We start from the raw sequence: 72,089 nt of genomic DNA, 5'->3' as shown, positions 1-72,089 counted from the left end.
GGTTCCACAGCATCGTACGGTAAAGTGCAGTAAGTCGTTCATTGTCACTGCCTCTCAATTATACAACGATCTTAAACTATATGAAATTCAGCAAAGTAGTGTTGGAACTCAGAAAAAATATCTTAAATACCGCTACCTTTCCACTTATTAAGCCATGTAAATGAATTTTCACCAAATTAATTAAATAGTACGAAATATCATAATGCCCTAGATACATTTTAGATGCTCAGTCTTATTCTTAATTCATCCTCGGCTTTAAAAATCTTAGGTTTCTGTTTCGTCTTCTGTTCCTTGTTAGTATAGTGTATGTTTATGAAATGTTAAAGTATTATTGTAACCTCCTAGATGTTTAGTTTTTAATCTTATTCTTATATCCTCAGTAGGAAAATGTATCTTACGCTTTTTATGTATTCTTTCATTAGATTTTGTATGTTAGGTGATACATTTAAGTTAAAGTGGCAGTTAGTTACAGCCAAAGGGACCTCTGGTCCTACTTGTAATTAACTTTAAATAAATATATTTCTATTTCTATTTCTATTTCTATTTCTAAAACAGGAGCATTCATAGCATCTGGCTTGTAGAAAAAATCAAATTATTTCAATCATCCACGATCTGCATTTAGGGCTGTCGCCCAGGTGGCAGATTCCCTGTCAGTTATTTACGTAGCCTTTTCTTAAATGTTTTCAAAGAACGTGAAGATTTATTGAACATTTCCCATAATAAATTATTCCATTCCCTTACTCCACATCCTATAAGTGAATATTTGCCCCAATTTGTCCTCTTTAATTCCAACTTCATCTTCCTATTATGATTTTTTGCTACATTTATAAGCTCCACTCAAGCTTATTCATCTACTACAGGTTACAGATCTCTTCACATGGTCGTGATGGTATTAAGGGTTGTAGTAAGGATGTAAAGGAGAGGGTGTATAAGTCTGTAGTAAGACCCTAATTGCCGGGCTGAGTGGCTCAGACGGTTAAGGCGCTGGCCTTCTAACCCCAACTTGGCAGGTTCGATCCTGGCTCAGTCCGGTGGTATTTGAAGGTGCTCAAATACGACAGCCCCGTGTCGGTAGATTTACTGGCACGTTAAAGAACTCCTGCGGGACTAAATTCCGGCACCTCGGCGTCTCCGAAGACCTTAAAAAGTAGTTAGTGGGACGTAAAGCAAATAACATTATTATTATTAAGACCCTAATTAGAGTATGGTTCCAGTGTATGGCACCCACACCAGGACTACTGGTGATCGAGAACTAGAAAAGCACAAAACACATTAGTTCATTGCTGCATTGAGCATTACGTACATGTATCCTGTCTTTCATTCCTTTGATTAAAGTCAACAAACAGATAATGAGTATTGCTGTATCTCAATAGAACTCTCTCACTTTATCGGTGGGATGGCCAGTGAATTTATAACGCAACCTATAAAATGGCTGGATAGTGTCACATACTGTAGTTGGCAGTTGAGTTTCGAATCCAAGTCACTACCTTTTCTGTGATGTCAATATTATTATACTATTTTGAAGCCAGGTAAGGATCCATTGCTACAGGCAAATATCATTACTTTGTCACCTATATAAGATATTTGAGAGGATCCTACTTGAGCGCCTCACATATAAAGTAGATCACCTTCTTATTCCAGAACAGGCGGGCTTTAGATCTGGAAGGAATTGTACTTCACAGGTGCTCAATTTAACTCAGCACATAGAGGATGGGTTTGAAAGACGTAAAATCACAGGTGTGGTATTTGTGGACCTTACAGCAGCATACGACACAGTGCACCATAGAACTTTGATCACCAAGCTCTATAACTTCACCAGAGACTATGGTTTCACGAAGATTGTTGAAACCCTCCTGCAGAATCGCCGGTTCTTTGTTGAGTTTCAAGGAAAGTGCAGTAGGTGGAGGGACCAATGGAACGGACTTCCTCAGGGCAGTGTCCTCTCGCCAATCCTCTTTAACATCTACACAAATGACCAGCCAAGGCCTTCCTATACAAGAAGCTTCATTTATGCCAATGACCTGGCTTTAGCTGTCCAGTGCGACGACTTTCAAACCACTGAAATGCAGCTCTCAAATGCACTTAAGGAACTTTCAGTGTACTATTAGAAGAACCGGCTACTGCAAAACCCGACTAAGACCCAGGTGTGTGCATTTCATCTTCGAAATCGAGAAGCTACTAGACAGCTGTGCGTGACGTGGGAGGGTAAGCAACTGGAGCATTGTTTTACACCTAGGTACCTGGGTGTCACTTTAGACCGGACCATAACATACAAGAAACACTGTGTTAATTCTGGACAGAAAGTCTCAGCCCAAAATAACATCCTCCGTAAACTTGGCTCAAGCAAATGGGGAGCCCATCCAACTTTGTTAAGAACCTCAGCTCTTGCTCTGAGTTTTTCTGCAGCTGAGTATGCGTGTCCTGTATGGTTTAGGTCAGCCCATACGAAGCGGGTGGATGCAGCCCTTAATGAAACATGTAGAATAGTAACTGGGTGTCTGAAACTTACTCCCACCGACAAACTCTACTGCTTGGCTGGTATCTCTCCTGCAGACATTCGGCGAGAAGTGTTTGCAAGGCAAGAGAGGATGCAGAAATTTTCTCATGGCACTGGAGTGTGTATCGTAGAGATAGGATAGGAAAGGTGGGAGGGGGAGTTTTCATTCTGGTGAAAGAAGAATTTGTAAGCTACGAAAAAGTTAAAGATGAGACACATGAAATTCTAGGTGTAAGGCTGATTTCTAAAGATAATAAGCAACTTGATATATTTGGAGTGTACAGATCGGGAAAGGGTAGCACTGATGCGGATTCGGAATTATTTGATAGGATAGTCAGCTATGTGGGAAACGACATGGAAAGAAATGTGATTGTAGCGGGAGATCTGAATTTGCCAGATGTAAATTGGGAAGGAAATGCGAACGACAGGAAGCATGACCAACAAATGGCAAATAAGTTAATATGGGAAGAACAGCTGATTCAGAAAGTGATGGAACCAACCAGAGGGAAAAATATCCTGGATGTGGTGCTGATAAAACCAGATGAGCTCTATAGGGAAACTGAAGTAATAGATGGTATTAGTGATCATGAAGCTGTTTTTGTGGTAGTTAAAAATAAATGCGATAGAAAGGAAGGTCTTAAAAGTAGGACTGTTAGGCAGTACCATATGGCTGATAAAGCAGGTATGAGGCAGTTTCTAAAAAGTAACTATGATCGGTGGAAAACGGTAAATAAAAATGTAAACAGACTCTGGGATGGGTTTAAAGAAATTGTTGAGGAATGCGAAAACAGGTTTGTACCTTTAAGGGTGGTAAGGAATGGTAAAGACCCACCTTATTATAATAGAGAAATAAAGAGACTAAGAAGGAGGTGCAGACTGGAAAGAAATAGAGTTAGAAAAGGCTGTGGAAGTAAGGAGAAATTGAAGGAACTTACTAGAAAATTGAATCTAGCAAAGAAGGCAGCTAAGGATAACATGATGGCAACCATAATTGACAGTCATACAAATTTTAGTGAAAAATGGAAGGGTATGTATAGGTATTTTAAGGCAGAAACAGGTTCCAAGAAGGACATTCCAGGAATAATTAATGAACAAGGGGAGTGTGTATGTGAGGATCTTCAAAAGGCGGAAGTATTCAGTCAGCAGTATCTAAAGATTGTTGGTTACAAGGATAATGTCGAGATAGAGGAAGAGACTAAGGCCAAAGAAGTAATAAAATTTACATATGATAACAATGACATTTACAATAAGATACAAAAGTTGAAAACTAGAAAAGCGGCTGGAATTGATCAGATTTCTGGGGATATACTAAAGACAATGGGTTGGAATATAGTACCATATCTGAAGTACTTATTTGATTATTGTTTGGTCGAAGGAGCTATACCAGATGAATGGAGAGTTGCTATAGTAGCCCCTGTGTATAAAGGAAAGGGTGATAGACATAAAGCTGAAAATTACAGGCCAGTAAGTTTGACATGCATTGTATGTAAGCTTTGGGAAGGCATTCTTTCTGATTATATTAGACATGTTTGTGAAATTAATAACTGGTTCGATAGAAGGCAATTCGGTTTTAGGAAAGGTTATTCCACTGAAGCTCAACTTGTAGGATTCCAGCAAGATATAGCAGATATCTTGGATTCTGGAGGTCAAATGGACTGTATCGCGATTGACATGTCTAAAGCATTTGATAGGGTGGATCATGGGAGACTACTGGCAAAAATGAGTGCAATTGGACTAGACAAAAGAGTGACTGAATGGGTTGCTATATTTCTAGAAAATACATCTCAGAGAGTTAGAGTAGGTGAAGCTTTGTCTGACCCTGTAATAGTTGAGAGGGGAGTTCCTCAGGGCAGTGTTATCGGACCTTTATGTTTTCTTATATATATAAATGATATGAGTAAAGGAGTGGAATCAGAGGTAAGGCTTTTTGCGGATGATGTTATTCTCTATAGAGTGATAAATAAGTTACAAGATTGTGAGCAACTGCAACGTGACCTCGAAAATGTTGTGAGATGGACAGCAGACAATGGTATGTTGATAAACGGGGCTAAAAGTCAGGTTGTGAGTTTCACAAATAGGAAAAGTCCTCTCAGTTTTAATTACTGCATTGATGGGGTGAAAGTTCCTTTTGGGGATCATTGTAAGTATCTAGGTGTTAATATAAGGAAAGATCTTCACTGGGGTAATCACATAAATGGGATTGTAAATAAAGGGTACCGATCTCTGCACATGGTTATGAGGGTGTTCAGGGGTTGTAGTAAGGATGTAAAGGAGAGTGCATATAAGTCTCTGGTAAGACCCCAACTAGAGTATGGTTCCAGTGTATGGGACCCTCACCAGGATTACCTGATTCAAGAACTGGAAAAAATCCAAAGAAAAGCAGCTCGATTTGTTCTGGGTGATTTCCGACAAAAGACTAGCGTTACAAAAATGTTGCAATGTTTGGGTTGGGAAGAATTGAGAGAAAGAAGAAGAGCTGCTCGACTAAGTGGTATGTTCCGAGCTGTCAGCGGAGAGATGGCGTGGAATGACATTAGTAGACGAATAAGTTTGAATGGCGTTTATAAAAGTAGGAAAGATCACAATATGAAGATAAAGTTAGAATTCAAGAGGACAAACTGGGGCAAATATTCATTTATAGGAAGGGGAGTTAGGGATTGGAATAACTTACCAAGGGAGATGTTCAATAAATTTCCAATTTCTTTGAAATCATTTCGGAAAGGGCTAGGAAAGCAACAGATAGGGAATCTGCCACCTGGGCGACTGCCCTAAATGCAGATCAGTATTGATTGATAGTCGAAGGTGGATCTCGCAAGCAACCACCCGTTATTTGGACATCGACCTCCACCCAGAAGACTGAAGTCCAGGAAAAGTTTCCTCAATGTCTCCAAGGCTCTGGATAAACCAGCAAGAACAGCACGTTGTGATATGTGGCGAGCAAAAATGGAGCATCTTTCTGATTGGATGGTGCCTTCTGAATCTCCACCCCCTGGTCATCATTTGGAATGGACAACCTGGAAGGCACTTAATCGTTTGAGGAGTGGAGTAGGTAAATCCAAGGATAACCTTAAAAAATGGGGTTATCTGAAAGATCAGTCAGACTTCTGCGATTGTGGGGAGCAACAAACTACCCAACACCTGTATGACTGTCAGTCCTGCCCTGTTCGTTGTACACTTCAAGACTTGATTCAAGCCACTGAAGAGGGAATTTCTGTTGCCCATTTCTGGGCAGACATTGTGTGAAACATGTTTTGTGACATAAAATGTATTGTGTTTTATTTGTATATAATACCTTATTTGTATTTTTAAGTTTCTCAACACTCTGACACGAAATAAATAAAATAAATAAGTGGAATAAGAATATCTCACTGTAGTGAATCTGCTGACAATATTTCTACTGCAGCCAGAACATATACACTACCAGAAATAAAACATGTAGTGTCCACAAGGATATGGTCATTTTATTCATAAGTGATGTGACCGGTATTTCATCTTTACAGGATTATATGATTACAATTTCAGACCAAATGAAACACACATGTCACAGTAAAGGTTGCCCAAACAGTTGCATCAATATGCAGTGTACACCACCACCTTGCAACAATGCACGTGTGTATCCGCACATGCAAACGATCATAAAAGTTCCGAATGATATCCTGCGATAGACTGTCACAAGCATCTTGCACCTTTTGATGCAATTCTGCAATGGTTTTTGCAGGGTCTGGAGAACGTGTTAGTTCCCACTTCATCATGTCCCATATATGTTTAGTTGGTGAGAGATCCTATCGTCTAGCTGGCCAGGGCAGTTGTTATACACTAGTGGTGTGACTAGCAGTGATTTTACACTCACAGGTCAAACTGTGATTGCTATTTTGAAGTAGCAGTGATTTTTAACTGTGATTCAACCAGCACCACCCAGGATACAATGCCACTCGAAATATGACCATTGTCACTCTGCGGCCTACAGGAGTACCGAGGAATACGATGTCGTGCAGCATTCAGTACACGGGCGAACTCGCGCTAATGCTGAAAACAAATACTCATTTTCAGAATCAAATTTTTAAAAATTATATACATTACCTTTTTTCAAAAAGTACGCCAGCGTACGATTCAACAAGGACTATTTCTTTTAATAATTGCTAGTTCATGTCCCCGTGCTTCCCTATGGGATTTTCAGAAAGACTGAATTTGTGGTTTTCCTAACAGAAGTCAACATAGGTCATTACAAAAAAAAAGTCAGTAGGAATGTAGCGATTAAAAGCAACATTATCATATAAAATACTCGATCAAATTAAAAACTGCAGATTTTCTCACTTTTAACGAACAGTACTACGGTGCCGATCTAACAGTCCAAAGTTCCAGAGCTGGAATGACCAGGCCGTAGACATCCGTGAAGACTCCTCTGCCATTATTCCGTTAAATATGCACACTGCTCATTCAAGTCAGTGCCTCAGAGTAGGGATTGAACAGCTCGAATGCTATGATGAACCAGTGTGTTATGTAACAGTAGCATCAGAAAATTTATGAACCAGAGGAATAGCATGCTAAAGAAGAAAGTTATATAACTCCCCAGCTACTTCCCGCCAATATTCAGGTAGGCTGTTACACTCGGTACGACCGGGCGAGTTGGCCGTGTGGTTAGGGGTGCGCAGCTGTGAGTTTGCATCCGGGAGATAGTGGATTCGAACCCTACTATCGACAGCCCTGAAGATGGTATTCCATGGTTTCCCATTTTCACACCAGACAATTGCTGGGGCTGTACCTTAATTAAGGCCAAGAACGCTTCCTTCAAACTCCTAACTCTTTCATACCCCATCGTCGCCATGAGACCTATCTGTTTCGTTGCGACGTAAAACAAATTTTAAAAAATACTGGGAACGCAGCAGCAATCTTATCTATCGGAGATGGGTGGCGACAGAAGACACAAAGCACGTCACAACAAACAATGGTCAATGTAAGGTTATTGTTGATCAATTTTATGAGCTTTCTATATTGTAGTCCTTCACATTTAGCTGGATTTTTTTTTCGACTCTGCTATATTAGTGCGTCTTATAAAATTATTTATAACGTAGACTGTAGTTCCTTATTCTCCGACTTCACATACCGATTTTCATTAAATTCTGTTTACCTATTTTTCTCGTGACTCGGCGCTGATATGGACTTAGTAACAAAAATCCAAATTCATGAATGTATCTGTGATCGTAGCCGGTACGGTAACAATATATAAGACATAAATGATCGGAAATTTAACACTATATACCGGTAACTTTAGTTACGGTATGCAGTATTTATCGATACGACCACTATTAACATACATATTTGAGAATTGAATTTTAGGCCTTCCCCTAAACGACCATTATTCTCAGCATGAATTCAATTATTTATAGCCTGGATTGTAGTGACTTATTCCCCGACTTTTCTTACCGATTTCCATTAAGATACGACCACTAATAACATAAATATATGAGAATTAAATGTTAGGCCTTTCCTCGAACTACCATTTCACTCAGCGTGAATAAAATTATTTATGGCCTAGATTGTAGCTACTTATTCCCCGACTTTGTATACCGATTTTCATTAAATTCTCTTCAGCGGTTTTCTCGTTATACGTGTATATACATGCAACTGCGACTTTGGTGTGGGTCACAGTTAGACCTTAGAGCGTGATGCTGTAATCAATCAATCAATCAATACTGATCTGCATTTAGGGCAGTCGCCCAGGTGGCAGATTCCCTGTCTGTTGCTTTCCTAGCCTTTTCCGAAATGATTTCAAAGAAATTGGAAATTTATTGAACATCTCCCTTGGTAAGTTATTCCAATCCCTAACTCCCCTTCCTATAAATGAATATTTGCCCCAGTTTGTCCTCTTGAATTCCAACTTTATCTTCATATTGTGATCTTTCCTACTTTTATAGACGCCATTCAAACTTATTCGTCTACTAATGTCATTCCACGCCATCTCTCCGCTGACAGCTCGGAACATACCACTTAGTCGAGCAGCTCTTCTTCTTTCTCTCAATTCTTCCCAACCCAAACATTGCAACATTTTTGTAACGCTAGTCTTTTGTCGGAAATCACCCAGAACAAATCGAGCTGCTTTTCTTTGGATTTTTTCCAGTTCTTGAATCAGGTAATCCTGGTGAGGGTCCCATACACTGGAACCATACTCTAGTTGGAGTCTTACCAGAGATATGCACTCTCCTTTACATCCTTACTACAACCCCTAAACACCCTCATAACCATGTGCAGAGATCGGTACCCTTTATTTACAATCCCATTTATGTGATTACCCCAGTGAAGATCTTTCCTTATATTAACACCTAGATACTTACAATGATCCCCAAAAGGAACTTTCACCCCATCAACGCAGTAATTAAAACTGAGAGGACTTTTCCTATTTGTGAAACTCACAACCTGACTTTTAGCCCCGTTTATCAACATACCATTGCCTGCTGTCCATCTCACAATATTTTCGAGGTCACGTTGCAGTTGCTCACAATCTTGTAACTTATTTATCACTCTATAGAGAATAACATCATCCGCAAAAAGCCTTACATCCGATTCCACTCCTTTACTCATATCATTTATATATATAAGAAAACATAAAGGTCCGATAACACTGCCCTGAGGAACTCCCCTCTCAACTATTACAGGGTCAGACAAAGCTTCACCTACTCTAACTCTCTGAGATGTATTTTCTAGAAATATAGCAACCCATTCAGTCACTCTTTTGTCTAGTCCAATTGCACTCATTTTTGCCAGTAGTCTCCCATGATCCACCCTATCAAATGCTTTAGACATGTCAATCGCGATACAGTCCATTTGACCTACAGAATCCATGATATCTGCTATATCTTGCTGGAATCCTACAAGTTGAGCTTCAGTGGAATAACCTTTCCTAAAACCGAATTGCCTTCTATCGAACCAGTTATTAATTTCACAAACATGTCTAATATAATCAGAAAGAATGTCTTCCCAAAGCTTACATACAATGCATGTCAAACTTACTGGCCTGTAATTTTCAGCTTTATGTCTATCACCCTTTCCTTTATACACAGGGGCTACTATAGCAACTCTCCATTCATCTGGTATAGCTCCTTCGGCCAAACAATAATCAAATAAGTACTTCAGATATGGTACTATATCCCAACCCATTGTCTTTAGTATATCCCCAGAAATCTGATCAATTCCAGCCGCTTTTCTAGTTTTCAACTTTTGTAACTTATTGTAAATGTCATTGTTATCATATGTAAATTTTATTACTTCTTTGGCCTTAGTCTCTTCCTCTATCTCGACATTATCCTTGTAACCAACAATCTTTACATACTGCTGACTGAATACTTCTGCCTTTTGAAGATACTCACATACACACTCCCCTTGTTCATTAATTATTCCTGGAATGTCCTTCTTGGAACCTGTTTCTGCCTTAAAATACCTATACATACCCTTCCATTTTTCACTAAAATTTGTATGACTGCCAATTATGCTTGCCATCATGTTATCCTTAGCTGCCTTCTTTGCTAGATTCAATTTTCTAGTAAGTTCCTTCAATTTCTCCTTACTTCCACAGCCATTTCTAACTCTATTTCTTTCCAGTCTGCACCTCCTTCTTAGTCTCTTTATTTCTCTATTATAATAAGGTGGGTCTTTACCATTCCTTACCACCCTTAAAGGTACAAACCTGTTTTCGCATTCCTCAACAATTTCTTTAAACCCATCCCAGAGTCTGTTTACAGACAGACATTACGGAAAATCAAAAAGTGCATTTCCTTGTTACTGTGGACATGACTGATACAGAAATACCATCCTTTTTAAATTTTGAGCAATGTACAGAAAAAACTCTTATAGATTTGAGGGTTAACCCGTTGTCTTTTATCAAAATCATTGTTATAATTACATTTTAATTATTTTTTTGCTAGGAGCTTTATGTCGCACCGACACAGATAGGTCTTATGGCGACGATGGGATAGGAAAGGCCTAGGAGTTGGAAGGAAGTGGCCGTGGCCTTAATTAAGGTACAGCCCCAGCATTTGCCTGGTGTGAAAATGGGAAACCACGGAAAACCATTTTCAGGGCTGCCGATAGTGGGATTCGAACCTACTATCTCCCGGATGCAAGCTCACAGCCGCGCGCCTCTACACGCACGGCCAACTCGCCCGGTTTTTAATTATTTAAAAAAGTAAACTTGTGTCCTCATTTATCTCTTTTCAGGCACACCCCCGATGGAGGTGAGCTGCATGTACCATTTCAACGACATACCAGCCCTCCTGCCAGTCTTAAATTTCTGGCAGTACCGGGAATCAAACCCGGGCCCCCGAGGATGGCAGCCAATAACACTAACCGTTATGCTATGGAGGCGTACATCTGAATTTTAGAGCTGCTCATTAAGGAAGAAAATCAGGGAGTGAGGAGGAGAAAATGACTTATTCTTCTTCTTCTGACACTTTTCCCACACCTGTGGGATTGTGGGTGCAAACTGCGGCGCACATTTGGATTTGGCCCTGTTTCACGGCCGGATGCCCTTCCTGACGTAACTCTATATGGAGGGATGTGATTTGCGTGTTTCTGTGGTGGTTGGTAGTGTAGCGTGTTGTGTGAATATGAAGAGGAAAGTGTTGGGACAAACACAAACACCCAGTCCCCGAGCCAGAAGAATGTTTTTTGCTATTTGCTTTATGTCGCACCGACACAGATAGGTCTTATGGCAACAATAGGACAGGAACGGCCTAGGAGTGGGAAGGAAGCGGCCGTGGCCTTAATTGAGGTACAGCCCCAGCATTTGCCTGGTGTGAAAATGGGAAACCACGGAAAACCATCTTCAGGGCTGCCGACAGTGGGGTTCGAACCCACTATCTCCCGGATACAAGAAGAATTAATATGACGGGATTAAAATCCTCGACCGGCCAGGAATCGAAACCGGGACCCCTCTGAACCGAAGGCCTCAACGCTGACCACTCAGCCAAGGAGTCGGACAGGAAGACGAAAAGACTATTCTGATAAAATGCCCAAAACTCACTCAGAGTTCGCCTCCTGCCACTTCTCTTGTTAGCAATACCACTTATTTTAGTACCGAATACTTATACTACTGTACAATAGTGTAAAAACAAAAATAGTAGGCAAAATATTATGCCTACAACGTCACAAATCACTGATTAAAATACTTGGTCAACTCAACTACTACCATCACAATTTTTCACTTTTAGACCTACAACCAAAAGCACAGCCCAATAAACAGAATAAGATAATGAGAAGACTAAAATAAATTGGGAGGTTATAAATCCCACAACACGACAATAGCTCCTTCCAAAAATGGGCAAGATGGCTTTCACGGCCGCAGATTCTATTCACTTTCCCTTCCTGTGATCGTATGACAATGTCGCCAATAGGTTTTTACAATCACAGCGCAGCCGCAACTGCGGCTGTGGTGTGGGTCACAGTTAGACTTGGACTTGTGAGTGTGATGCTGTAATTAGTACTGATTAGATTAGTCGCTACTGCTTTCTTAACTGCTAGTCTGCTAAATGCTACTGGCTGCTACTATTGGCCTTGCTGCGCGTTTCACGCTGGTTTATCAGGTGTGGGTCACAGTTAGACTTGGACTTGTGAGTGTGATGCTGTGATTACTGATTTAGATTAGTTGCTACTGCTTTCTTAACTGCTAGTCTGCTAAATGCTGCTGGCTGCTACTATTGGCCTTGCTGCGCGTTTCACGCTGGTTGATCACGTTAGTTTATCGATTTCTCGCAGCGCAGCGCTGCCGGTACTTGATTAGGTTATCTGCTACTGCTTTTTTAATTGCTAATTGCTACTGGCTGCTGCTATTGGCCTTGCTGTGCGTTTCACACTGGTTGATCACGTTAGTTTAAGGATTCCTCGCAGTGCAGCGCTGCCGCCTACGAAACATCACAATCGCAGTTAAGACCTGCTAGTCTGGCCAACCCGCTAGCAGGTTGAACTGTGATTTCACACTAGCAGTGATTTAGTAGCAGGTTTGCAAATCACTTCCCATCACTATTATACACCACGTAGAGCACAATGTGTTGCAGCAGCTGTATGGGGGTGTGCATTGTCCTACTGAAAAAACATATCACCTTCCTGTCGAAGAAATGGCAGTAGCACGGGGATGACAACCTGTGCAATGTAGTGGGCAGTGGTTATGTTTCCCTGCAGAAATACCAACTGTGACTGTGAGTTGTAAGTGATGGCCCCTACACCATGAAACCTGGGGTGGGACCTGGGTGTCGTGGATAAGTGCACTCTGGAATAGCCTGCTCACCAGGTCTATGCCGCACACGTGTACGTCTATGACTTGCATACAGACATAACCTACTCTCATCACTGAAGACAACAGAGCACCATTCCCCTCTCCAGTTTACTCTTTTACGACACCATAGTAGCCATGCCTGGCGGTGTCGTGGTGTCAGCGGTAGAATGGTCAGAGGCACACATGATTGTAATCATGCTGCAAGCAGATGGTTCCCAATGGTCCTTGGTGACACAGCAGGTGCAAAATGTGACTGGATTTTGTTCCTGGGTGATGTTCAGTTAGCCATCGCTGCTTGCACAATGCGTCAATCTTGATGTGCATCTGTACTACGCGGATATCCGGAACCTGGTCTATGGGTGCGGGAATGTTCCACAGAGACCACTGATGAAAGCAGCGACATAACACCAGTACAATGTGCCCAATATGTGCAGCAACCTGTCGATACGTCCATCCAGCTTCCCTCAGGCCCACAATGTGTCCCGTTCAAATGGCTGCAGTTGTTCAACAGGAGCATGTACTTATTGGCAGGGCATGGTTGTATCCTAGAATGAATGTTGCAAAACACTGTTTACCTCTAACCTCAGCACTGTTACTGCTTGCAGAGTCAAAACAGAGTGCACATGGACAGGCCTCCTGAGCGCCATCTGGTCACCGATGTCCGTGACAAATGAATCACTAACACAGCAACTCCTCAGTGTCACTGAATACAGTCCTTGAGGATGTTGCATGTTTTATTTCTGGCAGTGTATATTTGCGTGGTATCCAAACCACCACACAATGTCATCTAGTAACTCATTTAAAGGCCTTTGGCTTTGATTACCATTTGAAGGCTATGAGGAGCAGAAAAAATCTAGTAACTCATTTAAAGGCCTTTGGCTTTGATTACCGTTTGAAGGCTATGAGGAGCAGAAAAAATGAGATGAACAATATACTGCCTGCTTGCATTAATTTCCTCCCAAGCATCCAGGGTTAGATCATGAAGGTCATCTTGGGGTCTTGGGGCAGGGTCAGGCCAGTTCTCCATTATGCTGTTCTTTGTTTCAGCCCACACGTATTCAGTTTGGCTTAGATCCAGGAGTAAGGTCAGTCTATAAGATCAATTTTGTCCAGTTCAGCAAACCATTCCTGGACAATTGCTGATGTGTGCATGGGGATTAGTCCTGTTGAAAGTGATTTACTCATTCAGGAAAAAGTTGCTGCACTGATGGACCATAGGTAAGGTAAGGGTTATTCTGCCCGAAGGCAGGTCCGAACCTCCGCAGAGGTGTTCCTGAGCCGGAGTTTCCGTGCGGAAGGGTGGCCAGTTCCTTTCCGCTCCTCCATTCCCTTACCCCCCCAATAACAGCGTGTGGCAACCCATCCAACTTCTGACCACGTCCAATGTTGCTTAACTTCGGAGATCTCACGGGATCCGGTGTGTCAACACGGCTATGGCCGTTGGCGATGGACCATAAAATCACATTAAAAATGTAAATGTATTGGGCTCTACATATAGCTGACCATGCATGCTGTGAAAAATTCCAAGTCATCAGGAGGATATCCACCCCCATGCTGGTGAAAACATGTGACCACTATGGGAAGACTCCTTGAAGTACTGGGGCTCGTATTGAGCACCCATTGTTCAATACACTTGTAGTAAACCATTGTTAATAGCGGAAAATGAAGATTCTACTTAGAAAATAGCATTTTTCCAATCACAATGGATATTTTCCTCAGCAAATGCAAATCAGCTGAGCTGATGGTCCTCAGAGAGTTTCATCTTAATGGATGCACTTCTCCTCTGCAAGTTAGCAGTGGAGCGGAGTCGTTGCTGAACAATATCCATAGACACATGAAATCCATTAACGTGATTTAAGTGCACTGCATTCAGAAACAGATTCTGATGTGATGAGTTCACCAGCTCATTATCCTGGGCTGGTGTTGAAACACACCACAAACCACTTCCAGTACATCTACTGGAATATTTTGTTTTGTGATACTGCTGAATCCATTTTCAAGCTGTCCTACAGGAATCCCATAGTGCTCACTTGCCCTGGACGTCATCATTTGACCCTCTTCTAAAGTGACTATAACTCACCCTTTCACAGACAGATTACACCGTCCTGTGAAAAAAAAAAAAAAAAAAAAAATCTCCGATGAAAGGTTAAAGAGATGATTGAACCTAATTTAAGTGTGCTGATTTCAAATATGTAAGCCGTTTTTTCCTATCACATACAGTTTTTTTTGCTATGTGAATTCCAAATTTGACATATTGTTGTAATCTCGATAGAGAACATCATAATAGAGAATATATGTAATTTTAATGGGACGTGATCAAATTGCAACGAATATACAAAAAAATAACAAGTTCATAGCTAAAATGTATGAATCTCACTGCCAGAACACTATTGTTTGCTGCACTTTGATGTGAGTGAACGCTGTGTTGATTTGTGTTTGTGTTCCTCAGTAATGTTATCTCGCACTAGACACCAACAGTAATCTGACATCATGGAGACGTCCTATTGCCCGTGATACCTTCGTTCCATTTCTTTTAGATCCTGATCGAACCGCTCGCCATGTTCCTCGCTGAATGCTCCTAAATTTGCAGGAATATAATCCAGATGAATGTGCAGGAAATGTAATTTTAATCTCATGTGGCAAGCCAATTTCTGGAAGTTGTACAGCATGGTTTCCACAATCTGTTGGTAGTTGACATTTTTAACATTACTCAGGAATTCGTCACAAAATCCTTGAATGATCCCCATTCCTGAAGCTGTGTTTTGTTCGTCGTCGTACTGAATGTCAGATCCTTTATGAGCTTCCAAATTTGGGAGACATGAAAAATACCTTCCTTAATTTTGGCATCCGACAGTCCTGGAAATTTCTGACAGAGGTACCGAAAGCAGGGACTGCCTTTATCCAAACTCTCACGTACTGCTTCATAATTCCCAATTTAATATGTAAAAGGGGCAATAACAGACTTTGAGGATTAATTAATGGACAATTTATAATGTTTTTTCTCCAGATGAGAACTGTTTCCTCTTGGGCCATTCAGACACTAACGAGTGATGATCCCTGTCCTGAGAGTCCCACTCACACAGAAAACATGGCAACTTTGTATATCCTCCTTGCTGCCCTAATATGATACCGCACACTTTTAAATCACAGCACAGTAACCAACTGTGTTCATTGTAGTTCAGTTTCTGCAGCACCATAGATAAATTGTGATAGTTTCCATGAAGAGAGGTTGAATGGGCGACTGGCACTGAAGCAAGTTTATTTCCATTGTGCAGAAGAACACCTTTGAGACTTCTTTTACTGGTATCAATAAATAGAAGCCAGTCCTTTGCTTGGTAAATAGGCTAGTTCCTTTTTTTTTTTTTGCTAGTTGCTTTACGTCGCGCCGACACAGATAGGTCTTATGGCGATGATGGGACAGGGAAGGGCTGGGAGTGGGAAGGAAGCGGCCGTGGTCTTAATTAAGGTACAGCCCCAGCATTTGCCTGGTGTGAAAATGGGAAACCACGGAAAACCATTTTCTGGGCTGCTGACAGTGGGGTTCGAACCTACTATCTCCCGAATACTGGATACTGGCCGCACTTAAGCGACTGCAGCTATCGAGCTCGGTAGAAAATAGTTCCAAGATGATGAATCAAGCCAGGGATATCACAGCAAAACACAAGTTCATCTTCGTGAACAAAAACTGCCAGAATTCTCCCTCCCAATTTCTGTAACAATATGAATTTCTCCCAGGAAGTAAAAATTTCTCTCTTTTAATCTTGATCCCAAAAGTTCACTCTTTTCTTTAGTGAGGCCTAGGTCACGCACCCAATCGTTTAAAAAAACAAAAAAACAAAAAAAATTGTTTGTGGCGTCTTTTGCCACTACTTGCACCATAGGCCTATGATATGAACCTGCGTGTAATTGGAATTGCGGAAGTGTTGTATGTGAGGAAAGGAACATTAAGGACGACACAAACACCCAGTCCCCAGGCCAGGGATATTAATCATTTACAATTAAAAACCCCTGATCCTGCCGGGAATCGAACCCGGGGCTGCCGGGTGACAGGTGGACACGTTGCCCCCTACACCACGTGGCCAGACCACCAAATCATTTAAGTCACACTGATTATAAAGACGTGGAGTTTTATCCTCAACATCCTCCACACTTGAAGATGACGAAGACACACTCTTTGGTAACTGTATTGGTGGTTTTGGGATAGGAATATCGGTCCATGTGGTACGGGTGTTATGGCAGATGGAAGGCAGGGATGCACGATATGCCTTTTGTTTTTCGTATTCAACACGGACACTTAACATACACAAAAATAACATTCGTCAAAATTATTTCTTTGTTCCCGCCAAGGCAGTGGGATTCCGAATGGCATTGACGGCAACAACCCATTGTATCATTGCCGCAGATTTTCTACACATGTTTTACACACAATATGGGGTGTGAAATTCTTGTCCTGATCACCTAACTTCATGTTAAAATATTCAAAGTGCAGGCTTTTTATAAATGGCATAATATTTTTCTGTTGGCCTTTAATTGTGTACTGGCCACATATATAACAGAAAGAGTTGGGATTGTTCACACATTTTCGTCTCCGAACATCACTGCCACTTTAACACAAACTAACTCACTTATTCACTCAATCAACTTCAAGTGCACGTTGTAACTTGTAGACAAATGCGTGACACACTCTCTTTGATTCTCCTCTCAGACTATGGAGAAACGTGATCTTGGCATTTTGACCTTGACTGGCACTGTACATGATATAGATGTTGATTCCCATAGGGAACCTAAGATATTTGTCGTGAATGAGTAAATTTATAATACCAATATAATGGTCCGTTATTGGACATTATAAATTTTCCAGCTAACTCATTCTTGGTTGCCTGCGTTTCACCCTCGTGTGCCAAGTTAGGCTCGTCAGTTGGGACTTAGCACACCACCCAAGACGCAAGGCTAGTGCATACCGTGGAGGCCACTGCATAGGCTATTTGAAGCCACCAGCAGTGCCAATGCACTATGAGAGCTATGTCTCATTTCCAAAAATAGATGCCTGCCTGGCCATCAAATGATATAGATGTTGATTCCCACAGGGAACCTAAAATATTTGTCCTGAATGAGTAAATTTATAATACCAATATAATGGTCCGTTATTGGACATAATAAATTTTCCAGCTAACTCATTCTTGGTTGCCTGCGTTTCGCCCTCGTGTGCCAAGTTAGGCTCGTCAGTTGGGACTTAGCACACCACCCAAGACGCAAGGCTAGTGCATACCGTGGAGGCCACTGCATAGGCTATTTGAAGCCACCAGCAGTGCCAATGCACTATGAAAGCTAAGTCTCATTTCCAAAAATAGATGCCTGCCTGGCCATCAAATGATATAGATGTTGATTCCCATAGGGAACCTAAAATATTTGTCCTGAATGAGTAAATTTATAATACCAATATAATGGTCCATTATTGGACATTATAAATTTTCCAGCTAACTCATTCTTGGTTGCCAGCGTTTCGCCCTCGTGTGCTAAGTTAGGCTCGTCAGTTGAGACTTAGCACACCACCCAAGACGCAAGGCTAGTGCATACCGTGGAGGCTGCTGCTTAAATGCTTTCATTCCCCGCCCGAAGGACGGGGCGGGCCCCCTAGATCGTGTCGCGATCTCTCGGGCCGGGAGAAGGGAAAAGAAGTAGAAGGTGTGATAGAAGAGGAAGATGGGGATAGCGATGTAAATATTCATGAGGAAGTAACGGTGGGTCTTCTTAGCTGGGGAGATGGGAACGATAGGAATTGTGCTCGAGGAGTGAAGTTTAAATGAATGTAGCAGGGTGGAAATGGAATGTGAGGAGTTGCAGAATTGTTGTGATATTGTTAAGGGAAGTGATGAGGAGTCGGATGATATCTAGCGTTGGAGGTGGTGGAGGGAAGAAATTAGGTGGGGAAAGGCGTGGGCAAACGGGTGTACTAGGTTGGAAAGGAGGAATTGGCCGGGGGCGGCAATATGGTGGGTTGAAACGTTGGCGAATAGGTTGAGGTGGGGAGAGAGAGGGCTCAACTTTATGACGATGGCGATAGATGTAAGCTCCATTGGCAATAAGTCGTTGGACATCTTCGGCAGTTGGAAGGTGTATGCGGACCATATACGTCGGGCCGGAGGAGTTCTTGATCCGAAAGACGCGACGAACTGGGACGCCTTCGGCTTGAAGTTCCTGGAGAATCGTTCGAGCTGAGAGAGCAGGATCCACTCCGCGTATCACACAGCTGTACATGGTGTGACAGGTCGATGAGGACTGCGTGGATGGTGGTGCGGCGGAGGCTGCTGCGTCGGCGGCGTGCGTAGATGGTGGTGACGAAGGCAGTGCTGCAGCTGTAGACGGAGATGTCTCAGTGGGTTGGTTCAGGTGTTGAGGTCCTTCAGGGCTAGGGCAGACAGGGAGGAAAGAAGTCATGAGAGGAGAAGGATGGCATGTTATAACAGTTGTGACCGGGACAGAAGGATAGAGAGGGATGGAGGGCGTGCTGGTCGTTGCGATGGTAGTGGTGATGGTGGTGCTGGTGGTGGTGGCGATGGGAGTTGTGTAGAAATGAGAGGAAGATGGTTGGGACGGAGTCCACTGTGGTGGTGTTTCGTTGGCAAAGTACGAAGGACAAGATGTCACTCGGTGGATCTGGCTGTCCAAGTAGATTCCGCTGGCGAGAAAATGTGAAACGGCGTCAGCTGAGTGGAGATGTAGCAGGACCCGACGTGTAGGGACGAAGTCTTGCAGTATCCTTGAGACGCTTCGGGCTGGGACGTGTGCCATTTGGAGTTTGGCAAGTAAGTCCTGGTCAGAGAGAGCGGGATCGATGTCATGGAGCACGCAGCTGGACATGGTGCTGGGGAGGCTGACTACCAACTAGGTGTCGGCCTAATATGCTGATTGAATCGGCGGGAAGCTAAGTTATAGATGGTGAGCCACCCGGCCGAGCAAAAATGATTTGAAGGTGCGACGGAGTTCGGTGCAATCCAAATCAGAGGAGAGAGTGCCGTGGAGGCTGCTGCTGCTGGAAAGTTTTCATTCCCCGCCCGAAGGCGGGGCGGGCCCCCTAGATCGTGTCGCGATCTCTCGGGCCGGGAGAAGGGAAAAGAAGTAGAAGGTGTGATAGAAGAGGAAGATGGGGATAGCGATGTAAATATTCATGAGGAAGTAACGGTGGGTCTTCTTAGCTGGGGAGATGGGAACGATAGGAATTGTGCTCGAGGAGTGAAGTTTAAATGAATGTAGCAGGGTGGAAATGGAATGTGAGGAGTTGCAGAATTGTTGTGATATTGTTAAGGGAAGTGATGAGGAGTCGGATGATATCTAGCGTTGGAGGTGGTGGAGGGAAGAAACTAGGTGGGGAAAGGCGTGGGCAAACGGGTGTACTAGGTTGGAAAGGAGGAATTGGCCGGGGGCGGCAATATGGTGGGTTGAAACGTTGGCGAATAGGTTGAGGTGGGGAGAGAGAGGGCTCAACTTTATGACGATGGCGATAGATGTAAGCTCCATTGGCAATAAGTCGTTGGACATCTTCGGCAGTTGGAAGGTGTATGCGGACCATATACGTCGGGCCGGAGGAGTTCTTGATCCGAAAGACGCGACGAACTGGGACGCCTTCGGCTTGAAGTTCCTGGAGAATCGTTCGAGCTGAGAGAGCAGGATCCACTCCGCGTATCACACAGCTGTACATGGTGTGACAGGTCGATGAGGACTGCGTGGATGGTGGTGCGGCGGAGGCTGCTGCGTCGGCGGCGTGCGTAGATGGTGGTGACGAAGGCAGTGCTGCAGCTGTAGACGGAGATGTCTCAGTGGGTTGGTTCAGGTGTTGAGGTCCTTCAGGGCTAGGGCAGACAGGGAGGAAAGAAGTCATGAGAGGAGAAGGATGGCATGTTATAACAGTTGTGACCGGGACAGAAGGATAGAGAGGGATGGAGGGCGTGCTGGTCGTTGCGATGGTAGTGGTGATGGTGGTGCTGGTGGTGGTGGCGATGGGAGTTGTGTAGAAATGAGAGGAAGATGGTTGGGACGGAGTCCACTGTGGTGGTGTTTCGTTGGCAAAGTACGAAGGACAAGATGTCACTCGGTGGATCTGGCTGTCCAAGTAGATTCCGCTGGCGAGAAAATGTGAAACGGCGTCAGCTGAGTGGAGATGTAGCAGGACCCGACGTGTAGGGACGAAGTCTTGCAGTATCCTTGAGACGCTTCGGGCTGGGACGTGTGCCATTTGGAGTTTGGCAAGTAAGTCCTGGTCAGAGAGAGCGGGATCGATGTCATGGAGCACGCAGCTGGACATGGTGCTGGGGAGGCTGACTACCAACTAGGTGTCGGCCCAATATGCTGATTGAATCGGCGGGAAGCTAAGTTATAGATGGTGAGCCACCCGGCCGAGCAAAAATGATTTGAAGGTGCGACGGAGTTCGGTGCAATCCAAATCAAAGGAGAGAGTCTATCCTGCCGTGGAGGCCACTGCATAGGCTATTTGAAGCCACCAGCAGTGCCAATGCACTATGAGAGCTATGTCTCATTTCCAAAAATAGATGCCTGCCTGGCCATCAAATGATATAGATGTTGATTCCCATAGGGAACCTAAAATATTTGTCCTGAATGAGTAAATTTATAATACCAATATAATGGTCCGTTATTGGACATTATAAATTTTCCAGCTAACTCATTCTTGGTTGCCTGCGTTTCGCCCTCGTGTGCTAAGTTAGGCTCGTCAGTTGGGATTCCCTATGGGAATCAACATCTATATCATTTGATGGCCAGGCAGGCATCTATTTTTGGAAATGAGACATAGCTCTCAGAGTGCATTGGCACTGCTGGTGGCTTCAAATAGCCTATGCAGTGGCCTCCACGGTATGCACTAGCCTTGCGTCTTGGGTGGTGTGCTAAGTCCCAACTGACGAGCCTAACTTAGCACACGAGGGCGAAACGCAGGCAACCAAGAATGAGTTAGCTGGAAAATTTATTATGTCCAATAACGGACCATTATATTGGTATTATAAATTTACTCATTCAGGACAAATATTTTAGGTTCCCTATGGGAATCAACATCTATATCATTTGATGGCCAGGCAGGCATCTATTTTTGGAAATGAGACATAGCTCTCATAGTGCATTGGCACTGCTGGTGGCTTCAAATAGCCTATGCAGTGGCCTCCACGGTCTCATGCTCGTCTGGAATCTTCTGGAACGGACCTTGGGATTCATTTGCTGGGCCCTGGACCATCGACCGCCCACCAACTGCCCAACCTGTTGGACCAACCTGCAACGTACATGCCTGCACATGTACGTAGTTATGCTCAGGCGGCGCAAAACCCAGCAATACCACCTAATATTCGCCAGCGCAGTATTGTTACTCCAACGCTCCAGCCAACTGTTCAACCGCCTTTCTATCTGATAAAGCTTACAAATCTGGACATCACCAAGGCCAACGTCAGGTGCATCTATCAACTAATTGCAAAATTTACGCCCAATCTTCAGGATTATAAACTTGAAATCCAACGGTCGAGAGATGGTTATAATCTTAAAACCTGCCAACCATTTTACCATCACTTCACGAATAACATCGGAGCTCATCAACTGGGGACCCATGCACGGGCCACTAATGTCACCACACAGCGTCCAACACAACGTCCTGCACCGCCCACCCGACCAGCAACAATTCTATCTGTGGTTGCTTATGGAGTCGACCGAGACTACACCGACGATGAGGTGGCTGCTCAACTCCAACTCGAGGGTCACCACATCTACCGAGTCATCCGTATTCGGAACGCTCAAGGACCCACTTCCTTGGTTCGCATTCTATCACGCGACGTCTCGACGCTCGACGCCCTGCTCCGTGACGGCGCCATGATCTACGCCCGGCGCCATCGGGTGGAACCCTCCAGAACATCACCACCTCAGAAGATCCGCTGCGGGACGTGCCAGAGGTTCGACCACGCCCCAGGGACACCATGTGTTTATCCGGAGGTATGTGCCATCTGTTCACGTGAGGAGCATCCTACTCATGCTTGTCCCAATAAGTCGAATCCAAAGTGTGTTAATTGTAATCAAAATCATCCTGCTTTCAGTTATAAATGTCGTTCCAAACCTGCTCCTGAACCTGATCATCCTGAAACCGTTGTCCCTGTTCAATCTCAAGACCTACCTACCCCTGCCTCTTCCTCCTCCCTCCCCTCTCCGAGTTCTGAGAACATCATTCGTTTTATTACGATGGTGTTACAGAACGTCCTCCCCTTCCATCGCCCACACATCCTAAATCAGATCCAGCTGGCGGCTCGATTGGTTTTGAACACTCATGTCGACGTGGCGTACTCGGGGAATAAAATGCATTTTGCATTTTTTCCCCTAAGTACTGTTCACTTTATGCGTTAGCGTATTGAAGCTTTACTATGCCAACATAAGATCTCTTAAGTCCAATCGGCCGCTGCTGGACACCTCCCTTTCATTGTATGCCCCGGATATTTTTGTTCTGAATGAGACATTTCTGACGCCGGCCCAAATGCCTCAATTTCCCCGGTTTACTTTCTATCGCGCTGATCGTCCGACTCAAGGCCGTGGTGGCGTGGCTATCGGCGTCAGACGGGATTTTACTGTTATTCAGCACTACTTTCACTTCCCTACTAATTTCTCTGAATATCTCATACTCTAAGTAATTACTCCTCAGAAAACCATTACGGTAGCTACTATCTACATACCGTCTAAACCTTTCATTCCCTCTGATTTTATTAAATACATAGACGCTACATTTTCTGAATATATTATAGTTGCAGACCTTAATGTTACTTCATATACCCCTACTCAAATCTCCGAGTTCACTAATTTATGTACGTCTCTCTGGGGCATGCGCTTCCATTTTCCTTTCCACACCCTCCCAGCCAATAATTCCACCCCTGATGTCCTCCTTCTTTCTCCCTCCCTTGCCACATCTATCACCATCCAGCAGCTCGTTTCTATAGGTAGCGATCACGCCCCAGCCCTTCTCACCTTTCCTGGTGTTCTTCCCCGTCAGACCTTACCCCCTCCTCACCCTCCCCCTACTCGTCGTTTCAGTCACACTAATTGGAATACTTATCGCACTACTCTCACTAACTTACTCAGTGATGCTGTACCGCCTACTAATATTCCCACTCTATTCGCCCTAATTTCTAAAATAGAGCGAGCTATCCTTACCGCAGATTCTCTTCATATTCCTCGTCACTCCTACCACCCCTCTAAACCTCCTATACCCCCCACAGCTCTCCGCTTATTGCAGCTAGCTCATGACTACTTTACTGCATATACTCGAACCAAGGACCCTACTACGCTCCAACAACACCGCCGAACTTTACGCCACGCGCGCTCATATATTAACGCTATTAAACGTAAAATGTGGATGGACAAGTGTACTGAGCTAGCTGATTATCACGACCCTCGACGTTTTTGGACGACTTTTCGAAAACTAACCAAAACTACCAACCCTCTTCCTCGCTACCCTATTACACATCCCCCCACTCATCCACAAACTGACCAAGACAAGGCTAATCTTTTCGCTGACTATTATCAAACTGTGTTTTCCCCCTCCCACGCCCCTAATTTCCATCATCCTCACGAACCCACCATCATTGCTTACTCTGATCCTAACCTCCCTGAACTTCAACCTTCATTCCTCCATTTTTCTCATGTTGATTATACTCATCCATTAAATGCTCCCATTACACCCACTGATATCCGGCTTTTCCTGAAACATCGGAAAAACACCTCCCCTGGCTCCGATACCATCTCATATCGTCATATTCAAGAAGCCCCTCCTATTCTTTTTTATCTTCTTAGCATTATTTACACCTACATTCTTTATACAGGCGCGTACCCCGATCATTGGGGTAACGCCAATCTTCTCCTATTCCTAAAACCCCATAAACTCCCATCTGACATTCGGTCTTATCGCCCAATCTCCTTACTCCCTGTCCTCAGCAAGATCCTAGAAGGGATTCTGAGTAGGAGACTTTCCTCCTATCTCGACTCTCTAGGTCTTATTCCATCCTCTCAAGCCGGTTTTCGATCCCATCATTCCACTCACGATCACCTCTTTCACATATCCTCTTCTCTCAATGCCTATCTTCGCCCCCGTAAAACTGCCGCTTTAGTTTGCCTCGATGTGAATAAGGCTTTTGATTCAGTCTGGCATGCTGGGTTGCTTTTTAAGTTACGCCATCTTCCCATTCCTATCACTATCATTCGATTTATTTTCAACTATCTTCAACATCGATCAGCACAGATCCTCATCCATGGTACCCGTTCCTATTCCTTTCGTATGACTGCGGGCGTAGCCCAAGGTTCCCCACTTTCCCCACTTTTATATATTTTATATACTTATGATATCCCACATCCCGACCCCCCTTTAAGACTCTATCAATATGCCGATGATCTGGCTATCCTTGCACTTACACCTACTACTGTTACTCTTACCCGTTATTTACAGACCTACCTCTCCGTTCTAGAATCCTGGTTCGACGCCTGGCATATTGCTGTTAATCCCACCAAGACCCAATTTATTGTATTTCGGAAAAAATCCCGCCTCACTAGACCCCGTCACCGAGTTCTTTTAACGTTGTATAATACTCCACTAACAGAAACTAATACCCTAATCTACCTTGGTATTCAATTCCAGAACAACCTTCATTGGAAACATCATTTAACACAAGTATACAAACGTGCCCTTCAACGCTTCCGAGCCCTTCGTATTCTCACTGGTAAAACGTGGGGCCTCCGTCCTTCCCAAATCCTCACAGTTTATAAATCTTTTATTCGCCCTGTCGTAACATACAGTTCATTGACCTGGCTCACAGCTGACAGACAACAATACGTGCCCTTGCTTAAACTTGACAGACATGCTATGCGTATTGCATACCATCTCCCCTTTGACACCCCTTCTGCTGACTTCCAACCTCTTTATTCTTTCCCCACCATCCTTACTCATGTCCATGATCTTCGTCTCAAATACTTACAATCTGCCCTAGCCATCAATCATTCTGCGATTAAAGAAGCCCTCAACCTTTCTCCTCTTGCCACCGCTATCCTTAATAATGACCGCTCTCCTGCTATCTCTTACCTTTTCCCCACCCCTATCACGTAACTTCCCCCCCTGTCCCACTGCCTTTTTATTCTAACTTTTCTTTTACTGGATATTACGATGCTCCTCGCGGCAGTGGTACCGGCCTCCAATATCTGTGTCTGAGTGCTTTACGACACTACCAGTGTCATCTCTATCCGTGTTCATTTTCAATCCTTCTGTGTTTTTCGCGTCCTCATTGTTCCACTAGTGTACGTCCATTTCTTTCTGCTTCCACCATAGTGTTTTTCGTATCGTACGTCAAGATGCACTGAAGACATTTCTCTCTCAGTATGATGTGTTGTGCGTTTATACTTTGTGTGCCAATCGAAATCAATGAAAAATAGACTGACATGGAAGAAATCACATAATATTTCCTTGTTATATACTTGTTTATGTTTTTCATTTTCTCTGCTTCAATCTGTATTTGATTATGTTTTGTTTTCAGTATGTACGAGACATACTTCTATGTATGTGTTTCAAAATTCTACTTTTATGTACTCACTCACCGGCCAAAGAGCTACATGTTTAGCTGGTGGCCCGCCTGCCCCTTACCGGGCAGGAATGAAATAACTATTTGAATAAAGAATAAGAAACCTCCACGGTATGCACTAGCCTTGCGTCTTGGGTGGTGTGCTAAGTCCCAACTGACGAGCCTGACTTAGCACACGAGGGCGAAACGCAGGCAACCAAGAATGAGTTAGCTGGAAAATGTATAATGTCCAATAACGGACCATTATATTGGTATTATAAATTTACTCATTCAGGACAAATATTTTAGGTTCCCTATGGGAATCAACATCTATATCATTTGATGGCCAGGCAGGCATCTATTTTTGGAAATGAGACATAGCTCTCATAGTGCATTGGCACTGCTGGTGGCTTCAAATAGCCTATGCAGTGGCCTCCACGGTATGCACTAGCCTTGCGTCTTGGGTGGTGTGCTAAGTCCCAACTGACGAGCCTAACTTAGCACACGAGGGCGAAACGCAGGCAACCAAGAATGAGTTAGCTGGAAAATTTATAATGTCCAATAACAGACCATTATATTGGTATTATGGCACTGTACATGCGCAAACTGCAACTGTTCTAATTGTTCTTCCGGTGTTCCTGTATGATGACCTACTCCCCTCCAAAACAGAGCACATACAATATTTTCTCTCAGACATGTTCATACCTGCATTCCATACAACCAATCCAAACCTCATTTACAACAACAGAGCTCCATTAGCATAAACATGAGACGGACTTGTGACAAATCTGTACGTGATACTAAACAACTGGTGTTATTTTTTACATAAGAACACTAAATGTAACATATATCACATACAATTACTTTTGCCGGAAAATCTTCGCAGGCCGGTGTTATCGGTAGTAGGGAATTGAGTCAGAATCATACCAGTGGAAGGCTCATTATTGGATCAGTACCCTTTCATAGAAGCTTGTGAGTATTCAGGTTAGTTCGTTCGAGTAGCGAGATACACTACATCCCAGCGACTTGCAATTGCTTGATTTCATGGATAAGATCCTCACTTGCTGCTCTGCACATCCATGTTTGAATCCCAAGCTGGACCTGTTTTTATGAAAGTAAAACTTGTTGTTTTCTCAGTGCACAGTTTTAGATACTGCTGTACACATCTTGAATAACCACCTTCAGTGATGGCCAAATTTTGTGCATTTGAGTTAAATAGTACCACTATCATTACATGCTTTTCAGTTTTATCTAATCACATGTAAAAAAAAAAAAAAAAAAAAAAAAAGAGATATTGTTCAGAAATTGTTCACCGAACAGGACAAAATCTGTCTTACACATCTCAGCCCGATCAAAAACGTTTTGTCTAAGATAAAGTGCATCATGATGGAGAACTGGACTGAACTCCCACGAAAGATCCCAAGATGACCTTTGGGATCCAGCCCTTGATGTTTGGAAGGAGGTTGCTCAGAGGAGCAGTGTATTGCTTATCTCTTGGCTTCCCTTCCTTGCAGATTTCAAGTGGTAATCAAAACCGAAGGCCTTTGTGCGGGTTACAAGTAAAGCTCATGGCGTTGTTCAGATTCCACATGATAAATATATGTTCTGGATGCTGTAGAAATATAATCATCAGCTGTTAACTTGGTACAGAGAGATATTCTTATTCTTATTCTTATTCTTATTCTTATTTCATTGGGGATCAGTCAGTAAATTTCTCCAAGCCATCATGCAACTGCTAATAATGCCAAATATAATAATAATGTTGAGCACAAAAAAAGTAGAGATTTGGATTCGGACTTCAACATACAACTGCAGTATCTGACATCATCCACTTGTTTTACAGGCCAAGCTATTATTCCATTGGTCAGCTCATTGATAAATCTGCCTTCAGTCATAAAAACCAAAACAAGGTCATTTATGTGGTGCTTAATGTACGAAGGAACTAACATGTTTTGTGTATTAGACAATGAAATAATGAGTCTAATTAAGTCAATATGGACAGGATTAACCAACATGGTTAAAATAATCAATTATCTTCACATTCATGTCCAACAACTTAGTGGGGGAGGGACTGCACTGATATTATTGTTGAGAGGCACATCGAGCCAACTCCAGGCATTAAAAGTTTGGGGAGCTATTGACTTTCACGTAAAATCATTAGTAGTGATTGTTGAGTGCACAGTGACCGCTTGAATCTTTGTAGACAGGGCTGTCCCTTAGATGAAAACTGTAGCAAATGAAATTGTTTCAGTAAGATAGTACTTGTCCTCACACTGTAGGCATCAATAGGGAAACGCTCCGAAACACTATGTACTGTATTTACAGTCGCCGCCAGGTCCCAGAAAGCCAAGAATAGTGGCTGAGAGGATTTGTTGCACCAGCTGCATGACATCTAGTAATCTGCAGGCCTTCAGGCTGAGCAGCGGTCATTTGGTAGGCAATGGATCTTCAGGGCTGTTGTGGCATGGTTTTCTTTTGTGTCTTATGTTAGCTACTTTCAGTTAAAAGAGTACAGAGGATCTTTCTCAACATGGTAAATACCTAGTTACTACAACAATTACAGTTTATGTAACCAATCACTTGTCTCAGTTCTGAAGATGAGATTTCACTTTCCTGTGTACTGAGACAGCACAATGATATTAGGAGAGCATCTCTGTCTTATGCCTTGAATTTGATTCCCAGCTCGTTCAAGGTTTTCCATCCTGGTCTTGGGGTTGGACCCCGCCCTATTTACAGCACCTTGTCAGCTGTTATGTATAACTTATATATATTTTCTAAATGACGTGGGTAATCTAGGTAGTCGTGGAGGAATATTTTCATCCCCTTTATGGTTATCAGCTGAGGAGACTTGAGTTGCTTGGAAGAAGAAGAAGAAGAAGAAGAAGAAGAAGAAGAAGAAGAAGAAGAAGAAGAAGAAGAAGAAGAATGCCCACTCATTCATATTTCTCATCTCCAACCGCTGACTGTGTCTCCTTATACACCATCAAGATAAAACCAAAATGCTCGTATACCATTCATACTTCCCACTTCCAATCGCTTACCGTATAATCATCCTCAAACTATTCAGTACCACCACAATAACAAAATAAATGAATAAAAAATAAATAAAATTAATTAGTGAATTTAATTAACCTGATAAATGTACAGAAATAATTAGCCAAGAGGCTACATACCCCTCTCCTCACTGTCCACATCAGTTACCCACCTCCTTAATACTTCACTAACCCTCAACCTGCTTGAATCTCCTGGCATCAGAGAGGGATGTGTAATAATCAGGTTAGGATTTTTAGGTGCAAATTTCAAATGAGAAAAGGAAGGGGAAAGATGCTCAAATAAGGTAAAAAGGAAAATAAAAGGACAAAAAGGTGCTGGTTATTCAACTAATTCAATGATTTATCTTTTCTCTATTCTAGTTTATTGAATTACAAACAAGTAGGTACATCAAATTATCACTCATCAAAAGAAGGAAAAAACATGAAGCTGCTGTACTTCAAGACTGTACTTTGTCTGAGATAAAGTGCATCATGATGGACAACTGGACTGAACTCCCACGAAAGATCCCAAGATGACCTTTGGGATCCAGCCCTTGATGTTTGGAAGGAGGTTGCTCAGAGGAGCAGTGTATTGCTCATCTCTTGGCTTCCCTTCCTTGCAGATTTCAAGTGGTAATCTATTAGGAGATAGAATGTCTTTGTAGATGCTAAAGCTTCTTTCGACATCCACAGAAACCAGTGGGGCAAACCTTGTATTCACTCGGAATGGCAACTCTACAGGTGTGGCAAATTCCTCACTGTCTGGATTCTTCTGAAGACTAGACAAAGTTTGTCTTTGGCAAAGCCATCTAACTGCTCCCTCACGGAAGTAAAAATATCTTATTGTTTTTCCTTTTGCAGACCTTGTTCTTCTAATCATTTACTAACTGCAGTCAGGTACTTCTAACTATGGACACAATATAGTTCTGTATGCAAATTATGTATTTTCTCCGGTAACAGAAGTTGGCCTTGGAAATTGCACCTGCGTCGGCTGGATCCAAAGAAAGCACAAACTCTCTAATTTTGTCAAAACTCTCACAAAACATAGCAGCACACTCAATCCATGATCCCCAGAGAGTAATGACCGGGAAATTTGGAAGGGGCAGGGCAGTGGTTTCCCTGTAGGCAACAACACGACTCGGAGCTTTCTGTAGAATCTTCTTCAGGGCAGAGATGAATTGATTTGTGATGTCATATTTGTTCCTTATGGATTCACAAACCCTGTGAAGGGCATGAACCAAGCATGTCACATGATTCAACTTAGGAAATAAAGGTTTTAATTGGTTAACAGCTGAAACCATGTATGGAGCTTGGTCCGTAACTGCAAGAAGAAGTTTTTCAAACTCGATACCAGTGGACCAGAGTTTTTGTCAGAAGTCTGTAATTGATTGTATTACTGTACTGGCACTGGCTTTCTGCAGCTCATATATTTTTAACAACATGGGCTTAATGTTCTCCCCTACTAAGGGAAAAACTAAAATGTTCAAAACATATTGTTCCATTGAGTCTATGGTTTCATCCACAATGGTTTCCACATCAAAATCAGACACTTTCTCATTGATTCTTTGTATGGTTTCTTGGTAAACAGGCTCCATACAGTTTTTTCTTAAAGTATTCTCATCAGGCATTGCCATCTTTGTGTATTTTTCAAGAAATCCCTTGAAGGCTGGATGGATCACCTTATTGAGTGGAATTCCTGCTTGTGTAAGAGCTGCACACAAATCAATGCTTAATTCCTTCAAATTTTGGCTTTTTGAAGAACTCTGTTGAAACGCATTTCATAATACAGGTTGCCGTGATTTGTTTGCTTGAAGAGTCTTTTTCCTTTGATGCTTAGAGCTGGAAATGTGTCATTTGATGCCATCTCGCTGGTGTTTTCCATCTAACAAAATTCTTGAATCACAAATAGTACATCGCATAACAGTTCCATCTGTGTCTATGAAATCTCGTTTGAATTCCTGACCCTGAGCAATAAATTGGGCACGGAACACCTTTGACATGGTAAAATTCAGTAGTACACTCTTTTAGTAATGTAACAAAGTGCTAACACCAGTTCACTTGCTAACTCAATGCGACTATCACATAACTCGCTCCTGCGTTCACTCGCTCACTTGCTGTCCACACTCTCTTACAACACCGTGACAGTTACCAGAAGGTTCTCATTCATGTTGGAACTGCAGTCTCAGCGATTTCTAGTAGCTTTGAGCAGAACGCAGTCTCAATTCTCGGAACTACACGGATGCGGTTGCTGATATCTCTGCGTCACCAGCCTCCGCCTCCATGTGAACAGATGACGTCTCTCAGTAACAAACTCACCTTCACGAACAGCAGGCTACTGATTCTGGTGGGATATAACCACTCATTGTCAATTGCATGATTACGGGCTACATTATAGCTGTAAGGCGAGAAAGAGGTTTTGTCGAACATACAATTATTTTCCATTGTTGCAGGTGTGCTTTCAACTCCCGCGCTGTGTTTACTGAAAGAGGGAGGCTTACTATTCGCGTGTACACAGCAAGTTGAGGAGACGTTAACTGAAAGTTAAATATTTTATATTGTTTAGAAATCTTATAGAATAAATTGGAATTAGAAGAAAAAAAGGGGTGAAAGGGGGATTGTGGGCATGGTTGGGGAAAAAGGGATAATGTTCCAAAAACAGGGCAAAAAGGTATGTGAAAAATGCCTCTTTTTGCAACTAGAAACAAAATTTCCACTGTGATATCTTTCCGAACAGCTTTAATTTACCCTAGCAATAAAAGGTTTGCACCTAAAAAACCTAACCCTGGTAATAATGCTGTTAGCTTTGAGGCCTACTAACTACTTTTATGGTTATTGGAAATACCAAGGTGCCAGAATTTAGTCCCAAAGGAGTACTTTTACGTGCTAGTAAAGCTACCGACTCGAGGCTGATATATTTGAGCACCTTCAAATACCACCGGACTGAGCTAGGATCAAACCTCCCATATTGGGGTCAGTAGGTCAGCGTTTCAACCGTCTGAACCACTCAGCCCATCCGAGAGGAATAAAATCATTTTGTTAGATAGATAGAATTATTAAGGGCTTGGCGGATGCAGAGTGGGTCTCGACCCACATGTGGCCATGGCTGGTCTGTGGTCTGACAGCTCAGCAGTCCGAGTGAGCAGAAAAGGGGTGGCCACGGCTCTACCGTGGCTCTGCGCCTCTGTACTTGGGAGACGGAGAAGGGCTGATCCCAACCGTCGACAGTCCTGAAAATGGTTTTCCGTGGTTTTCCATTCTCCTGCACTAAGTTGAATGCTGGGACTGTTCCTAGTATAGGCCATGGCTGCCAACCATCTCAACATCTCTGCACATCTCCTTCTCCGATACAAATCTCCTGGCCTGAGAAACGGAATCACCATCTAGTAGGAATGAAAACATTTAGTAGTAGTAGAAATTAATCCATCCTTCACCATTCTCACTCACTTACAAGCCTCAGTAAATCAAACATTCAATCTTCACTTTATAAACACTCATTCCAGCCTAAATTCGCACTTCAACTTTACACCATTAGAAACCCTTGTTTGAACACATTCACAGCCCTCTCACCTCAAGCAACTGCATCATAGAATTGCATCCTCTTTGTCTTTGTAATCCCGGAATGGACTTATGTACATCCTGTTAAACATAGGCTTGTGAGTGCACCAAGGTTAATGTATGTCATTCTTCACATATTTGCCACCCTGTCTTCAGAATAGAGCACCTTGGTGAAGGAACCAATGAAGTATTTCTAATCAGTACTATGTTAAACTTCAGAACCGTGGATGTAAAAGGAAACCCTTCCTCTAAATAATAGTAATGAAATAAAATAAAGTTATAAACCCCTTAGCTAAGACACCAAACCCCCTCTCATCAGCTTGTTCTTCACATCCCTTATCCACCTCCTTCCTCCATTACATCTCCCCAACCCACCTGCATCTCTTGTCCAGAGAGAGGGCATAACCCTCTTGGTGGCTCACTCCACCCCAGCAGGGTGGGGAATGAAAAGCTGTGTCAGTCAGTCAATTGTCAATTGTTAATCGGTCACATCTCTTTGAGTGCCATGTTATGGCAATTAGTAATATGAAATTGATCTCCAGTCAAGACACTCCAAGGGGATCGTGTGTCCAGTCAACTCTAGATATCCAAGTGGGAAATTCTGCCATGCCGAGCAACAAACCTACGAATCCAGAATGACCAACATCACCTACTAAGCCTATTGACGAGGAATCCACCAAGCCAGTGAGGAGAATGGAGGACCATGACTCGCCCAGCCTGGATGGTCAAAAGTGCCGAGCGATCTGCCCAGATGGCAGCCCATTGTCATCTGCAAGCATGTACAAGCTGCTATCAACACCAAAATATCCTTCTACCAGTGGAATAATACCACTTGAACTCATTGGGACGGACGGAGTGTCACCGCTTTACCTACCAGCAGGATATCATTCGCCGAGTTATATCCCACTAAGAACAATTGGTTATGCCCAAATAGTATGTAAATCCATCCCTACCGAACCAGGTTCAACAACGCAGTGAAATGACTCCAGAGTCTGGAGATCCGAACCCATTCTACGTAATCAAATTGAAGAACCTTCACCCCAACTTGAACCACCCGAAGGCTATCTGTACCAAAAAGACTACAATCTCAAAATTCAGAGGAGCAAGGACAGTTATAACTTGAAGACAATCTAGACCATTCTACTCCTTCTTAGTTAATAGCAATGGACTGGCCAATTTTGGCAAGCACACCATGGCTCAGAACTTCACCCAGCAGCCACAGCGCAACCCACTTTCAATGCAATCAGCATCTACCTTATCTGTGGTAGCTTGTGGAGTGGACAGAAGCTACATGGAGGATGAAGCGGTGGCCCAGCTGCAGCAGCAGAGACTACAGATATTTGATGCCATCTGGATCCACAGTGCTAAAGGCCCAACATCACTGATACGGATCCTTTCCAGGAATATAGTAACCCTGAACTAACTGCTGAGGTATGTAGTACTACTCTATGCTCGATGCACCATGTGGAGCCTTTTAGTACACCCCTACAATCACGAAGGTGTGAATGAAGCCACGTTATGACCACCTTCCAAGCCAGCCATGCCTCAGTGATCAGGTATGTACTATCTGTAGCAGCTCTCATGCCTCTGCTATTTGTTCAAAAAGTGCTACTCCCAAATGCAACACCAGAAAAGGAAACCACGCAACCTCCTCTGCTAAATGTAGGGCTAAGACTGAACCCTGTCCTGCCCACCCTGAATCCATTCTTCCTTTTACCCCCCATTGACATACCTACCAAATTCTTCCTCCTCCCATCCCCCTCAATCCACTGAGGACATTCTGAGGTTTTTACCTTGGTCCTACAGAATGTTTTCCCTTTCCAACGGCCCCACATCCTCTCTCAAGTTCAGCTTGTGGCTCATTTAGTGTTTCTAACACATCTTGATGCTATGAATGCATTGCGCATTCTTCTCCTTGAATCCATCTCCACTGCTATAAAACTGAATGTAACATATGTTAGTTGAGGGCCAAATTACCACTCCTTAACCTCCAGACTGACCAACACAACTTGGATATCATGATATTTAATGAAACTTTTCTATAATAATTTTTAAAAACACCTGCCATTCAAAGATCACATGTTCTACCACTTTGACTGCCTCATTAGGGGCCACAGAAGGGTGGCTATAAATGTTCATAATTCCTTCCATCTAAAATTCACAGTCACTCCATTCCGAATGATCAAACTGAAAATTTAATCTTTGAAATATCTAGGTAGTTATTGGAAATCCAACCATAGCACTTGCCCCAATTTACACTCCCCTGGCTCATCCCCACCCAAATAATTTGTTGAATATACAGATAGTAAATATACCACCTATATATTAATGATTGATTCTTATGTATATAAAGCCTGAAGGCTGACTGACTGACTCACTTACTGACATTAATGTTTACCCACTTACAGATGAGCTAGAAACTTGAAATTTGGCAAACAGGTAGCCATTAGCTTGTACCCCATGGAAAAATACCAAAAATTTAAAAATTTACTTTTGAACCTCCAAAACAAAATGGCAGACGCAATGTTCCAGGTCCACTAGAAAATTGAAATTTTGGAATATATTATAGCTCTTGGCAATTAACCCATACTAATATTCCAAAAGTTACGTTGTTTAACTTTCTATGCCCAAAAAGTATTGAAATATTGAGGCAATTTTAAGGACGATGCAGACCTTTGTTTTGAGGGGTTTTGTGGCTAAACGGTAGTTTCTATAAAAAAAATAGATAGCACTTTTGGCATCTAGCATGAAGAGATCTACAACTTTGGTTCTATGACTTTTTGTTGTATCTCGACCCTTTCTACCTTAGATTGAGCTTCATTTTTCGATTTTTGGTCAATCCTGATTATTTTCCTATATGCATATATTATTTTACTATAAACAGCTGATATACAAGAAAATATTTTAGGACCAAACATGTAGGCCAGTAAAAAGTCAGCACAATCCATTGGTCGATACGATGTACCCTTTCGCCACAGTACATTTCCAAATTAAGCTTTGCACTATTAAGCGTGCAAATCATCTCGCTATCTAATATGAAGTCGCATGCCTAACTGACTGACATTAATGTTTATCCACTTCCATATGACCAACGAAATTGGCCAACAGGTAGCTATTAGCTTGTTACCCACGAAAAAGTTTCAAAAAGTTAAGAAAATTTGCCACAGTGAATTTCCAAATGAAGGTCTGCACTATTAAGCATGCAAATCATCTCACTATGTATATCTATTATATAAAGCCAGGAGACTAACTAACTGATTGACTCACTCATTGGCATTAAAGTTTACCCACTTCTCACTGACATTAAAGTTTACCCACTTCCAGATAAGCTAGAAACTTGAAATTTGTCAAACTGATAGCTATTACTCTGTTACCAAAAGAATAATTCCAAAAAGGTCAAATTTTTAATTTTGCCCCCCACCCCTTACAAAAATGCTGATGCAAACTTTCATGTGCACTAGAAAATTGAAAGTTGGCAGAATTATAGCTATTGGTCTGCAACCAATGGAGAAATTCCCAAAATTTCCAATGTTTAATTTTGTACCTCCAAAAAATATCAAAATGTGGAAGCAATTTTCATGACAAGTGCAGACCTTCATTTCGAGGCATTTTGCGCTAAACGGTAAGTCATATCGGGAAACAGACAACACATTTGGCACCCAACCTGAAGAGATCTACAACTTTCGTCCTATGACTTTTAGTCATATCTCGAAATGTCCTACCTTAGATAGAGTTGATTTTTCCGATTTTATGTCCGTTTTTGTACATTTTCCATAATTAATTTTACTGTTTGGTACAAAGCATTAGTTTCAATACACAGAAAATCTGGCAATATCTAAGTTCTAGAAGGTCATGTAATAATATCCTTCAACAATGCATCTTAATGAAGTTACAGCACATACTAGTGAAAACATTGTCAACCTTTTTCCTAAACACTTTTCATCTGTTTATTCTTGTTATCAGAATACTAATAGTATGGCATATGATTATTTTTTTTCTGTCAATCTGTCAGTTATCAACATTAGTAAGGCAGAAATTTACAGCAAACTGATATCTCTGGAATTAAAGAAAACTGTAGGACCTGATGGTGTTTCAACTTACCTGTTCAAGAATTGCTCATTTATTTTATGTGAAGCTCTCTTTTATCTGTTCAACTTGTTCTTAAACCAAGGTGTTTCCCCAGAGGAATGCAAGAAAGAATTTGTTAGTCCAGTTTTCCAAAATGGTAATAAAACTGACACAAAACAATATAGACCAGTTACAATTTCTTCTCATATTTCCAAAATTTTTGTCTCACTGATTCTTGATAAGATCACAGAAACATCATCATTGATGAGCAACATGGATTCTTTCAGGATGGTCAACCTGCAGCATTCTTATTTTATTCTATCAGTTCCTTTTAGCTGCAATAGAGAACCATTCTCCAGTGGACTGTATTTACATAGACTTCTCAAAAGCTTTTGACACTGTTGACCATGATATCTTGCTAAAAAGAACCAACAGGTTATATAATTAATGAGCCTCTCCTCTCCTGGTGCCAACGGCCGTAGCCGTGTTAAAACACCGGATCCTGTGAGATCTCAGAAGTTAAGCAACATTGGGCGTGGTCAGAAGTTGGGTGGGTTGCCATGTGCTGTTGGTGGGGGGTAAGGGAATGGAGGAGCGGAAAGGAACTGGCCACCCTACCGCATGTAAACTCCGGCTCTGGAACACCTCTGCGGAGGTTCGGACCTGTTTTCGGGCAGTATAACCCTTACCTCTCCTGGTTTGAATCGTATCTTAAAAGTTGCCTACAGATTGTTAACATAAGGAATCTTTTTTCTGCGCCTATTATTGTTACCAGTGGAGTTTCCGAAGAGTCTCACCTTACACCATTACTTTTTACGCTTTACGTAAATTACATTTAAAATATAGTTAAGAATTCAGCATTGTTTTTGTTCACTGACAATGCAAACGTTTTACAAAAATTAATTGTTTGCTTGATAGTTTTAAACTTCAAGAATATTTACATTATCTGGAAAAGTACTGTATTTAAAATGGGTTGAAACTTAATCATGAAAAATGTAAAATAATATCCTTTTTAAAAACAACAAAAACATATTTCAGTACAAATTTATTAATAACAAAATTCTATCTCCTGTGTCAGAAGTTAAAACCTTGGTGTTGTACTCATTTATAACCTATTGTTTAATGAAGATATTAAGAATATTGGTAAGAAATCATTACAAAGACTGGGTTGCATTACCAGATATTCCAGAGAATTTTCAAACTTAGCTACCTATCGATTGCTGTATATATCTGTGCTGTGCAATGTACTTGAATAATGTACACTGTATGGAACCCTTCTCATCAGACCTCTACCCATAGATTAGATTCAGTACAACACAAATTTCTTCATTTATATTCATTTAGAGCAGGATTCCCATAGAAAAATGTTGATTATATAGTCCTACAACAGACTTTAAATATGCATAGTCTGTCAAAATGCCCATGAATTCCTAGATACACTTTTCATTTTTAAATTGCTCCACTCCTTGGTGATTTGCCCGCAACTCCTTGAAAAATTTAACTTTCACGTACCAGTTCATAAACTTCCCAAGTGTCGGTATGATGAAACTACTTACAAATTTGGTCTTGTTACATTTCCTGGTATTTGGATCAGATGTACCTTAGATTGAGCTAGACATTTACACTTAGAGTAATTTTATTACATTTGTCATATATTCTTTTAGATCTACCATACCAATTTCCATTAGGGTTGGGCAGACCAGAACATTCACTTGCTCCGCAACATTAGGAACTTGAGGCGGAGTGTTTTGGTACAGAGTGCTGAGACACGGAACACAGGACACAGGACTGTAACTGCGTCCTAGAGAGAACTTCGAGAGGCAACAGGACATGCTCCGCTTCAGCTGGATGTGCCTGAATCGAACGTGCTGTGCCAATGCCGCACTAGGTAGATTAGTTGGCCTTGGCTGTGTCTGCCTTTCGATACCTGCTGTGTCTGCCTTTCGATACCTGCTGTGTGCTGCCCTGTGTTGGAGTGTCGACAGTTTTTCATCCAGTTATATCTTTAATTCCAAAGCGATGACCCGTATTTTTCTTGGGCTTAAAAGTTTCCTTAAAGTCCAAATTAATTTTTAACATCAATCCCCGAGAAAGTGTAGAGGGAAATTTTCGAGATATTGAAGAAAGTAAATGGAAGTTGAGAGGGAAGGAATTCGAAGTGCAGAGAGCATAACAGCACCAAAGTATATAAATGTTTTCATCCAGTTATATTTTTAATTCCAAAGCGACGACCCATATTTTTCTTGGGCTTAAAAGTTTCCTTAAAGTCGAAATTAATTTTTAACGTCAATCCCCGAGAAAGTGTTGAGGAAAATTTTCGAGATATTGAAGAAAGTAAATGGAAGTTCAGAGGGAAGGAATTAGAAGTGCAGAGAGCATAACAGCACCAAAGTACATCAATGTTTTCATCCAGTTATATTTTTAATTCCAAAGCGACGACCCATATTTTTCTCGGGCTTAAAAGGCGAAGCAGCTAAAGCAGTGCAGCGCAGAGCAGATTTTTGTAATCCACACAAATCATTGCACCATCGCAAGTTGACAGACAGGTCAGGACAGAGCAGAGCAGGCCGGTTCTGCACGTACTTCCGCCTACCACGCGATGTCTTCGAAACACAGTTTCTTGCGCACGTGTCACGCAGTTAGTTAAGAAATGGAGAAAATCACCACAGCCATTCAGTCTCACCCTGTTTTGTAGGTACTATGTGAATCATGTGGATTGCAATGCAGTATATACGTATGTATATATGTATGTATGTATGTATGTATGTATGTATGTATGTATGTTCGTGAGAAAATGGCTGAACAGAATTTAATGAAAATCGGTATGTAAATTCGGGAATCTACAGTGTAGGCTATAAATCATTTTATTCACGCTGCATAACAAGGTAGTTTAGAGAAAGGCCAAAATGTAATCCACCGAGCAAGTGGCCGTGCGGTTAGGGTCGCGCATCTATGAGCTTGCATTCGGGAGATAGTGGGTTCGAACCCCAATGTCGGCAGCCCTGAAGATGGTTTTCCATGGTTTCCTATTTTCACACTAGGCAAATGCTGGGGCTGTACCTTAATTAATGCCACGCCCGCTACCTTCCCAATCTTCCACCCTTCTTCCGTCGCCGAAAACCTTCGATATGTTAGTGCGACGTTAAACAAACAGTAAACAAAAGAATGTAATCCTCATATATCTATGAAACAATCCATGACCCAAGTTCTCGCAACTTATAGAATTTAAGACAAAGATCTAATGCTGATTATGGAGAGCATCATCGCCGACTCCGTCGCCGTCATCCATCATCACATTTATGTGAAGAGATAAATATGGAAAATCATTTATCATGCCTTGTCAAATATAAATGCAAACGCGTTCACAACAGATTGTCAATGTTGATTGATTTTAGTATCTTGTGTCTTGTGACAACTAGATGAAAATCTAGCAGTACATTTGTAAATACATATTTTTCCCTCTCCCCCACTGTGATCCTATTAATGAATTTACCATGCAAGTTGGTCGTGCGGTTAGGATCGCCTTGCTATGAGCTTGCATTCGGGAGATAGGGGGTTCGAACCCCACTGTCGGCAACCGTGAAGATAGTTTTCCGTGGTTTCCCATTTTCACACCAGGCTAATGCTGGGGGGCTGTACCTTAATTAAGGCCTCGGTCGCTTCCTTCCCATTCCTAGCCCTTTCCTATTCCATCATTGCCATAAGACCTATCTGTGTCGGTGCAACATAAAAAATATAAAAAATAATCATGAATTGAATTCTTTGCTTAGTCCATATGAACGCCGAACATCGGTAACATAGAAATATTGTTCAGTCTTGTAAACTGGCGAAGGTGTTTGTTTTATTGCGATTGTCTTAAGCTGAATAACCGCGTTGCCATCAGCACAAGGGAAATTGTGAAGATGACTAACAAAATGAGAAAAATCGCGAATGCTTGGAGAAAAAGAAAAAAGAGCCTCTTTATACTGGATGCCCAGTATCACAGAGTTTAAAGAAAACATGTTATTTCTGAAAACCGACAAGACCTTGCGTGGCAATGTGCGCTCACGTCCACTTCGCAATTTCGTAAGCTTTGCGCTGTTCTGCTCTGCTCTTCCCTGCTCTGCGGCCAACTGCTTCTCAATGTGCGCCCGGCCTAACAGCAGGAAAGTACAACAATGCATTCATCCAGTTATATTTTTAATTCCAAAGCGACGACCCATATTTTTCTTGGGCTTAAAAGTTTCCTTAAAGTCCAAATTAATATTTAACGTCAATCCCCGAGAAAGTGTTGAGGGAAATTTTCGAGATATTAATTACTCACAATACAGGCCAATACATTCAACTGGTGAAAATATTCTTGAATTGGTTACTTTTAAACACCTGCACTGCCATTGTAACCGTGTTATGTGTATTTTATATTGACCGGAAAAATCTTAACCTAATAGCAGCCTTTAACGTGATTATTGGGCGCGAATTTCAGTGTTCCGACTGTTCGTTCACGTTCCCTACAGCTTTATGCTGGACCATGGCCATAACTACACACAGGCACACACCACACAGCACGTTCTGTATAGGCACACTCCCAGTTCCCACTGCCGCGGAGCATGTAATGTTGCCTCTCGAAGTTCTCTCTACACTGCGATGTTACAGTCCCGCGTCCCGTGCGCCCGCTGCACAGTTTAGCTAGTAGGCGAAGGGCAGTGCATAGTTGCGCTTCTGATGGGACAGCAAGTCAGTGTCACCGGCTCGCTTGAGAATGTTTCGGAACAATTGACACTCGGTGTTCTGGAACAGCGGAACATAACTGTGCACCAGCACCTTGTGCCGAAACAGGGACATAGTGCCCAACCCTAATTTCCATCACCCAGATCAAGATATAATACACTGACTTCAGGCAACCTCCCATGTCTCTTCTTTAATCCCCTACTTGCTCCTGACTTAGAACAAACTCCGAACAAACCCATTACAGCTCAAGACATTCAAAAGGTATTAAAGAAGTACAAGGTTTAAGCATGCATTGTCTACAGATTGTCATAGAACTAACTATGCATTCAATGGGCCAATTGAACAAATACCAAGATTTCCAAACAAAGTGGATATTGATATATACAACTGCTCATTGTGAAAATTTAGAAATCACTTACATAACCTCCAGAAGTGACTATTACTTTCCTGCACTTGCTTGTGCTATAACCTGTGTATATATTTATTTGTACATCTTTTTCTTTTTATACTCGACTGACCTTGCTTTTTAGTGTGTTTTGTTTTGTTTATTTTTCTCTATTGTGTGCAAAATGGTATTACCATTAATGAAGTATTAGCTAGTAACTTATAAGAATGATAGAATCATGAAAGTTGGCAGGCATCTTTGCATGTGCCTCAGTCATAAGCCTGCCAAATTTGGTACTATAGCTCGGATGTATGCATGATAAATCTAAAAGAATATGTGACAAATTTAAAAAAATTACTCTAAGTGTAAATGTCTAGCTCAATCTAAGGTACATCTGATCGAAATACTAGGAAAATAATGTAAGAAGACCAAAATTGTAGGTAGTATCATCGTACGGACACTTGGGTAGTTTGCAAACTTAAGCCATCCATTAGGTGAGGGTTAAAAACTTAAGACATGTGAAAAAAGTAAGTAAATTTCCCTAGGTCGAAAAATCTAGGTCTGTGTATCTATTGTATAATCAAAAGAGATCCGATATAATGTCATAGGACCAACTATGGTAGGTCTGCCAAGTTTGAGAATGTAGGTATGTATTTGGTGTGAATATTTATTTAGGAACCTGTAAAAAATGCAGCATTTCAACAGTAGAATGACATCAGTTAACACCCACTTCTCATGAAGAGCCAAAGCGAGTTTTAATAAAACGAAATATGATGTTCTCATCATCATCATCATCATCATCATCATCATCAATGTCCCACTCCAGTCCCCCAAGTGTGGTTAACAAGCCTCCTCCACTATTCCTGATCCATTACTTCCATCACATCCAATCCAGCATCTCTAATGTTCTTCCAAATCTCATCCATCCACCTTCTTCTTGGTCTTCCAACTGGTCTCTTTCCCTTAACATCTCTTTCCAATTCCCTTCTTGCTACCCGTTCCTTTCCCATTCATTTTACATGTTCAAACCATCTCAGTCCTTCTTTCTGTATCTTCTGTACTAACGGTTCTATATTTAGCTCTTCTCTGATTTTAATATTTTGAATTCTATCTCTTCTTGTCTTTTTAACCGATGTTCTTAAAAATTTCATTTCTGCTGCTTGGATCTTAACCAGCGTTTCTAGTCCGTATGTTACAATTGGTATTAAATACTGTTATATAATATTAATTTCGTTCTCTTGGTTTTTTTTGTCATCCCATAAAAGCTCTCTGACTTGATGATAAAATGTTGTACCTTTACTTAGTCTGTTATTAATTTCAGGGTTGATTTCATTACTTCCATTAATAATGCTACCCAAATATGTAAACTGCTCTACATTCTCTAACCATTCTTCTTCTATGTTCAAAATACCAATGCATTAACTTCATCACTACTGATACTCTGTTTTACATGTTTTGTGATTTCATTCATCAATATAATAAACAATAATGGTGACAGTGCACTTCCTTGCTTGAGACCTTTTTTTCTATAAAATGTTTTAGAATCACCACTCCCCACTTGTACACTGCTTTTACTCTCATGATACAACATTTTTATGTTGTTAATTAATAATTTTGGTACATTCCTTTTCAGTAGGCATTTCCATACATGTTTTCTCTTAACTGTATCATAAGCTTTTTTGAAATCCAAAAATATGAAGATGATTTCCTTGTTCTTTTCTAGATGTTCCATTATCATTCGCACTGTAAATATCAAGTCTATTGTTGATCTATTTGGTCTAAAGTCATATTGTTCTTTCTCTAACTGTGTTTCTATTATATCCCTCAGTCTTTTGTCTATGACTTTCTCCATTAGTTTTAGCCCATGTGATAATAGGGTTATACCTCTATAATTTTCACACATCTTCCTCTTCCTATTTCCTTTTTTGAACAAAGGTATAATGCTTCCTCTTTGCCAATCTTCAGGTATACTTTCATCATTCCATATGGCATTGAGGGCTCAGTATAGCCACTGTAATACCAATATAGTTGGTGCATTATTGGACATTATAAATTTTCCAGCTAACTCATTCCTGGTGGCCAGCGTTTCGCCTCAGCGTACTAAGTTGGGCTCATCAGTTGGTAAATAGCACACTTACCAAGATGCATGGCTAGTGCATACTGTGAAGGACTCTTCTTCTTTTTAGTTTTCATTTCCCGCCCGATGGGCGGGGTGGGCCCCCTAGAGAGTTACACTCTCTCTTGGGCTGGGAGAAGTGAAGAGAACTGTGTGGTGCGATGAATGAAGAAGATGGATAGAACGATGTGAAGATTTTATGGTTGGAAGAAAGGTTAGGCCTCTTGGCTACAGTAGTGAGAATGAGAGGGGATTTGCGAGGAGGATGTGTAGAAAATGAGGAGGGTTATACAAGAGTGCCAGAGTGCAGGTGATTGGGGAGGAGTATGGTGATGATCTGGCTTGATGAAGCAGTGAAGATTCTGAGAAGGACTGCTTGCAGATGTGGTGGGAAGAAGGAACAAATGGAGAGAGGAGGTGGGCGAACAGAATATCTAGATTGAGGAGGAGGAGCTGGCCGGGTTCATCGTCATGTGCCTAGGTGATGTTCGAGGAAGGAAGCGTGAGGGTTCAACTCTATGGCGATGCCTGAAGATAGACACTCCGTTGCTAAGAAGATGGCGGACGTCGTACCATGAATGTGGGTCCAGTGGGGTTCTTGATGCAAAAATCTCTGTGTGCCAGGATGCGTGCAGCGTGGTGTTCTCGTAGTATGGCTGACACAAAAATAGAAGGGTCGACACCTCGGATAATGCAGCTATACAAGCCTGGGTGAGACGGAGTTGGCGCTGGTGTCGAAGATAGAGGTGTGTAGGTGGTCATAACTTGTGGTGTGGCAGGTTCGTCTTGAAGCAACTGACGTTGAAGATGACTGGTTTGGTCCGGTGGCATTAGGAGAAAGGAGGACACGATGGGAGAAGGATAAGAAAATGTAGATGAGGTGAGAGAAACAAAAGGACAGATGCGGGCAGAGGTTGTGGTTGTAGTGATGCTGGTGATCATTTCGGTAGGAAAGGAAAGGATCGTAATTGTGGAAGCCAACTGCCAGTGCGGAGTTGGCCTATATGCTTGCTTGAAGTCGGTGGGAGCTGTAGTTAAAGATGATTAGCCACCCGGCCGAGCAAAAATAACAGGAGAAATTGCGGAGATTGGAGATGCCCAATAATTGGAGACGCCCAATAACAGCGAGGTCGATGAAAGATGACTGTGGAGGTTGTCGTCTTCGAGAAGTTTTCATTCCCCACTCTAAAGGTGTGGGGTGGGCCACCTTGAGGGTAACGCCCTCTCGCTGGCCAGGAGATTAGATGCTGTTGGGAAGAAGTGAGAGAAGAGGGAGAGGGGTAAATGGCGATGTGAAAAAAATGAGATGAAGAAGAAATGGCCTCTTGGCTAAGGGGGTGTAGTTTATACACAGTGCTTTATTGGCTAGCAGTGGTACAGAGATACAAATACATGTGCGTGCATGTGACAAAGATACGAATGGAGATGCCAAGAAGGGAAGGTTTAAACATGGGTGCAAGGGAGAAGGTGAAGTGCAATGATGTGACAGAAGCAGGAGATGTTAACTAGGGATGTGGGTAGAAGGCTGAGAAGGTCAGATGTAGGTGGTGGTGATAAGAAGTAACCGGGTGGGGGTGGATAGGAATGGGTATGTGGACTAGGTGGTTGGGGAGGAGGGGCAGGCCGGGGACGGCTATGAGGTGTGGTAGGGCGGGTCACAGGTTGGGGAGGAGGAGCGAGACGGTGCAACTCGGTGATGGCAGCCATAGCGACGTATCCCGTGGTTGATGAGGTATTGAGCATCTTCGAGAGTCAGAAGGTGAAGTCTCACTAAATAGGAAGGTCCCTCTTTGTTATGAATCCAGAATGCTCTTCTCACAGGTAGTCCTGCCTGGCGGAGTTCATGGGCTATGACGTCAGTTGGTATACTAGGGTCCACGCCGCGCATGACGCAGCTATAGATGGTAGTGCGGTCGGGCAGCGGTGATGACAACGGTGGACGTGTTGTGTCGGCAGGAGTACCGGTGGCAGTTTCCTCGGCAGGTGGCTGGAGTTATGCATTCTGTAGACTAGGTTGAGCAGGGGTAAGAGGATACGTCATAAGAGGGAAAGAACTGGGAGATAACTGTAGTGGTTTTAGGAATGCTGGGGGAGGTGTGAGCAGATATGGTGGTGAGGGTGGTAGTAGTGGTGGTAGTGATAGGGGTGGTGTAAGAAGAGGACGAAGGCTGTGGTACTGGTATATAAGGAGGTGGCATGGTTGCTGCTGGCAGCTTGAAAGCGTCTTCCAAGCGCTGAGGACAAGTTTCCACTGGATGAGTGTAGCCAGCGATGTACATACCCTTGTTGAGAACTTGCTGAACGGCATGTTCTGTGGCAAGTTGAACAAGGACCCGATGAGGTGGGACAAAGTTTTCCTGTATCCAAGATACATTTTCAGCCGGGATGCAGTTTATGCGGAGATGGTGGAGGAGGTCTTCATCAGAATAGGAGAAATCATCGCCAGGAACAATGCAGTTAGGCATGATGGGGAGGCCAACATCCAGTTTGGTGTCAGCCTATATGCTTAGTGCTAAGTTGGGGCACACTGGGGCAAAATCCTGGCAACCAGGAATGAGTTAGCCTGAAAATTTATAATGTCCAATAACGGAAAAACTATATTGGTATTATGAATTTACTGATTAGGAACAAATATTTCATGTTCCCTATGGGAATCAACATCTTTATCATAGCCACCGTAGTCCAATGTTTCCTGCTGCCTTAATCATATAAGCATTGAATTCATCTTTTCCACTTGCTTTACCTTTGGTCATTGCTTTCATTGCCCTCTCACGTTCCAACCATGTTATCAGGTTCTCTTCTTTTTCTCCATCTATTATTTCCATTTTCTTATCTCCTTCTTCCTCCAAGCAATCATCCTCATTATAAAGTTTTACAAAATACTTTGCCATCACCTTCTGAAGACCCTTTTCGTCATGCACTATGGATCCATCTTCTCTCTCTAATGCCTTGAGATTTTTTCTTGTTTTATTCTTTTCAATTTTATTACTCTGTATAATAATTTGTGATTTCCTCGACTATCTTGCTCAATTTTGTTGGTAAACTCTCCCCAACATTTCTCCTTTTCTTCCTTGATACTCCTCTTTACTTGCGGTTTCAATCTTTTGTATTCCACATGTAACCTTTCTATCTTATTCTCATCCCTCTGATACGTTTTTTTGCTTTTCCTTACCCATTTCATTCTTCACCTTGTTCTGTTCTTTTATTTCTTTTTTTATTTTGTCTGTCCACCACCGTGTCTCCTTTCCCTTCACCTTTGCTTTTGTTTTCCTGCATACCTTAGTTGCTGCTTCCACAAATGTCTGTCATAAATTGTCCCACTCTTCTTCTCCACTTTGTTTTTACCCTTCCTTTTTACCCAATCTTGGAAAGTCATTCTTTTATCCTCATTCTCCAATTCCCAAATCCTGATCTTTGGTTTCTTCTTCAGTACAATTTTAGGATTTTTTTATTTGTTTTAATTCCACAGTTAATAATCTATGATCACCTTCCATACTTTTACTGGGGATTATCTTCATATTCATGTCGTATCTTCCCCATTCTTGGTCTGTTGTTACAAAATCTATGAGTGTTCCATACTGTCAATTCTAACTATATACCTCTCTGATTCCTCTTCATAAACCATGTGTTCTTTATTATCAGGTTATTTCTGATACAAAAGTCCAACAGTTTCTCTCCATCTTCATTTCTATTGCCATACCCATGTGGTCCAGAACATTCCCATATCCTATTCTATCAGTTCCCACATGAGCATTCAGATCTCCCATTATCATGATCCCATCTCCAACAATATATGTTTCCAATTCATTGAGGAAATTTTCTTTTTCTTCCATGTAACATCCTGTCTGTGGAGCATTCACCTGTTCTATCTATAGTAGTTCCTCATTTACATGTATGTGCATTATTATAATTCTTTCATTTACATACTCAATTTCAGTTATAGGTTCAACATTCTGATTCACTATAAATCCCACTCCATTTATTTTCTCTTTACTGTTACCCATCCAGTACAAGGTGTACCCCTTTCTTAGTTTCTTCATTCCTTTCCCTTTCCATTTTACTTCACTTAATCCCAGGATGTTGAGTTTTCATCTCTCCATTTGGTCAATCAATTCATTTTCCTTCCCATTCATTGTTAAAATATTTATTGTTATAAATCGGGTTTTGTTCTCTGATCTAACACTTGCACGAACATCAGCATTACCATCATATTGCACAACTGTAGCCAGAGAATTGTCAATTCCATTTCCACTTTTAAACTTCCATCCGAGGCTTGTATGATAGTTGAAACAAATGCAACTTTACTCGTCGGCTGACCTGCTGAGCCTAATGCATCTGAGGATGTTCTTTCAGAGTTTACTCCCTTAGCCTTTGAAGATCCCTCTTCTCCACAAGGAAGTGGTTTCCTCTTCTAATTTTCCCCAGAGAGGATGGGTTGTCTCATCCACCATCTACGCCATTCCAAAGGTCTCCTTCTCTGCCTAAGATGCTGTTAAGGTCTTCACCCATAACCCTGGGCATGGGTTCCACGTTATAACCCGTATTTATGATCGACTGTTACATGACATCCATGGTATTGATATTCCCTTCCCTTCCTCCATCCGACACATATCCTACACAACCCCTGATATCTGCATACTCTCCCCTAACTTGGCAACTAATTATGGCATGTCTATGTTACCATCTATCAGCAGTACCACACATCGTGACCACACTCCTTGTTTACTAACCCTTCCAAACATATCAACTAACCCTCAACAACACAACCAATGCCCCCCCACCAGTGCAACTATGTAATTGAACCGCTTGGGTAACATATAGGCAGACTATTACAGACCTACTCCAGAATACTGTACCTCCAACATATCAATAATGTTATTAAAAAAATTGAAGTGACCATAATCACTGCAGACCAACTCCACATACCCCAACACACTTTTCAAAACCACCATTCCCTCCATGAGCCCTTCAACTCATACAGCATAACCGTGAACTATACAAAGCCTACCTTAGCACATATGACCCTAGCACCCTTCATGATCACAGAACTAACCTATGACATGACCGATCCTTTATTAAAGCAATAAAATGAAAAGCCTGGACTAATATGTGCACTGAACTATCAAATACTAGCAACTCCAGTTAATATTGGAGTAAACTAAACCAATTAACCCAAATTCAAAACTCCTACCCCATTACCATTTAATCCATAATAAAACCACACCTAACATTCCCCAAACCAAAGCCAACCTCTTTGCTGATTATTTTAAAATAGTCTTCTCCCTATCAACAGGCCCCAATTTCTATCACCCAGATCAAGATATAATACACTGACATCACACAACCTCCCCTATGTCCCTTCTTTAATCCCCTACCTGCTCCTGACATAGTACAAACTCCAAAAAATCCCATTACAGTTCAAGACATTCAAAAGGTATTAAAGAACAAAAAGAACACAGCTCCTGGAAAAGATCAGATCACCTATAGACATAATTATTAAGTACTATTTATAATATCATAATCCAAACTGGTTCCTTTCCTGGACATATGCAATAATTTTATTTTCCTTTGCACCTCAAAAGTAACCATCCCCATTATCTTCTTATCGCCCAATCAGCCTTCTCCCAGTAATCTCCAAAATCCTAGAAACAATCCTAGCCCATCGTATATACACCTAACCAAATTCCTTCCAACTCATTCTCCAATACCAAGCAGGTTTCTACCCCCAATACTCTATCCATGACCAAGTCTTCCACATCTCTGCATCCTTTACAGAATATTTCTCTCCAAGGAGACGAGTAGCACTATTTAGCCTAGACATAGAAAAGGCATTTGATTTAAGTATTGACCTCAGGTCTAATATTTAAACTGCGCCATCTCCCGCTCCCTATTACAATCATCCATTTCTTCGCCAACTTTCTCAACTCCACCATACTCTGTTCTACACTTTCACTATCAAAGCTAGCGTCCCACAAGGCAATCCTCTCTGCTTGCTGCTATACATCCTCTATTGCATAGACATACCCCAAACCTCCCCTCCTCTAAGACTATATCAACTCTCAGACTACATAGCAAACCTCATCCTAGGTGCTCATAATACCTTCCTGGAAAATAATCTCCAGCCGTACTTAAACAAGCTTGAACAATGGCTAAACCACTGGCTGATAAAAATTAACGTAATAAAAACTGTTTATTATATTTAAAAAATGTAAACATAGATACCGCCCTTCTAACAAAATCCACCTCATTCTTAAAAACCGGGCGAGTTGGCCGTGCGCGTAGAGGCGCGCGGCTGTGAGCTTGCATCCGGGAGATAGTAGGTTCGAATCCCACTATCGGCAGCCCTGAAGATGGTTTTCCGTGGTTTCCCATTTTCACACCAGGCAAATGCTGGGGCTGTACCTTAATGAAGGCCACGGCCGCTTCCTTCCAACTCCTAGGCCTTTCCTATCCCATCGTCGCCATAAGACCTATCTGTGTCGGTGCGACGTAAAGCCCCTAGCAAAAAAAAAAAAAGCATTCTTAAAAACCAACCTCTCACAGAAACCCCCTTACTCACTTACCTAGGTACCATGTTCCAAAATAATCTCCGATGAGATAACATATTAACAAATTTTACAAAAGGGCATACCAAAGGTTTCACCTTGTCTGCTGGTTGGTATGTAAAATCTGTCGAGTAAAAGCCTCCAAAATTGTAAGTACATGCAAAGCCTTTGTTTGACCTGTAATAACTTATGCATCCTTATCGTGGGTTTCTGCCTCCCCCATTCATTACCTTGAAATCCTTAAAACCGGGCTAGTTGGCCATGCAGTTAGGAGCGCACGGCTATGAACTTGCATCCGGGTGATATTGGTTTCGAACCCCACTGTCGGCAGCCCTGAAAATGGTTTTCCGTGGTTTACCATTTTCACACCAGGCAAATGCTGGAGCTGTACCTTAATTGAGACCATGACCACTTCCTTCCCACTCCTAGGCCTTTCCTATCCCTTCGTTGCCATAAGTCCTATCTGTGTCGATGCGACAAACAAAATCTACAAAAGGGCATACCACAGGTTTCACCTCCTCTGCCGGTTGGTAGGTCAAACCTGGGGAGTAAGAGCTTCCTAAATTTTAAATACATACAAAGCCTTTGTTTGACCTTTAATAACCTATGCATCTTTATCCTGGATTCATGCCTCCCCCATTAATTACCTTGAAATCCTTAAACTTGACCAACATGCCATATATGGAAAGACACAAAAATTGAAACTATTAATGACTTATATGCCTTCCCAACAATCCTCTCCCACCTTCATTCTCTCCGCCTACGATATCTTCAACATTCTCCCGCAACCTTCCCCAAACTTGCAAAGCCATTGACTCAATCTATTCTACATAACAGGTTATCATCACCTATTCCCAAACACAGCCTCTGCCCCTGGACAATGTTAAAAATCTGTTCATTACGCTGCAGGTAGCACATTCCTTGGCAAAGGCTAAACCACAACCATTATTTGTCATGGCTGCACACACGATAGAGGTATAAGGTGATACCACTGCCATCTGCAGAAAACAATAAACACTACAAAGTGACTTACACTCATAGAACTATTACTACCTTGCTATGAATACAAACAGATTTGGAGATATTTTAACTATAAGCAATGTTTAGTTATAATCTTATGAAGAAGAATGTTTATGTTTCCTTTTCTTTCTCTTTTATGAGCTTTTAACTACAAATAAATTATTTATTACCATAAATTGATGAAAAAAATCCTTGTTTAAAGTAGGAAAAACTATGTTAAACTTAAGAAAATTATTGTATGTAGGCCTATATAAGTTTTTCAAAACTACAACTACAAAACAAAACACAGCACACTATCCCTATAAACATTTATAACAATAAAATAATTCTGTATCCTAGGCCTAAGACCTGTAAGTTGGCCCATTCCCACATGAGAGAACGAAATAACAACAAAAGAAAAAATTAATGTGTAGGCGGACGCAGAGTGGGTTTCAACCCACGAGTGGCCACGGACAATCCGTGGTCTGACAGATCTGCACTCTGACCAGCCGACCAAGCAGAAAGAGGCATAGCGATGGCTATACCATGACTCTACGTACTTGGAAGGTGGAGAGGGGCAGGTCCCCACCATAGACTCCTGAGAATGGTTTTCCATGGTTTTCCACTCTCCTGCTCTAAAGCGAATGCTGGGACTGTTCCTAGCATAGACCATGGTCACCAACTGTCTCACCTTCTCCACACATCTCCTTCTCCAATACAAATCTTCTGGCCTGAGGGACGGCATCACCATCTTGGAGCCACACCTCCTGCTTCAGGGAAGGGATGAAAACATTTAGTAGTAGTAATTTTATTAATGCCTGGACAGATAGACGGCGTTACCCTTTAGGTTGTCCAGACCTCCCCTTCAGGGAGGAAAACTTGATTTAAAAAAGTAATTATTAATGCATCCTTGGTAGTCCAACGGATTTCTACACTTTACCACAGTCACATAGGGCATTCCCTATTAAGAAATTGCTCTGGCCAGGTGGACTTAAGAAATTCCGGGAGGTATCACCTCAGGGCGTGCCCATTGAGCAAATAGCATATTTCATCAGGACTACTGTCCAACTTGTCGGCTGAATGGTCAGCATACTGCCTTCGGTTCAGAGGGTCCCGGGTTCGATTCGCAGTCGCGTCAGGGATTTTAATCTTCATTGATTAATTCCAATGGCCTGGGGGGTGGGTGTTTGTGCTGTCCCCAACACTCCTGCAACTCACAAACCACACATAACACTATCCTCCACCACAATAACAGGCAGTTACCTTCCCAAGGCAGATGCCGCCCACCATTGGAGGGTCTACCTTACAAGGGCTGCACCCGGCTAGAAATAGCCACACGAATTATTATTTATTATCAGGACTCCTCTATAGCCTCTTGTTAGATCCCATCTGCTATCAACTCCGTTCAGCCTGTGGGAAGATAAATTTCTGTCATGTTTCCTTGTTCACCTTATGGTCCAGTCACCACTAGAGCAACAACCAGCACAACCACCACTGCCGCTGACTTCAGTCAATCCGCAGCAGCTGCTTATCACTTGGCCATAATATCTAGCTTTGCAGCTACTGACTGCTAGGACAGATATCTTTCCCATTATGCCCGCGCCGCAATGTGATAAAACCAGAATTCAATTCCAGTTTTAAGAAGTTTTCTCTGCAGTCTGCTCTGGAAGAAGAACAAGCTCCACAGAGTGTCGCTTTGGATCTGCAACCTGCACCATTGACAGACATGACAGATGCACCGCTGCCACCCATGGATGTCATTGACTAACACAATCCTCTATCTGCATCCGGCACAATTACTCCCGCTTGCTCCAAACTACCCTTTCACAAATTCATTCACTTCTACTCTCCAACCCCTCTCCTGAGTTCCAGTCTCCTCATGCCATTTTCTCCACCCTACTCAGATTCAACATGTGCCATAAGCATAGAGCAGATATCCGACGAACGGCAACTGGAGTCATCATTGGGGTCAATGGGAGCACTGCAGCCACTCAACTCACCACTGCAATAGGAGCACACCAACTTGTATCAAGCACCCCTTTTCAACGTTTTCATCCCCTACCCAGCAAAACTTCACCTCCCCTTCTATTCTCAGCTGTGTAATCCGAAGTGTAGATCCTTCTATTACTGAAGACATCACATCATCTAGAACTCAACACGGAAGGCATCCCAGTCAGGAAGGCATTCCGAATCAAGAACTCAATGGGCCACACCTACATGCTGTGAATTCCTCTGCCATCACTTGAAGATGTGGACCGTGTCTTGGAGTTTATATTTACAGACATCACCATAAAGTTGAACCATCTTGTGCCTCAACTCCACAATCGATTAGGTGTGAGAGCTACCTCATGTACAATAATCAATCCACCATTGCAGACATTGCAATCACGATCACTCTACACCCAGGTATCCCACCACAAGTCAACCGCCCCATTGTCACACTTATGGGGGTAATCACACAGAATAGTCTCGCTGTTGCTGTTGCGTCGCCATCATGCACTTTTAGATAGTTGAAAAATAAATACCTCCTAAATATAACTCAATTGTAAATTACAAGGTATTTTAGAAGGTTTATATTTGTATATACATATATTATAAATATTCTATTGTAACTAGCTGAATGTCTTTGTTACTTCATTCTAGGCTGATGATGGCATATACAATGCCAAAACTGGTACCTAAAAATGGCAATAAAAGTGTCACATTTTAATTATTTCACATTTTTTATAGTATTGATCAAGTGGAAAATCCTACCCTTATCTTTGACTGTAAATCTCATTTCAATACGGACCAGTAATGACATTTTTGACATTAAATCATGCACCTTCTCCAAACCAGCCGGAACTCATAGTCCCTATCAGAATCAGTGATACGCCCACATTGCCCAACTGTTCCCTTTTCCAGCCACCTACAGTAGATGGTCTAATTCGTTTTATCACCATTTAAATATTCAGTATCCACCCCCTACAACTGATCCTTAGTTATCACTCAGTCCCAGGCCGCAGCAAATCAACTATTTAATCTTCACTTTTTAACCACCCATTCAGGCTTAAATTCACACTTGAACTTTACTCCCATTGAAACACTGATTTTAACACATTTACAGCCTTCTCAGCTCAATCAACTGCATCACGGTACCACACCATCTAAACACTTCATAATCACCGAATGGTCACTCATATCCTGTTAAACGTAGGTTTGTATGTGTAAAAGAGATGTAATAAATTAATTATAACATAACTACAAATGCCGCTGTCTGCAGAATAGTGTACCTAGGTGAAAGAGACAATGAAAATGTCTAATCAGTATCGTGTTAAACTGTTGAATATATATATACATAAATTCATACCTAGAAAGAAAAAGAGAAAAGGAAGAAGAGATAATAGGTGTATTTTTTAAATAATACAGGGTGCGCACAAATGATCGGAGCAGTTTCAACAAATTCCTGTTTGTTTATTGTTTGTTGTAACATTACAAAATTATATAGACAGACAGAAAAACTCACAAAGTTTTTTTATGAGCCTACAAGTGCTCGATATGTGCTCCATGAGTGACTCTACATACATCAACTCTATAGTAAAGTTCTTCCCACACCTGCCATAGCATGTCGCTGTCAATTTGACCAAAGGTATTGATGATGTGGGCCCGCAGTTCTGTTAGATCAGCCGGTAATGGTGGCTGGAAGTCTGCTGTTCAAAAAGTCATGAACATCAACACGGAAATGAGGTGGAGCACCATCCTGTTGGTAGATAAAGTTCATACCACAGTTGGAGACTGATAACTTTGCCCCTTGATGAAACCAACAACATGACTTTTCACACCATTTACCCTCGTACCAATGCCTACTGTCCATCTTACAACATTGTCGAGGATTTTTGAAGTCGCTCACAACCCTGTAACTACCGTAATTTATTACTCTACATAGGATGACATCAAATGCAAAAACTCTTGTGTCTCATTTTAATTCATTACTCAAGTCATTTATATATAACATAATTGTCAATCAATACTGTAGTGAGTAACTCCTCCCCCCAATAATGATACAGGATCACATACCGGTAATGGTTCACTTACACTATTTCTCCGAGTTCTCTTTTCTAGAGTTATAGCCGCCCATTTAGGCACTCTTTAACTAGTTACATTGCACTAATATTTGTCAGTAGTCCGCCATGATATTTATTTATTTATTTATTTATTTATTTATTTATTTATTTATTTTATTTATTTATTTATTTATTTATTTTTTAAAATGTATTTAATCCGTTTACCCTTCAGGTTTGATTCTTCTGCCAGGACACAGCGAGGGATACCACCTCTACCGCCTCAAGGGCAGTGTCCTGGAACATGAGCCAGCCCTTTGGCTGAAGATACAACTGGAAAGGAGGACCAGTACCTCGCCCAGGTGACCTCACCTGCTAGGCTGAATAGGGGTCTTGTGGGGAATGGGAAGTATGGAAGGGCTAGGGAAGGAACAGGGAAGGAAGAGGCCAGAGCCTTAAGTTATGTACCACCCCAACATTTGCCTGGAGAAGAAGAGGGATGCCATGGAAAACAATTTCAAGGACAGCTGAGGGGGAAATCAAACCCTCTCTACTCAGCTGACTTCCTGAGGTTGAGAGGACCATATTCCAGTTCTGGTACCACTTTTCAAATTTGGTGGCAGAGCCAGGAATTGAACATAGGCCTACAGGGGTGGCAGCTAATCACACTAACCACTACACCATGAAGCTTGACCTCCCATGATCTACCTGATCAAAAGCTTTGGATAAGTCAACAGTGACACAGTCCATTTGACTTCCAGAATCTAAAATGTCTGCTTAAACTTGCTGGAATCCTACAAGTTGAGCGTAAGTGCAATAACTTTTTCCTCAACCTGAACTGCCTTTTACCAGTCAAGTTAAGAATATTGCAAGCATGTCTAATATAATTAGTATGAATGATTTTGCATAGCTTACATGCAACATTTGTCAAGCCGACTGGCCTGTAATTATTGCCTTTATGTTCATCACACTATCCTTTATACACAGTGGTTAGCAACTCTCTGTTCTTTTAGTAAACTCTTTCATGCAAGCGGTAATCAAAAATTTACTTTCAGGTAAGGTACTATTTTGCAACCCATTGCCTTCAGGACCTGTATCCATAGAAATCTTATTAATTCCACCTGATATTCTGCTAGTACTTTGCAACTTTTGCATCTTATTGTAAATGGCTTTGTTGTTGTAGATAAAGTGCAAAACTTTCCTAGTAGGGCCTGTTAATCACCTCCTCTACTTTGACATTATACTATCTTTACATATTGTTGACTGAATACTTCTGCCTGCTGTAAATCCTGACTTACACACTGCCCTTGCTTATTAATGATCCCTGGAATATGATTCTTGCAACCTGCTAGTGGCTAAAATTGCCTATACATACCGGTACTCATCCATTTTTTAATAAAATTTGTATCACCTATCTGTTTCGGTGCGACGTAAAGCAAAATGTAAGTAAGAAAATTTGTATGACTGCCAATTATGCTTGTCATTATGTTATCCTTACCTGTCTTCATGCCTAGATCCAATTTCCTAGTAAGTTTGTTCAATTTCTCCTTACTTCCACAAAAATTCCTAACTTTATTTCTTTCCATCCTTTCTAGACTCTTTATTTCTCTGTTATCATATAGCGGGTCTTTACCACTTCGTACCACCTTTAAACGTACATACCTGTTTTCACGTTCCTCAGCAACTGATTAAAACCCATTCCACAGACATGGTTTATCAATATGTGTAATTTGTCAATGTCACTTGATAATCCAAAATGAAGTTCTGTACGTGCTGTACCAGTGCTTCCATCCTTGTTGAGCATTACTCAATTCTGGGTCAGTGGTCAAACGTTCTGGATGAAGTAATTTTTCCATGGTCTTGACTTCTTGTTAAATTTAATACATTGAAGTAAAATAACCTGTAAATTTAACTGTTTATTAAATTTTACACAACTAACTGATACATAAACTAGTATCATGACAACACTAACACCTGACTAAGTTATGCCAGTGAAATTTTACAAATGAAGCAGAATTAAAAATATGAATGAATGAAAACCTACAACCTGTTTTCCAGTCATTGACCAGGTCAGGGATGGAATGAATGAAGCCCTCATATTGTGGCAAGGATAGGAATTGTGCTGGCTGCCGAGGTCTGTCGCAATCCTTTGGGGCAATGATCAATGACTGACAGGTGAAATGAAGTGATATTGGGGAGTGTTGCTGGAGTGAAAGATGACAGGGAAAATCAGAGTACCTGGAGAAAAAAAAAACCTGTCCTGCATCAATCAATCAATCAATCAATCAATCAATCAATCAATCAATCAATCAATCAATCAATCAATCAATCAATCAATCAATCAATCAATCAATCAATCAATCCTGATCTGCATTTAGTACAGTCGCCCAGGTGTCAGATTCCCTATCTGTTGGTTTCCCAGCCTTTTCTTAAATGATTGCAAAGAAATTGGAAATTTATTAAACATCTCTCTCGGTAAGTTAGACCCTATTCCAATCCATAACTCCCCTTCCCATAAAACCGAGCACGATAGCTGCAGTCGCTTAAGTGGGGCCAGTATCCAGTAATCGGGAGATAGTGGATTCGAGCCCCACTGTCGGCAGCCCTGAAGATGGTTTTCTGTGGTAACAAAAGAGTCGGGTCTTTCCCTCGGGTTAAACTGCGGAGGTAGCAAGAAAGAAAGAAGTTATGTGGCCATTACCTTGTAGATGTTCTGTTGATCGATGAAAGAGGCCGCCCGCTCCTGCTTTGACACACACAATCAGTAAGATGACGATCAATTGGCCAAGAAACGAGAAAATCCGCAGTTTATAAACCCTCAGGGAAGGTTCGAGACCATTCAAGACTAAACTAGCCACACCCTCTCAATTTTATTGGATGAATTTCAAAGTTACACTTAGAATCGAACAAGAAGCCTGTGATAGGTTGAAAATTAAATACAGAAATTAGGGATTGGCTAGATTCAAAACTGGCGGAAAGAAAAAGGAAATATTGCCAACCCCAAAATAAATGAATATCAATCAGTTACAAAAACCTAGAAATGCAAAACTTCTTTAAATTATAACTTCTTGCAACACGCACCAGGGTGCATGATCATAGATTTTAGTGGTGTCCTCTGTGGAAAAATGTCCAAACTTCTTGATGAATGTCAAACAAAACAAGTAGAAATTCACTCAGGTTAGGAAACTGCACAATAACAAAATTACTCAATATTTTAGTGGTGACATCTTCTGATTAAAGTTCCAATTTGGTGTAGTTTCAGTTTCACTGTTTTACCAATAGAGAAGTTCATTTAGGTGCTGGTTTTGAATGCACGGCGTTGAGGTGTACCTCCCGGTACAATTATTATTATTATTATTATTATTATTATTATTATTATTATTATTATTATTATTATTATTTCTGCTCATTAACATTCAATTGTGTGAAATTTTTTCGTCACTCAAGAGGACCGGAAATATAGTCCATACCACCGGTACAACAACTAGATTTTAGAGTATATCGTAAATGCGTGTTCAGTTTTCTCAGCTGGACGGCTGGCTGGATCTCCAGGAGTGCCCAGACGTCACGGAAGAGGTCATGGTTCAACAGCCCATCAGGGCCTTGGTCTCCCAAGATGACTACTGCCGAGCCAAATGGCCCGCAGATAGATACTGGAGTGCCAAGCGCTCAACATGATCACATCTTCAGCCACATTGCTCTGTTTTCTTGACCGCGCCCACTGCTTCGTTTGTTCAGACAGTTTTGAAGTCAAGTTTTATCCACAGAAGACCAAAAGAACAGGTTGTAGGTATTTTGGCTCCAATTAAAGTAGCTGAAGGAATAAGCATTAAAGAGAATAGTGAATACTATTTGTAAACGCTGAAGTCCAGCAACTTGGCTGGATGGTCAGCGTACTGGTCTTCGAATCAAAGGGCCCGGAGTTCGATTCTCGGCAGGGCCACGAATTTTAATCGGTTATGATTAATTCGTCTGGTTCGGGGACTGGGTGTTTATGTTTGTCTCAATACACTTCTCTTCATCTACATAAAATACACCACCCTACCGACCACCACAGAAACACACAGTAGTGGTTACATCTGTATGCATACAGTTGGCGTCGTGTAGGGTATCCTGTCGTACAACTGGGCCAAATTCACACCACAAGTGCCGACTACAAGAAAATTGATAACGGCCAGAAAGAAGAGGATAAGGCTAATTTCTAAACGTAGTAAGCAGCTATCACTTAGCGTAAAAATGGTTGAGACTGGTCCACATATACGTCTTTTACCGAAGTGTATACACTGACATGCTAATAGTCATGCGTTAGGGGTAGAGGATTAAAAATACTGTTTAATACAGTTGAACTGATAAACGCGTTGTTTTAATTCGTTTAATACTCCGTAAGAATGGAAGGAGAGCCGATGACCTTTAGATTTTAGGTCCCTTTAAACAACAAGCATCATCAGAATGGTAGGAATGGCTCTTTTCATCCCGGTTGTCACATAACCTACAATATTGTTACGAATAAAACTCCATCTGTTTGATTACTCTAATTTATTTCAGGATGGCCTAATAAATGCACACACACATAATTAAATGCAGGTAATTCTAACCAGTTATGAATGACCACACTACTAATCACCAGTCTATTTACATATCTTTCTCCTGTACACACGGTAGGAGGTCCAGCCTGCTCCTCTACCTGCGGAAGTTTAAGCCTCACTTTCACTTCCCCCAGTCCAGTCAATCAACTCATACAGCGGCTGTGCGTACATAGCTGTATTTGAACATAATGTCACTGGCTATACAACAACACACGACGACTGTTCGTTGGTTCGAACTCCAATGATAGTCCGGTACTTCAGACAATCACATGAAGTGAACGATAATCAGCAACAGCTCAACAGTATCCAACAGCAGGACGATACTCACAACAGCGAATATTAACACACGTCCAATTATCCTCACACTCACGATAACTGCTTCAATCGCTTATTCACGGCGGTCCTAAATCCACAGAAGTACACACACACAGTTCTCTAAGGCAGTACACAGTCTTCTGTCCCGTACGGCGTCTTCCATGCAACTACTCACTGGACACTCCGACACCACAACAACAGCTCCTGGTTCAAACCTCGGTGGGACACTAGTGGCAGCCAACAACTCTGTCGCCCTCAGCCCAGCCACCGAACCCCAACTCACTGAGTGTCACACTGGCTCCACCTCGGAGCCAAACTGTGGCTCACTTTAACACTGACTCCCACACGGATTCCAACACCGACTCCGAGTCTAACACTGACTCCGAGTCCAACACTGACACCGAGCCCAACACTGACTGACTGCCCGCGGCTGGTCTCCCTTATTATAGCTCGCGTTATTTGATTCAGAAATTTCACGATGTCACTAGAGGCAGAACATTCCAGTTGGATCTCAAAGGAACTCTCGCAGGTAAGCCGGCCGCCGAGAACAATACACGGAAAGGCCGGCCCCACCACACAGGCTGGCTGGGAGATTCCAGGTCGTCTGAGTCACCAGACCCTTCCTAGAAATACCTAAAGGAGTTACCACGGGGCTGACATGCAACAATATCATACAGAAGCAGCATGAGCATCAGGGACTATCATATCGAAATGAACGGAATGAATCCAGAAACATCTTGAAACAAGGTCACAGGTCTATATAAAGTCAGACAGTGCTGACACGCCTCAGTTTACGTTACGCTGCGGCTGAGCTATCTTACGCAATCAACCCAAATAGTTTAGTTAGTGGAATGCGTCGCCGATCAAAGATGTGGAATCTATTCCATTGAAGACAAGTTGATGGTAAGACAGAGGCAACATGTAAACAATGTAAAACTAAATATCATAACGCCCTGGCGTCACGATTAAAAGAACATCTTATCAGACGTGTTCTTTGCCTTCAATCTATTAAACGGATAGCTTCGGATGATGCATCGCAAGTAAAAAAGGAACAAACAATCTGTTAGAAAATAATGGGTAGCAGAATGTTGAAGTAACAAGGACAGCGTCTTCATCTACGCTGTCATCCATGCATTCTGGTTCTTTCAGTGAGCAACTTACGACAGATTAACCACAACACTTTCATCCGGTTATAGGAATACCCATCAAGCAACTGATAGTGACATTGACAAAGCTGTTGCTAGGGCTCTATATGCTTCAGCTGCTCCGGTATCTATGCAGAATTCGAAATATTGGCGGGACGAATTTCAGAAATTACGGCCTGGCTGTGAGCCTCCTAGTCACCACCTGTTTAGCACATCTTTGCTGTCTGCCGAATAGCATAATGTGAAGACATTTGTCACAAAGAATTTGGATTGTTCAACTGTTCTTGCATTGATTTCGGATGGATGGATTGATGTAAGGGAAACTGCACAGTATATTGCTTTTAATTAATTGAAGTTATTAGTGAAGTAGGTGGGGAGAGGTTCGTAGCAGTGGTCACAGACAATGCGTGAAATACGCGTACTGTGTGGAAAATAGTAGAGGAGCAATATACACACATATCTTGCACAAGCTGTGCAACATATATATTTAATCCACTAATAAAGAACATAATGTCACTGAGAACGCTGCAAATGTGCTTCCATCTAAGGAACAAAATAAAATTCTTTAAGGATCGCAATGTCCTCCATTCTTTATTGAAAACCACGAGGAAAGAGAAATACGATCATACCTCTCTGACACTAAAGCTTCCATAGCCAATTCGTTGGGCAGGTACTGTGATTTTTTTGGGTGGTTTACTAAAGATTAAAGAGGCTGTGTTAGAAACTATTGTATGCCCAACTGCGCAGTGCGATTGAACACTTAAAGCTTCTCTGTTAGCACATGAAACATGGCAGCAATTAGATGAGGCATGGCGTCTCTTCCGGACAATGTCAGAAGCCATATGCAAGGTTGAAGCTGATGAAGCTGTACTTTTGGATGTACACGAATTGTGTGATAGCATTTCTAGGGAAGTAGTCGCTGTACTCGCAGAATGTAATACACTTTCTCCAGTAGACATATCTTCCATTAAAAATACTGTGACCCTGTTGCACAATTTTACATGTAAAGCTATTCATGCTGTGGCAAATATGTTGGATCTCCGTTTTATGGGGGAAACTCTCCACCAGGAGGAGTAAATACAGACTCTAGACTTCGTCGCAAAAACGAGTGAAGTCGTTGTTATGGGAAATTTGCCCTTATTTTATGCAGCCGAAGGCTTTGTCTAATAGAATGCTTTACGGACTGCAGCAAAACATGTATCTCCCACATGTTAATTTGTTTCTAGAATTTTGAATGCACTACTTTCTTCAGTAGGTGTCAATGTCACTATCAGTTGCTTGATGGTCTTCTTATACCAGGATGAAAGGGTTGTGATGAATCTGTCGTAAGTTCCTCACTGAGAGAAGAACCAGAAGGCATGGATGATAGCGTAGATGAGGACACTGTCCTTGTTACTTCAATATTCTGCATATCCACATGTGGGTGGGAGGCGTGACCGGTCTTAAGGAATATAATGGATAGGAAGAGCATTGGGATATACGAGATTTAGAAGTAAGCCATCGATATATTAAACTGTATTGAATCCTTTAATGCCCTTACTAGGATACCTACCTTCCTTACCTATCAGCAAATCGGCTCAAGAATTTTCTCTTGGGTCGTCTATAGGTTCTTCGTCACTTGCTTAGGTAAGAGGCAGGTTTCAGTAATTTAAACTATTGTCTACAATGAGAGGAGTCGAGTCAAAAAAATGGATGTTTATTGACCATCGGCGATGAAGTCGAAGAAACATGTGACGTTACACAACCTCTAATCAACGAAGTCAGTTTCGTCCGTTTAAAAAATAATAACGATGATGAAAGACGCTGGCTTTGGAGACCTTAATTCAATTGCCTGAGGGGCATCCTTACTAGAAACCACCGTCTTAATTTAAGAATGAAATAAAGAAAGTCTGGAGATCCCTAAGATCGTTTTCCATGTGAGACTGCATGTACCACCATAATGATTCGTGATGATCCAGCCCCTTTAACATGAGCTCTGGACTCTTGGTATAATTAAGGCAGTCCAATCGGTATGTGCCACACAGTGATTTTACGGCATGGACACTTAATTGAATCTATGTGACCTGCGACTATGTCATCGACTGACATCTAAATTTGTGATTTGCCTTAAAGTCATTGTAGATGATGATCGCAAGAAAAATGATTCTATACTGGCAGACGGCCCTAATCTATCTCAGTGAGGTTGATGGCCCAATGACCATCCAACTTCTAAGCAGAAGGCTGAACACAATTAAGATACAGTAGTTGATGGCCAAGGTTTCCACATTAATACATCCTCAGCACATCTGATGCTCAACAAATTAAAATCAAAATAACAACAACAAACATTCACAACACTTGTGGCAGTAAAGTCTCTTGCCATCGGACATGTCCCCCTTAATCATTACGTCAATTAGTTGAAATTTCCCAGCAAATAAAACTAAGATTTACAGAATACGTTTTCAAGTTAGTCACTTGGTTTTAAGCTAATTCTCAAAATACGGCTCCACTGAAGTTAATCAATTAAGTAACCTCATAATCCTAATTAACAACAAATTCATCTATCCCAGTCGAATGGCTTCTTTGAACTCCCTAACTGGTTAATTACATTTTCGTTATCACTCGGACCTGTTTGCCAGAAACATTCCTTTGACGAAAACATTGATCTGGTATTGTTTATGCTTGATGTTTTCTTCACCACACAGCTGGAAAGCGAAATACATTGTCATAACTACCGGTACTATTTATTTCATGACGTCACTCAACAAGTTTAAATTATAACACTAATATTTATTAAGAAACTAGCTTGGATAATCCCAATCTTAAATCCCACCTTCTGCATACATTTACAATCAACGCAAAATAAAAGAACCCATATCAAGTCGCTTATAACGCCTAGGATTATCCCTTGGACTATTTCCGGCACCTCCTTCGATATTTCAGGTCGATGAGTCTGAAGTGTCGTAATGCACCTCACCCAACTCTAGGGTAGGTGGACTACTGCACCCCATGTGCTCCACAAGCATGATCTCATATCACATGAACCTACAATTGTGCCTTGGAAACCAACAACAACAGAACACAATCATCCATCACGAACTGTATGGATTGACAGCTAACATGACGTTCGAATAAAATAATCGCAGAACTTTGGACAACCCCCAACAACACGAACAACATCACTACAGATTCTCAAATTTTGACATCCCTGAAAATGGTTATTTACTACATAACATTCCATCGTGTCATTTCCGTCGCTTCGATAATGAATCTCAAGCCTCTACTAAACGACTCTCTTCAAAAATAATGAAATCTAATTCCAAACCCTCACTACACATGACAAAATCTCAGTTACAGTTTCTTTCTAACAATGAACTAGCTCGACCGCCCAACAGCTGGCTTATTTCCTGGAACACGACCCCTTCTCCCTATGTCTTAAAAAACACGCACACTATCTTGACCTGTATCAAATGAAAATCTCGCCTCGCTGACAATTCGCATGAAATGCAATTCTTGGTCAACATATACTATGTGAAGGGATTTAATTTAAAACGTCACTTGAAATATTCTTATCCATGACGGTCCTACGGTTTCACGTGTAATCCTAACTATGGAATGACCCTATTCCCATATCATTAAATTACACAGAATAAATCCTCGGGTTCCCTACAGTGAAAATCCCGGCATAAAGTCTCTTTAACACCACAGGATTTCAACAACCTGATCCACGTTCCTTCCCATCTTTGCAAGATTTACACCACTTGCTACCACAACTATTCTACACGACAATAATATGGATATGTCTCTTATGTGATCCACTAGGTCGTTACATAACACACTCTGTGAAAAACTGACCATCTCTTCTCGCATATCTAAGTTTGACGAGACAATATTTCCGAAACCGAAACTCACAACTTCACTTACAAAAATTTTACCGTTACTTTTTCTCATCAATTCTACGCAGATTCGAACAAACGTTTAGAATAACATTTCCCTTCTACGAATCACACACCGGCCTCGCCGCGTACCTTCCCTTGACAAATTTACAATGAACATATGACGGTGTGCCTTCCGCAACAGCTGACATTCCATCATTATTGCGCACACGCTCTAAATGGTAAACCACGGATTACACTCACAGGAATTTCATCTTTACACTGAATTCGTGATAAAGTAATGCCTTAACTTTGGCAAACGACAAAATATAGAAAAAAGTACGGAAATGATACTTTGCTCTAGTCACTATATTCGTTTTATAGCCATCAAATCTACTGTTGTACAACATTTCACACGCTAGTTTCGCGACTTTCCCGATTATCTAAGAAACATAAAAACTGACCCTTTGTCGTATTTCTCAGACATTTTCACGAAATAAAAGGGTGACCACAATACGTCACACACACACAAATAAAATGGTGACATCATGAAATAAATAAAATGCACTTTATAACAAAGGTAGTTTACATACCTGGAAGTCGTACGTGGTCTCGCATCTTAACAGGTCCACCAGTCTCTCTCATTCCTTATTTAGCCATCTCGACAGTGGTTTTACGAAACATATTCTTCATTTCATTTATATTTGACATCATTCACCTGAAAGTAGCCTCCGTGGCTCAGGCGGCAGCGCACCGGCTTCTCACCGCTGGGTTCCGTGGTTCAAATTCCAATCACTCCATGTGAGATTTGTGCTGGACAAAGCGGAGGCGGAACAGGTTTTCCTCCATGTACTCCGGTTTTCCCTGTCATAATTCATTCCAGCAACACTCTCCAATATCATTTCATCTGTTATTCATTAATCATTCCCCAGAGGAGTGTGACAGACTTCGCCAGCCGGCACAATTCCTAACCTCGCCGCTGGATGGGGCTTCATTCATTCCATTCCTGACCCGGTCGAATGACTGGAAACAGGTTGTGGATTTTTTTTAAAACTAGAGACAGTACTATGACGTAGTTTCGAATTGGTTGGCCAATGAGGACTGCTTAACAATTAAATTAAACTTTAAATAATCAATATTTATCAAAGGAAACTATTACAAAAATTGTACGGAATTACAAAATATAAGGCGGGCGACAAATACCTTACCAAAGGTCGCCATGACGCCCGCGATTACCGCATTGCCTTGAGAACTAATTACCTTACAATGACATGGAGCAGCGAGTTGCAGCATGCCGTGCTTTGTTGGCACAATTTCCAACTGCCGTGTCTTTCTCGTGAATATTATTTTTTGATGAATGCGCGATCCATCGTAGTTCACAGAGGATGAATGTGGTTTTCTGCTCTAAGGAAAATCACCGTTATGTGCAAGAGTTGGAAAGGAACCCGCCTCATGTTATGGTACGCGCCGGGATGTCATCACGTTACCTGATCGGACCGTATTAGTTTGAAGGTAGATTATTGGAAATTCCCATTTGCACATGTTGCACACTTTGTCAATACCTCAGTTCTAAGACAAGGGAATCATGGATCATGTGCGGTTATAGGCGGACGGGGCTCCAGCACACTTACTATTCAGGTGCGTGAGTTCCTTGGTGATCAGTTTCGAGACCGCTGAATTGGGGGTGGTTCAGAAACATCTCCAGCTCAACTGAAATGAGAATCACGAAGTCAAATCCTTACTACATCAAACAACTCATTATGGGGTGTAACTAAGTCCCATGTGTGGCTTATCCGCTGCGTCATCGAGGCTTATGTCCTGTTAGGTGTTTCTTTGGTCTTAAACGTTGGAGTACTTGAGAGTATTCAGCCTCCATTAGTCATATTTTGTTCTCGATCTTCCTTGTTAACCGTTGTCTTTCCTCTCCTGTACAAGGCCGTCTACTATGCCCTTCAGCTCCTGTAGTACTTAGTGGATCTTTCGATCCAAGCCTTGAAAGTAATTTTCTTATCAGATAAGTGTAGCGAAGTCCGGCTCCATGGCTAAATGGTTGGTGTGCTGGCCTTTGGTCATAGGGGTCCCGGGTTCGATTCCCGGCTGGGTAGGAAATTTTAACCATAATTGGTTAATTTCCCTGGCACAGGGGCTGGGTGTATGTGTCGTCTTCATCATCGTTTCATCTTCATCCCTACGAGCAGGTCGCCTACGGGCGTCGAAAAATAAAGACCTGCATCTGGCGAGCCGAACTTGTCCTCGGACACTCCCGGCACTAAAAGCCATACGCCATTTCATATGTTATGGCTCAATTAAAGGCGTTTGTAAGGTATAAATTCGTCGTCATATTTCACAATGTTTTTCGTCCGACTCGTTGGCTGAACGGTCAGCATACTGGCCTTCGGTTCAGAGGGTCCCGGGTTTGATTCCCGGCCGGGTCGGGGATTTTAACCTTAATTGGTTAATTCCAATGACTCAGGGGCTGGGTGTATGTGTTGTCTTGATCATCATTTCATCCTCATCACGACGCGCAGGTCGCCTACGGGAGTCAAATAGAAAGACCTGCACCTGGCGAGCCGAACCCGTCCTGGGATATCCCGGCACATTTCATTTTTTACAATGCTTTTCCTATTCATTATTTGCCTTAAGACTGGTCACGCCTTCCAGCCACATATGGCCATGACGTCCATCAGAACAATTTTCGTTGTGTTCATTTTCGTATGCTGGTGGGTAGAGGAAAATGAATCTTAAGTACATTATGCTGTAGGAGTGCGTAAATAAGTCGTGCAAACATACATTCCTAGAGTGCGGTATGGTAAGGTTCATTTTCCTTTAAACAGCCGCATAGAAAAATGAACACAACGAAAATTGTTCTGATGGATTACGTATCCATATGTGGCTCGGAGGCGTGACCAGTCTTAAGGAAAATAATGGATACGAAGAGCGTTGCGATATATAGCCTTTTGCCCCAACAGCGACCAATTGTAAACTGTGCTTCAGGGTACGAGACCGTCCTATGTAACTTTGTTCCAGAAGCTACGGATTCTTTTTCTGAATAGACTTGACTCCATTTTCTCTCTGCTATGCAAAGATTAGCCTAGCTCTGTACGTGTGTACGAGTATATTTATGAGCCCTATTGGTCTATGATTGACTTATGCCTCATGGGAGTCCTTCTCCCAATATTGCCTATTTTCTGAGTTCATAAGTTCCTCTGTGTTTTATTGTTAAGGTTTCCTTCTTGTCTAATCTTTGCTGTTCTTGCTTGAAAAGATATGGTTCATGCTTTGGCCCGCCCTTCACCCATCATGCTTCTTTCCCTCTCTGGTCCGCGGAGATCACCGAATAATTAAAATTATTATTATTATTATTATTATTATTATTATTATTATTATTATTATTATTATTATTATTATTACAGGGATATCGTAGGTTGCAGAGCTGTAAGAAGGTGCGGGCTTGAAATGGATGGACAGAGAAAAGATGATAGCAAAATTTAAAACACTAAAATTTGAAATTTTATTTCTTTACTTTCTTTTCTGACTTTAAACTTGATAAACAAATAACAGTTGAATAGAACAATGGTGAGCTCGTAAGTTCTTGTAACAATAATGACTTGAAATCCTAAAACAATCAGGTACTACAGAGAAAATTGTTGACATAAAGATTTCGAAGAGATGAGTTTTGTAGCTCAAAAGTTACACTATTTCAAAGAGCACTTTTGCTCCACTCAGTTACACTCTAGGAGACTGAGCTAAAATATTTACATAATTCCATCCTCTGAAAACACAAGTTTCTAATCCAAATTTCACATTAGGTCCCTTTGACAACAATGTTCACTATCATTTCAGCACGACAGTCAGATCAGAAATAGACTATGAGTAATTAGAAATTAAACAGAGGCAATACAGTAAGTGCCCATTCTAAATGCCCTTAGTCGACAAAAGAAAAGGTTTAAGAAATCGTCCATAAACAAAATTCTAGGAGGCGAGACCCTTGAACTCCTCTGGAAATACACTTTGAAACACCTAAGCTCCTCTATGGGCTTATGGCCTGAAGTTACAGAGGCTAAGCCTATACTACAGAGGGTGACTAGATGGTGACAAATATTAAGTTTCCAGAAATAGAGTTAAGATTTAAGGTTTTAGAAAATCATAGTGACCCCCATACCAACTTGAATAGGAATGAACACTCTTTTATTCCCTAAGTCACATCTTTCCTAGCAGGGATTTGAATAAAGTCCTTAGACATGCTTGAAAATTTACATTTACAAAATGATTTTAAACTTTAGATATTTACATTTTGAAGCCTTCCCTTCAATTCAGTCATGTGGAGCTATCACATATTTAAAAGATGTCTGCCATTACCTTGAGCTGGTGGGGCTTCCGACGGTGGGCAAGACTACCCTTGCCTCCACTACGTATGCACTCTAGACTGGAGCGATGAATAAAACAACATGGCCCAAAAGCTCCCAGTTTTATAGCGGAGGGGAATGTCCCGTAACTCTCTTGGCCGATGGCCTGTACATACCCCCAATTTCGATTGGCTAACAAAATAAATGCCAAAATTGCTGGTTGCCTAATAATTTCAGGAAGAAGGATGCTATGTAATGCTAACAACTTCAGCACACAAAAAACAATTTACAAACACTTCAGGTTAACGAACATCGAAAATGCAACATTCCTTTGAAAATTAATTGTCCGTCCTCCCACCAGAGGGGACACATAAGTCGACAGTACAGATATCTGAAGATTAAAGTTCAAAACTTCTTCCAATACACAGTTCAGGGTTTACATCACAGATGGCCTACTAGAAGGTGCTCAATTCAAGTGCACGGAGGAGTTGTACCTCCGGTATCATTATTATTATTATTATTATTATTATTATTATTATTATTATGCCCGACTCGTTGGCTGAATGGTCAGCGTACTGGCCTTCGGTTCAGAGGGTCCCGGGTTCGATTCCCGGCCAGGTCGGGGATTTTAACCTTAATTGGTTAAATCCAATGGCCCGGGGGCTGGGTGGTTTTTTTTTTTTGCTATGGGCTTTACGTCGCACCGACACAGATAGGTCTTATGGCGACGATGGGATAGGAAAGGCCTAGGAGTTGGAAGGAAGCGGCCGTGGCCTTAATTAAGGTACAGCCCCAGCATTTGCCTGGTGTGAAAATGGGAAACCACGGAAAACCATTTTCAGGGCTGCCGATAGTGGGATTCGAACCTACTATCTCCCGGATGCAAGCTCACAGCCGCGCGCCTCTACGCGCACGGCCAACTCGCCCGGTGGCTGGGTGTTTGTGCTGTCCCCAACATCCCTGCCCCTCACACACACACATAACACTATCCTCCACCACAATAACACGCAGTTACCTACAAATGGCAGATGCCGCCCACCCTCATCGGAGGGTCTGCCTTACAAGGGCTGCACTCGGCTTGAAATAGCCACACGAAATTAAATTAAATTAAATTATTATTATTATTATTATTATTATTATTATTATTATTATTATTATTATTATTATTATTATTATTATTATTATTATTATTATTATTATTATTGTACCGGGCGGTACACCTCCACGCCGCTAATTTAAAATTTGCGCCAGTTGAAACTCCTCTGCTGGAGGAAGTCCGAACTTTATATACGCTATTAATTCGCTACCTTCTCAGAAGATGTCACCACGTGGAAAATTTTGAGTTTTTGAACTGTGTCATTTTTGATGTGTTTTTGTTTTGCTTGAAGTAAGAAGTGTGAACTTTCTCTTCTAGAGGACACTACTGAAGATCAACAATAGTGCACCCTAGTGCGGAGTCAAAGAACTATTTTGTTGGAGAAATTTTTATTTCAAATGTTCGTTCTTTGCTAAATTTCTTTCAGTCATTGGTTCAGTTGGCAATATTAACCCCTTCTTTCCCCTTGTTTTAAATCTAGCCTATCCCGAATTTCTTAAATTAATTTTCCACCAATTATGTGTTTCTTCTTAGTATTGTGTAGGGGGTTTATGGATGAACCAATAAAATCCTCGTGGGAGGGTGTTCTCATTCCCCTAACGCCTAGAAACTTCCGCGAGAGTATATAAACTGCTGATTTTAGGGTCTCCGGGCCACTTCTGTTCCATCTTTCAGTGTATAAAGTACATAGCAGGAGGCGGGAAGCGCCTCTTTCCTCGGCAGCGGTCAACAACAAGGTAATGGCTGATTAATAACTTCTTTCTTTGCTAGCTCAGCAGTTTAACTCTCGGGGCGGGTTCGAAGCGTTCCACCATGTAACCTTTTCCTAAATGTAACTACTCTTTTCATATATTCTCTTTTAAAGCTACATACTGGGATAGAGAGTGCTAACCCTCTCGAGCTCCCACTCATATTGTTTTGAGGTGAACTTATTTTTCTCAACCTATTCTTCGTTAACGTAAAAC

The sequence above is a fragment of the Anabrus simplex genome, chromosome 2 (assembly GCF_040414725.1).
Source record: "Anabrus simplex isolate iqAnaSimp1 chromosome 2, ASM4041472v1, whole genome shotgun sequence".
Classification (NCBI taxonomy): Eukaryota; Metazoa; Arthropoda; class Insecta; order Orthoptera; family Tettigoniidae; genus Anabrus; species Anabrus simplex.
The sequence above is the reverse complement of the archived record's forward strand: the minus strand, read 5'-3'. Positions refer to the sequence as shown.